The sequence below is a fragment of the Triticum urartu genome, chromosome 2A, assembly GCF_056163025.1.
Source record: "Triticum urartu cultivar PI428250 chromosome 2A, HENAU_Tu73, whole genome shotgun sequence".
NCBI lineage: Eukaryota > Viridiplantae > Streptophyta > Magnoliopsida > Poales > Poaceae > Triticum > Triticum urartu.
Window position 1 is genome coordinate 70,934,430 of NC_141874.1, and position 60,948 is coordinate 70,995,377.

A 60,948-nucleotide genomic window follows, 5' to 3' on the forward strand; every position below is an offset into this window, starting at 1 on the left:
AGCGACCGCTCGCGTGAGAGCCGGTTTGTTGGGCCTGCTAACTAATCCTCTCGCGTGAGATCGATGCTGACACAAGTTCAATGTTTTTGAATTCAGATATATTGGGACAGGTTGAATCTGCACGATTTTGTGTCGTGCAGATTTTTTTCAACATATGCATGATTTTTTTTCGCAAATACTACATGATTTTTTTCATGCATGATTTTTTCCACCTTTTTCAAACTTAGAGATACCTATTCTCACTGAGCTACTATGTTTCCCATTCGAAAATGTGAGGCATGCACATAACCCAGTTTTTGTGTTTAGTTTAACCATTTAAATGTGAGCTATGGGGCACAAAAACGATTTAATGTGGCCACTCTTGTGTCTTGTAAACATTTTGTGAATCTAAACAATAGGTAAACTTAAATCTTGGGATGTGTGTATGGCTTACATTTTTGGTCCGAGGTAGCATATTACAGTATCTTAATCCAATATAGGCCGCTCATTTTGTTCGGTCCAATGGAAATTAATTTATACTAATAACTTTTAACATGAATACTCCCTCCATTCCGAAATAATTGAAGTTTTATGTTTGTTCTAAGTTAAATTTGTTAAATTTGACCAAGTTTAATGGAAAATATGGTAAGATCTACAAAAGTAATTATACGTAGTATGAAAGTATATCTTCTGAAGATTCCAATGTATTTAATTTTGTGTTTTGTATATTGATACTTTTTTACAAACACGTTCAAACCGGAAGAAGTTTGATTTAGAAAAACCTAAAACTTCAATTATTTTGAAACCGAGGGAGTAGTATGATGTACGCAATCCAAACTTGATGAATAGTATAAAGTAGTAGCATGAGCGTCTAGGGTTTAAAATCAAAATGAATAATAGCACACAAATCGCGCAGATTCAACCTGGCCCAATATATTTGAATTCAAAGACATTAAACTTGTGTCAGTGTCGATCCCACCAAGGCTCGTTAGAGCAACTCTAGCAGACCCCGCATCCCGCCCCGGTCCGTAAAATAACCGCCAAAGCGCGGGTCGGGGCGAAAAAACCAGCCCGATCAGACCCTGCATCCCGCCTCGGCCCGCAAAATAACCGTCAAACTGCGGGACGGGGCGGAAAAACCTGCCCGATCAGACCCCGCATCCCGCCCGGCCCGCAAATATTTTTACGGGGCGCGGCAAAACTTCTCCCCCAACCTCTAGTTTCACGGGCTGGGAGGCTGACCCGAGCTCAGCCCCTATCCGCAGCGAGATTTGGCGGGAGGGACATTTCCGCGCGCCCTTTCCCGCTCCCCCACCCTCCGTCACCATTGCCCCGCCTCCGCACGCTCCGGTGCTCCCTCCCCGACCGTCCCTCGACGCCATGGATGACTCCTTGCCGTCCCCCGTCACCGTCGAGGTCGCGCACGCTCCTTCCCCTCGGACGGATCTTGTCGCCGGCCATGTTGGCCCCGCCGCCGCCGCCCAAGCTAACGCCGCGCCTGCCCGCAAGCGGCAGGGCAATGTGGTCGTGCAGGGCGGGAATCTGACTGCCCCTGCCGCGAAGGCCCGCGCTCCGGGCGCCAACGCTGCAGCACGATCCCGGCCGGCGGCGGAGAAGGCCGGCAAGGTCGCCGGCGTAAAGCGGACGAAGATTCCGGCTACAAAGAAGCCGCCTTCTTCATCCCTCACTCCATCCCGGAAAGAGGTGCCCCGGCGATGCCGTTCAACGGTGCTGCTCCCCCCGCAAGCGAGGTGCTCGATGAAATGACCGGAAGGTATGCGTCTTCGGTCATGGCGATTTCCTTTCATTTTTCGCCATTTTTGTGATAGCTCGTGACTTGTTATCGTTCACTATAGCGATGGTTCGAACAATGCAACTGCCGAGTTTGTGAATTTGTTGGACACCAACGCCGTTGACATCGATGAAGCCCCGTTCGCCGTATTCGACTACAATGAAACAGGCGCAATCTTTTGCAAGGCCCTCTTTTGTGTTTGTCGTACTGAACTGGCTTTTATTTGTGCGTAAAACTGTGTTATATCGTTTGAATTTGAACTTATTTGTGGAAACCTATGTCAAACACGAGAATTGTCGTTTTCTTTTTGCGGGTCGTCGCCGCTGTGTCCGAGCAGAACCCGCAGAAGTCGACCCGTAAAAAAGTATATTCCGCGAATATACTTTTTTACGGGTCCGTTTGGGGGTCTGCATCTGTGGCAGCCCAAACCAGCCCGCAAATGCGGTTTTGCATGAACTGCAAACGCGTTTTGCGGGCCGGCTGGATGCGGGGTCTGCTAGAGTTGCTCTTAGAGATGGAAGAACCGCCCAAAGCCAATCCCAGGGAACAGTAAAGCTTCATAGGGTCTTTCTGTCCAGGTGCAGGTAGTCCGCATCTTCACAGACATGTCTATTTCACCGAGCCTCTCTCCGAGACAGTGCCCAGATCGTTACGCCTTTCATGCGGGTCGGAACTTACCCGACAAGGAATTTCGCTACCTTAGGACCGTTATAGTTACGGCCGCCGTTCATCGGGGCTTCGGTCGCCGGCTTCCCTGTCATCAGTTCACCAACTTCCTTGACCTTCCGGCACTGGGCAGGCGTCAGCCCCCATACATGATCTTACGACTTTGCGGAGACATGTACCCCGCCATTGTCACCATCGATCTAGTCATGGCGGCGATGGATCAGAGGTCCTTCTCGTGCATATGTGGTCATCAACACGTAGGACGACGACCATGGTTTCCATTCTGTCTCCCATGACAGTTCAAATATGTCAAAAACTATCCGTTTTTATGTAAAATTATTCAAGTATGAATGGATATCGCTTGGGTTGTTTAAATATGCATCAAATTTGTTCAATTTCATTAAATTTTGATCGAAATACAACCGGGCATATGAGGCCAGCTTTAGGGTCCGCGGACCGGTGGGGTGTGTAACAGTAAAAATAGCACGAGTATGTGATCACAGCAAAATAAGGAAAAAAAACTAGTAACCTGAACTGAATTGTCGTCGGCGGGAACCTGCCCGCGGCAGATCGCCGAAACTAGAGCGAGCGTGCGACGGCGTCGTCGGGTACCGTCTCGACCCTGCGCCTCCTTTCGCCCCCGACATGATGGCGGCGGCAGCGCATCCCGGGCAGCCGGACCTGGGCGGACTGGTGGACGCGCTCTGCGCGTCCGGCCGCTCCGCCGAGGCGCACCACCGCGTCGCGCTCCTCCTCTCCTCCGCGTCCGCGTCGCGCCGCCTCGACGCGCCCACCGCCAACGGCCTCCTCGCCCGCCTCCTCCGCGCGCGCACGCCCCTCCTCACGCTCCGCCTCGTCCAGGCCGCCCCGTTCGTGCCCTCCCTCCCCAACTACAACCGCCTCCTCGCCCTGCTCTCCTCCGCCGCCGCGCCCTGGCTCCTCCTCCTCGCCCACCGCCTCCTCCTCCGCATGCGCGTGCCTCCGAGCGCCGTCTCCTACGCCGCGCTGCTGGACGGCTACGCGTGCGCCGCGGACCCTCGCGCCGCCCAGAAGCTGCTCGACGAAATGCCCCGGTGGGGGCTCGTTCCCAGCTCCCTCGCGCGCACCTTCCTCGTCAAGGCCTTCCTCCGCAGCCGCGACGTCGGCGCGGCCATGGACCTCGTCGACAACCAGCTCTGGCCCAGCATGGAGCGCTGCCGCGACGAGGACCAGGGGCTCAAGAACGCGGCCTTTGCCAACCTTGTGCAGTGCCTGTGTGTCGAGGGGTTCTTCCACATTGTCTTCCGCGTGGCCGAGGAGATGCCGCAGCGGCACTGCCTCGTCCCAGATGAGTTTGTCTATGCCCAGATGATTGACTCTCTCTGCCGGGCTGGACAGCACCATGGCGCGTCCAGAATAGTGTACATCATGGGGAAGAGGGGCCTGTGCCCAAGCACCCTGTCCTACAACTGCATTGTTCACGGGCTATGCACCAGCCAGAAGCCTGGGGGACGCCTGAGGGCGTACCAGCTGGTGATGGAAGGTGTGCGTTCCGGGTACCGACCGAGAGAGGTAACATACAAGGTACTCGTCGAAGAGCTCTGCCGGGAGAAAGAGCTTGCCAAGGCCAAGAATGTCCTGGAGCTGATGCTGCAGCCTCAATGTGGGCATGACAAGCCTGATGAGGAGACCAGGACTAGGCTATACAATATGTTCCTTGGGGCACTGCGTGCTGTGGACAACCCAAGTGAACAGCTCAGTGTGCTCGTGTCCATGCTGCAGGGGGACTGCAAACCGGATGTGATCACTATGAACACTGTCGTTCATGGCTTCTGCAAAGTTGGGCGTACCCAGGAGGCTAGAAAGATTTTGGACGACATGATTAATGGGCAATTCTGTGCTCCTGATGTTGTCACCTTCACCACACTCATTTCGGGATACCTGAATGTAGGTGAGCATGCAGAAGCCCTCCATGTGCTGCACACTTTGATGCCCAGGCGCCGGTGCGCCCCTAATGTTGTCACTTACAATTCTGTCCTCAAGGGATTGTTCTGCCTTGGGCTAGTTGACAGAGCAATGCAGGTCATCGATGAAATGAAATCAAATAGCATCACTGCCGACTCTGTGACTCACACTGTGGTGATCAAAGGGTTGTGCAACGCGGGGCAGCTTGAGAAAGCAAAGGCATTCTGGGACAATGTAGTCTGGCCATCAGGGATACATGATGGTTATGTGTACAGTGCAATCTTGAGAGGCCTCTGCAAACTGGGGAAACTGGAGCAGGCATGTGATTTCCTATATGAGTTGGCAGACTGTGGGGTTTGTCCCAGTGTTGTCTGCTACAACATAGTCATTGACACTGCCTGCAAGCGGGGATTGAAGAAGTTGGCCTATCAATTGGTGAAGGAGATGAGAAGGAATGGCCTTTCACCGGACGCTGTGACTTGGAGGATTCTTGAGAAATTGCACCTTTATGGCAATGAAGAGCAAGAGGAGCACCAGGTCCCCACTTATCATATCGATCAAAGTTCTGCAGATGACAGAGTAGAGCCTCTCGTCTCAACAAAAAATGAGATACCTTCGTTGTCATCGTCATCATCGTCAGAACCTTTGGATGAAGTATACAAGAATAACAACGAAGCTAAGGTTGAAGAAGCTGGAAGGTCACCAGAAAGGACTGAGAACCCATCAGATCTTACTGAGCCAGCAAAGGAGCAGAACTATCTGATAGACAGTTCAGTGGTTGGACCAACAATGGACAAGGATCATACAATCAGTGATGATGGCTTCAACAAGCAGGATGAGCAACCTCTAAGAGAACCACTTTCTGGAGTAGCCAGAAGGGTTTTTGGCTTGCTCTAGAACAAGAACAAAGTGTTGCTGGTTAGAAGGGGCACATACTTTTCAAAAAAAAAGGGGCACATATTAGAATATTGTGCAATGAAGGCTAAATTTTTATTGTTATTTTGGACCTGTCAATGAAGGCCGAGTTAGTGACAGCAGCAAAGCTGGTTACCTGTCCACCTATTGGAGAATAAGGCTTGAGCTTGACTGACATGACTGATTTTTAGCTGCACTTGACATAAGCTTGTCGATAATAAATCTGACATGTTTTATAAGTGCATCTCTACTCAGTACTCACCCAACAACTGAAATCCATAATTTTGCAGAAACCGATGGAGAGTAAAGAACACTGCATGTAGTGTCTTCAGATTGCTCCAGTTTTGCAATTGCTCGCCACTGTCAGGTCTTGTTGTATTTGTGATGCATATGAAGATACTTGGGAGCATGCTCTACTTTATTCTACAATGTCTAAGTGCACCTGGGCTCTTTTGGATGAAGACCTCATGGAGATGCTTGCAAGCCTGTGAATTACTGATCCAAGACATTGGGGTTTCGATATATGTAAGAGCATGTCACAAGGTGAGACGGACAAGGTACTTATCACTTCATGGGCGGTATTGTTGGCGCGTCGCAAGGTATGAGAGCGTTTTGACAAGGACTGATGCTACTGTCGGGCTTGTTAACTGTGTGCTGCTAGCCTGGAGTTCATCTATTGAGAGCGGTTTGCTTCTGGTGATGGCGGAGCTCTCAAACACGGGATTAGGGGGTGGATCTTGGGTCCAGGGGAGGTGATACTGAACGCTGACACTGCTCTTCTCTGAGGCGATTCCATGGCAGCGGACACAGCTGTCTGCCGCAACCAAAAGAGCCTGATATAATGGAAACTATGGTGAGCTCCGATGTTTTGATTGTATTAGGGTGGCTTCAGATTGCTAATTCCATCAACAACTTTGTAGGAGACGAACAGGTGCTCTTACATGATGTTGATCCAAGACATGAAGAACCGTGCACAGGTCAGACACGGTAGGTAGGGATACAGAGGTAGCAGCTCACAGCTTAGCATTGCTCGCTTGTACTCTGGGTGTTGATCGCCATATATGGAAGGTAATAAGCTGCGCTTTAATGCTGGATAATGTAACTTTTTAGTAAGTATTAGAGATGGAAAATATATATAGGCACCAAATTGCTCCATGCCGAATTGCCGATGGAGGGTTTAGCCGCCGCCACGCATCATCCAGCATCAGTCGGAAATGAGTTCACAGATCTGGGGGGCAGGTCGCATGAGCAAGAGAAACCATCGTAACCTTGCTGGTTCCTTGCGATATTGTGGCGGAGATCATCCTTTACGTAAACATGGCCACGACAAGGAATGGTCAGTTCAAAATTCCCCGTCCTCTATCCTAGTTTCTCCTGTTTTTCTATTTCTGATGATTATCCTTGTGCCGGCAGGCGAGATTGGCTGAACCTGCCGACGGTGCTCCTTGACGATATCGCCGGTCGGCTTCTCCTCTACGACGTGGCCGAGTACATCCGCCTCCGTGCTGCGTGCAAGGAGTGGAAGAACTGCACCGATGATCCACACATGGGAGGTGGCCTGGACTGCCGCTTCCGTCCCCGCCGCTGGATCATGCTGTCCAACCGCACCGAGGGCGACAGATGTCGCTTTCTCAACCTCTCCACCGGTGCCAGCGCATGTGTCGATCTCCCGGAGCTCTCCCGCCACCACCTTGAGACCAGCACCGAGGGCCTCCTGCTCCTGTGCGGCAAGGCGAGCCACGCCGTGCGCCTCTTCAGCCCGCTCACCAGGGCCTTCACCAACTTCCCGCCCATCACCCCGGACCTCGGCAGAGCGTACATTGTCTGGACGGGGCTGTTGGAGTCCTCAGAGCGCCTCATCTACGCCGGCATCTCTGAAGAGACCTCCCCTGCGCCGGTCGTGCTCCTGATGATTGACCGTGGGCGTGCCATAATCTACGCCAAGCCTGGCGACCAGCGGTGGGCTGTGATTGAGCATGACGAGATCGGGAGACCCAATCGCTACGCATCATATCGGCTATCGTCGGCGTCAACCCTAAAGGGGCGCTTCTACTTTGCGACTCTTGAGGGGAATATAATGCATGTGAGGCTCTGCCCTGAGCCTCGGTTGGTGCCTGTAGTCGTGAACCAGCCCAAAACCAGGGGAGAAGTGTCCTCCTACCTTGTCCCTCCGGACGACCACCGCTGCGGCGGCATGCTCATGGTGCGCTACTACCTCGACCTTGATCACCTCAGCGCTGACGAGCGGAGAATCATGACGCGCAGGAGGAAGCGCATGGATGTGATCAGGGTGGAGAACAGGTTGAAGGAGTGCCGGTGGAACTTGATCCAGGTGTTCGAGGTGAATGTGGCCGGAAAGAGGCTCATCCCGGTGGAGGACATTGGCTGCCACCGCGCGGTGTTTGTCGGGGAGGCGGCATGCTTCTCCCTCTCTGCCAGGACGTTTCCGTGCGTGGCTGCGAACGCGGTGCACCTGGGGGCGACCGGTGCCTGCTACCCTCCCGTCGGCGTGCGGTATTTGGCGGATAAGAGTGCAGATCCACCGTTTGAGTTCACCACTGACGGGCCAGCTTCTCCAGATGAACAACTGAAATGGTACCACCGACATAACAGACCAGAGCTGAATCTTTTTCTTGACACTGGACCAGAGCTGAATCTAGTGCCTCTTGCTCGCCCCTGTACCCTGCAAGAGTACCTCGTCTGTTGCGCAGGCCTCCCTGGCGGCCTCAAGGACTACTCAAATCCTGAGCGAGTTAGGTATGTCGTCTGTCTGTTCTTGGATTGTGTGTTCTTGAGAAGTTTAAACATCAATGCTATAGCTCCTCGGTTCATTTCTCCCTTGTGTTGCCCCAAAACATTATGAAAGATGGGCAATGAAGTCTAGAATTATGCAATAGCAGTTGTTACCTCTAAAGTTCAAGCTGATGTATTCTTCAAATACTTGCCTCGGTTAATTTCTCACTTGTGTTTCTCCATAAAATTGAAAGATGAGAATACAATCCAGTGTAGGATTATTTATGCAAGACCGCTTGGTTTTTTTCCTCCAAATCTTAAATGATGTGTTGTTGAAATACTACATGGTTCTGAGGATATATGTAGATTGCATAAGAACCTGTGGTGCTAATCCATACAGCAGGAACCAAAACTTACATCAGGATATAACTTTTAGCTTTTGTATGAACTCCATGCCCGTCTTTGTCTGTAAGCACCAATTGTGAATGGCTAAAGAGCGATCTGCATGCAATCTTTTTAGCTCCTTGGGGGCAACTGTTGAGTGAGGCATGAACATGTAGGAACATACAAAACTTAAGAAACCTAAAACCGATACACAGAGGAACAAAGATGGACAAAAATCAAGCAGGAATTTGACAACCACAAAACCATGCAGAGCTTCCAACCATCAGTCTAAGGAGAAGTCTGATACGGTCACTAATAGATGGAAAGATACATCACCCCACAAATAAGAAACAGCCCAGGAGAAAATGAGTATAATCCACAAACCTAAGATAGCATGTAAAAGCACATATTAAATCACATATATCTGATGGAAGTGCAAAGGATCTGATGGAAGTGATAGTGATAATGTAGATTCTGGTGAAGATTTCTATGACAGTCAGGGACAATGAAATACACAGAAGGTGATGATGATATGCATGCTACCAATGCAGATGAGGATGTTGAAGATGGTCTACTTCTTAGCAAGGGCAAGAAAGTGGAAGAAGAGGATGCAAAGAACCCTATAGAAGATCAACTTGATCTACCATCTTCAGATGAAGAGAAAGAGAAAGAGAAAGAAATGAAGTTCAGATTCAAATCTTTCCCAGAGGCTGACATGGCTGCACCTCATTTCAAATCGGACATGATATTCTCCACGTTTAAGCAGCTGGGAGGTGGCATTGATGAATATAGTACTCCCTCTGATCCATATTACTTGTCGCGGCTTTAGTACAACTTTGTACTAAAGCTGCAACAAGTAATATGGGTCGGACTGAGTATTAGAAATAGGGTAGTCATGAGCAGGACCTCGAGGTCAAGGGTGGAGGTGCACAGTGCTCACGGACGCCTTTGATGTTTTTATGCACTTTAAGTAGTTCAAGAAGCTTACTTGTGGAGAGATATGTTTCTAAATATACTTATGCTAAACAATGACATATCAAGGCTACGAGAGCTCCTTATCTTGCTAAGAACTGCGTTGAGTCATTTAGAGATGATGAGAAAGATAGCCATAAGCTCATTTCAAAGACAACAAAAGAGCACACCCCTTGCGGCTCCATCGTTTTCTTGTTTCTTACTTTGGCCTCTTGTGGCCTTTTTTCTCTCTTTCGGCTAACACAGACACTCTGGTAAGCTGTTAATGTAACTTTTCTCCCTCTGAAATGCATCGACAGCACCATTGTCTTTTGCCTCAAAAAGGAAGAAAGAGTACAATGCGAAGCCTAGTAGAATCAAGCTAATGAAGGCTGAGAGGGAGCTCTGAAGGTTGTCTATGGAGATGAGCTGAAGCGATATCGTGTGCTTTTGGACTATGGTAGGGAGCGAAGACACACCAATCATGCAATAGCTTGTATATAAACCTAAACAATGGTGCCTTGAGTACATTGTACTTCTTTCTAGAGGTTGGAAGGGTGTAAACCTATCATTTACTTTCATAGATGTCACAGTGAAAATAACAAGGGACAGGTCTTAACTGCATCCAAATGATTGTATGTTTCCAATTTGCTATGGTAGTGATTGAAGTGCGGCGCAAGTGTAGCCGGAAATGGTTCTTCAACACCTTAAAGCAAGACCGTCGGATATGCATGTCCATCTTTGTCTAGAAAAATGTGAGCACCAATTGTGCAATGACCAAAGAGCAATATGCATGTACTCCCTCTGTAACTGATCTAAACGCTCTTATATTTCTTTACGAAGGGAGTAATGACTAAAGGGCAACTGTTGAGTGAGGAAGGAACATGTAGGAACATTCAAAACTTAAGAAACTAACACCAATGCACAATGGAACAGAAATGGATAAAAATCAAGCAGAATTTGGCAACCACCAAACCATGCAGACCTTCCAGCCATCGGCCTAAAGAGAAGTCTGATACGCCCACTAATAAATAGATGGAAAGAAACATCACCCCACAAAGAAGAAACATCCCAGGAGAAAATGAGTACAATCCACAATCTGACAAACCTAAGATAAGGAACTCATTGCCATATTCTCTTGGGTCCTCCCCACCCACTCATGGCCTTCGGCCCCACCACCACGTGTGTGTGCAACATCAATAAACCCCGCCCTGAATTCAATTGGTGGGGTCAGGCGTCTCCTTTCATATTTGATCTTCCTACCTTGAATTCAGCTAGTGGGGTTCGAGTGTCTCCTCTTTTTTTCTCTCACCCTGACCACCACTTCCTCTGTTGTGGCTCAACCACTTTTTCTGTCGTGTCGTCGGTCTACTTCATCCGCTCAACCTCTATTGTGGCAATGCGTGCAATTATCTTGTAATGAATGCATAACCAACTCGTTACGGGCCAGACGTGTCCTTCCATATTTGATCTCCCCACCTTGAATTCAGCTGGTGAGGTTCAGGTGTCTTCTCTTTTTTTCTCACACCCTGGCCGCCACTTCCTCTGTTGTGGCTCAACCCTTTTTTCTGTCGTGTCGTCGGTTTCCTTCATCCGCTCAACCCCTGTTGTGGCAAGGCGTGTAATTATCTTGTGATGAATGCATAACCAACTCGTCACGTACATGGACATGAGAAATGGATGCAACAGCGAAAGGCAAGGTCACAATTTCGACGAATAAATTCCCACCGAACATGTGATGTGACATATACACATCTAGACGAGGATTAGACACACCCTCAAAAACATGCCCACCGTGATGCCGTACAGTACAAAGACTCGCAATTTTAAGTTCCCACGCAAGTCTATTTTCCTTTGGACAATATTTTACTTTTGGGCAAAAATGTCCATCATAGCTTAGTGCCAAAACAGCTATCGCAGCCACAAACCCAGGTTCTATGATTCATGCAGGGTTGAAAAGTTAAAAAATCCGGCCAGATTCAAGGAAGGCCGTGTTTTTCCGAATCTGGTCACTAGGTATACTTACGACTCTGGTCCAACGCCTCCACTTGTGTTGACTGACTGTGAGTCAACGCGTCCGCTTCAGCTCTCGTTCCCTCCATGCCTCCCTGCCTGCACGTCCAGCGTCGACGACCTCGACCTGATCCCTCAACGACGGCGGCGGCGGCGGCAGCTGACGGGCAGACCTTTATCCCCTTCTTCTTGGCCGGCTGATCCTCAGCTTCTCGATGGTTTGAGGCTTGGAGCAGACCGCTTTGCAGCCCTGCACACGGCACTGCACCACGCCAAAATCGGCCGTCCGGCATGCGCTCTACGCCAGACGCCATCGCCGTGGACACGGACGTGTTTTCTTGTAAGATATATATCCATTAGCTCTCAATGCTCTAGCACTGCTGCCATATATGAATGAATGATTATCAGCTGAGCGTGCATTCCCAAACTGAGTGTGCTTTCTTGAGCTTGAAGATTATCAAGTCAAGGCTGCGAATAAAAGATGATTTTCTTGCATGCAGTTTGCTTCTACAAAAATAATGAGAAATTGCATCAAAAATTGGTTGTGAAGATATAATTGTTGATCCCAAAAGTAGGAAGAGTAGAAAGAGCATATCTATAGCTATTAGTTTTGTTTAGTTGTCGTTTGATCATTACGCGTGATCTATTTTTTGGAGCACCAAAATTTACTTATCCACAATGCGCAGGTATGTGTGAACCAGTTATATCTGTTGTGTTTGTGTGAATTTTTATTATTATGACATGGTCTTCTAATTACCCTTACATATGTTCCACGGCTTGTTTTTAGGGGATATGTAGTGTGGGTTTTCATGCATATTGTGTGTGTTTTATATGAAGTTGGCCCCCTCTTATATTTTGGTCACGCTTCGTCACTGGGGCTGGGGATATCGTTGTCCACTTAACCATCCAACCACAACCACAGGTTGGTTCGCATCTTCTTCTTTCTGAGTTTAGATATTGTAGTTCAGGTAGATGTCTAGGTGCACTGGCCAACCACTTTGGATGGAGCCAAGAACCAAAAAAGTGGATGGGGGTTAAATTAAATTTTAACCATTTTTATAAGAAAATTTCAAGGGTATGTATAGATTTTTTTTCTCGATCTTGGAGGTGGGAGTGGGGCATTAGTCCCCCTAGCTCCATCATTGTGTGTATGTTCTACGTTACATCGTACAAATTCTCATGTACATTACAACCCCTAGCTAAGAATTCTATGTTGTCTGTATGTTCGCGTCAAAGGTCTGTTCAAAACACGGTTCAACAATCTGGCTAAGTGCATCACATGCCTGGTATTCAAATGGTTTCCTTGAATGGGGACGGAGGCAGTAGCTTAGGCTATATTTACACTACTAATTCACATGCTCCGCGCAATAGCACTAGCAAGATTCAACGTCCACCGCCACATATTGCAACGATCGTGATACGAGATCATGATATGATTCTCAACAATTTCTTTCTTCGTTTAGTTTTATGCCACATCGTCAAAATTGCCTAGTTTACATGCATGATACTTGCTATGATACTCTCACAACATGTGGTAGGGGCAGAGCTGGAGAAAAATAACCCTGGTGCACAACTTTGTCATCAACACCCTGGGCCACCTTTGTTGGGAGGTTCACGTATGATGAAAACTACATACGCGGTTTCAAAGCTTGACACACCTCCCTCACATGCACGGTTGGTGGCCTTTCATTACTAAGTGACACGTCCATGTGACTAAACCAAAAATCTCCCAATCAGTTTTCTGTTTACGTCTCGTCGAAAGAGTTGTTCCGATCTCGCTGAAAATGGGTGTGTCCAACGAGGAAATATAACAAGCTTCCCAGTGACGGAGCTAGGGGGTTCCCATCCCCACCACCAGGTTTGAGAAAATTCTATGCATACCCATGAAATTTCCATATAAAATGGTTAAAAAATATATTTAACTCCATCCACTTTATTGATTCTTTGGCTCCATCCATGGAGGTTGCCAAGTGCAATCAGATATTTACCTGAACTACAATATTCTTGGCTCACAAGAGGGTTGTTCTAAAGAATTGTTTGCTGGCTTATGCAAGGACCGGTTACCTACCACAATTTCGACGAGACATGGATAGGCTAAACATTACGATTAAGAGGGCGATCCGAAACTAGGTCTTGGAATTTGGGGGAGAAGAACGGGGTGGTGGATGCTGCTGAGTCAGTAGCCTTTCGTCCGCAACTCCTGCCATGATGCCAGCAAAGGAAATTGCTTCTGCTTCTCTCAGAGAGAAAATTAGGACCAATTCGCGGCTTTCATGTTGTTTGTACAGGATATTAATCTCCTGTTAATGTTGTCGCGCATGATGAACAATGAGATGTTGGAAATTGGGACCAATGCACATATATTCATGCTGTTTGGATAAAAGCATAGCCTAATGATATCTTCCGTAGTTCCGTATCAATACTGTGAATTTGGTGTGAATTTGGTACGTCAATTTGACAGCAGCAGACATCATACTCAAATTCCTGGAGGGTAAGCGTTATCGAAACATGCTATCAGGATCTTGAGAATGGGAGAGAATTCAGAGGCCAGCACTGGCAACCGCAGACCATCACGGAAAGGTCTCAAAATCAGACAGGAGAAAACTAGTGAAAAGCAGCATCATTTCACACAGCAGTTCAGTACTTGCCTTTGGATCCATAGTTGAGGCTGCAAAATATAAGGATTCTTCAAATTGAACCATCAATACTCAATCAAGCCCAACATAAGATAGGTGATAACTGGAGGTACTCAGATCGAGTATCAAAATTCAACAAGCTCATGTTCCACATAGCAAAGGAGCAAAGCCATCGCTGGACGGCGGCTCAAACAGTGGGAGAAGGGTCGCAGGGGCAGGGTTTTTGGGTGTGGTCGGCCGAGCCAGGGCAGGCGGAGTCAAGGGCAGCCAGCCGGTCATGCCTGCTCTGAGTCGAGGTGTTTGGAGTCCAACATTACTGGCATCCAGATTGTAGGATTTCAGAAGGCCGGACCAGTGACAGAGAAATTAGAGGTATAGCAAAAATAAGCAAGTGGCAACTGTACACATAAATCCTTACTAGTGGAGTAGGTTCGAAATCAGATTGAAGAAAACTTTAGGAGTGAAAAGCACCACTGCTTCGCACCGCAGTTCGGTGGAAACAGGAACAAATCTCCATAAAAATCGTCTATAGGTTCAGACATATGGATACACAGCAGACAAAATATAAGGATTCTTCGAATTAAACCATCCATGTTCAACAGGGCACAACATAAGATAGGTGGATAACTAGGAGGTACTCAGATCAAGTATCAAAAACTCAACAAGCACTACAATATAACAATGCACTCTAATCCTCCTCCTCGCCCTCGTTCTCAGCGATGTTGAAGTACCGGAGCTCGTACACGTTGCGCTCCTTGTTGGCTGCGATCACACGGAGCCAGTCCCGCACATTGTGCTTCTTCAAGTACTTCTTGGTCAAGTACTTGAGGTACCTGAGAAGACCGAAGAATGATGCAATTAGGCTAAATGGGAACAACCGATGCTAATAGCATGTAAATTGTTGTACAGCCAGAACAAAATAGCCGATCATCTATCTTTCTTGCAAATGTTGGATAATGAATAGTATAACTGGCCTGAATGTTCAGTGTTTAGGCAAGGTAAAAATAAGTTCCAACGCCAAGGCAATGATAAGTTACAACATTCAGACAAATCAAGTTATCACGTTTAAGGTTCCAATGGTGTTATCCACAAATACCCAAGCTGCACAAACAAAATAAAGTGCAAACAATACACTTACAAGGGTCACGATATATACTGTTGCATTCAAGTTTTGTATACTATCGACAATCAAAATATTCAGCTAATTGAGCTAAGAGACATTTGCTTTTAGGAAAAGCAAGAACGCTCTGTACAAAGGTGAAAGCCAGAACGCTCTGTCATGATACAGATAGTTCTTCCTGCAGCTACAGACAACTCGGCCATGTATCTCATAGGGTGCAGAACAATATACAGCAACAATCGAAACAATAGACACAAAGGCCAATCGCAACTACGTCACCGCAAAATGAACCAATCCAAGCTCATGCTTAGTTCTCAGATCTACCACGCACAGGCAAAGGGACGATGGGGCGTGGAAGGGCGCGCAGGGTATACCTCTTGGAGAAGGCGCCGTCGGAGGTGACGGTGACCTTGCTCTTGTCGCGGGTGACGGTGACGGAGTCGCCGAGGTTGCCGGCCTTGCCGCCGGCGACCTTGATGCGCTCCTGGAGGAACTTCTCCAGCGACGCGATCTCCATGATCTTGTCCTCCACGGGCTTGGTGCAGTCGATCACGAAGGAGACGGACCCCTTCTTCTTTCCCTTGGCGGCCGCCGCCGCCGCCGCCGCGCCGCGAGCCATCTCACCTTCTCTTCCTCCTCGGCCGGTGCTCGCTCGGGTTGGGTGGGGGGTTCGTGTGGCGGCGCGCAGGCGGCTAGGGTTAGAAGAAGGGCAAGCGAGAGAGGGGTCGCGCGCTATATATAGGCCTTGTGGGCTGCCATTCTCATGGGGCAAGTGACTGGGCTGGCTCGTTGGGTCTCCGCGAGATTGGAATTACGGGGATAGAGAGGTTGGGCTTAGGTTGGATCTTTGAAGGTACCTAAGGCCCATATAGCAATTGAGCATTCAATGTGAGGAGGTGCTTTGGGGAGCAACTAATTAAGGGGTGCCTTTTACAAAATAATAATAATAAGGGGTGCCTTTTGAATGACTCCGTGGAGGTCACTTTTTTTTTGGATAAAAGCCAACATGGCAGTTTATATTTCATGTGTAAACATGATACATCGTTTGTCAAAACATCAACCAGAAACCCCGGAGGCTCCGATTTCCAAACAATAGTTCGAGAGACCTCTGAGTTCCTAGCTAACAAATCTGCCACCATATTGGCCTCTCTAGGACAATGAGAAAAAACTATAGATATAAAATTACGAGCTAGAAAAGAGCATTCTTCGTAGATTGCCGCTGCCGGGCCAAGAGAATTCCCGCAGTTTTGCATGATGTCGATAACTTCCATGCAGTCCCCTTCCCCGTGGAGGACACCCTTGGGATTTTAGTTCTTTTACTTTCCTGCACGCTTTTTTTGGCTTTTCGATTTTTACTTGATTTTTTCTAAGTTTTGGCAGGTTCTTTTTATTTTTCAAAAAACATTGCTTATTTGCGAGAAGAGCACAGGCTATGCTTTCGCGGGAAACTCAAATGTGCTTCCTAAAAAGGGAAAAGCAGAGTTGTGCTTCTAAAAAATAGAAAAGTATAGTTGTGCTTTCAGGTTCTTGGTTTTTGATTATTTTCTGTTTTTGTCTTTTTACCTTTTTGGAATTTTTTGCCTTTTCTAGGTTATTCTATTCCCAAATTTTGCGAAAAAAAGTTCGTTCGAACCTATTAATATGATATCTAGTTTCAAATATCTCAATACAAAAATCCAACGGTCAAAATGGTTTGTGATTTAAATGCATGGTTTTAGCGATAAAATGTTTCGGTAAACAAAATATATGAAAAAAGGGAAAACTCTAAGATTGCAACAAGTGGCGTACAAGAAGTGCACTATTGTCAGCAACAGCGAAGGTGGGAATGACCTTTGCAAGGGGTAACACGTAATTAGTTATTTTGACAAATACACCACGACCAATCCTACCATTCCCCGCATAGTAACGCCGGAATACCACACAAACACACACCCTCCAAGGGTACTGCTGCTACATGAACTGACCCATTTGACATTTCTCTTGTGTGTTTTCCATCGGAACAGGTTTCCTTCGTTGTTTCTTTCTATGATTTTCTTCGGATTCCTTTTGGTCTATTATGTTATTAATTTTTATGTATTCATTTTAAAATTTTATGAATATTTGAACATTTTGAAAATACACGAGCATTTTTTAAATTGAGTATATATTGAAAATTCAGAAAAAAATTGAATTCACAAGCATTTCTTAAGATTCATAGAAAATGAAAAATTCATAAATTATTTTTATTCATGGAATTTTCCAATTCACGATTTAAAAAAATCATGAATATGTTTGTAATTGGGAAAATTTCTAAAATTCATGTATATGTTTTGAATTCACATATATTTTTAAAATTTGAAAAGATTTTTCTTGATGCACGAACAATTTTTAAATTTTGTCAAGTTTTTTTGAGTTTGCAAACTTTTTTCAATTCATGAATTGTTTTTTAATTTGTGAACACTATTTCAATCAGCAAATATTGTTGAAATTAGGGACACTGTTGGAACTCATTTGTAAACATTTTCTCAATTTATTATTTTCCTAATTTGTGAACCTTTTAAAATTCGGTAATATTTCTAAATTTTGTGAACATTATTGATTTCATTAATAATTTTTTAGTTTGCGGACTCGCTAGAATTTTTCAATTCATGAACATTTTTTTTCAATTTTGCAACAATTTAAGTTTCATAGAGTATTTTTAGAATTAGAAATCATAATAGAAAACTGGCCGGAAATAATACCAGATAAAATGTTTAAAATAAATGATCTGAAAAACAAACAAAAACTAATTAGCTTACTTATATATGGGTCGGTCCCGGGGTGGGCACTTTTGCGCCGAAAACAGAATACCGAACTGAACCAAACTAAATTAACCGGGATTAAGAGTTTATTCTGTTTTTATTATTTATTAGTTGAAAACCAAATTAACCATATACACGGAACCCTCTCGGACCTACTTGTTACGAGCTAGCCCAAGGAGACTAAAATATAAGGGCATGTACAATGGTGCTATTTTAGGAGTGCTATGTAGGATAAATGGTGAGGTGGAGGAGAGAGAACTCATAAGAAAAGGCTTGTCTTTTCTTATTTAAGATAAGACAAGAGATGATCTCTTAGCACAATTTGTCTCACCATATTTTAAGGAATAACTAGTTATTGAAGATAAGGCTAAGATATAACCCATTGTAAATATATTTTTTTGTCATCTCTAAATTACATGCAAGATTTAAAATAAGACTGTCCTATCAACCATTGTACATGCCCTAAGTTAGCCGAAAGGCTGAAGCCCAGCCAATCATGCTCCTGATTATTCGCACTTGAAAGTGTCAAGGCGTACACACCCTAGCCGAAAGCCCAACCTAGTGCTGTTTTCTTTTCTGTTTCAGAATGACTAATTCACATCTAGATGATATTTAAGGATGTCACATCTAAGTGTTTGTACCGTCCGATCTGTCTCTGCTTTATTATTCGTGCACGAGGAGATTTGGGCCGGCCTTTGATTTTTGTTTGTTTATTGGGCTTGCTTTAGAATCTGAACAGTCTAACCTGATCTGGAGTCCCGTCCTCACTCTCCTCACCTCTTTTCCCCTCCTCATCCCTTGTTCTGCCACCACTGTATTCCTTCTGACTCGAATCCAAGGGAGAGACGACCTGATCTGGTGGGCTTGTGGCGACAGAGATGGCAGGGGAATCCAGCGGAGTGAGTGTTCATCCCCTCTTTCTTTTCCTCGCCTTTTTTTCCTGTTTTCCCATGCCATCTAGGGGTGTTTGTTTGTTTTGAGGGATGAACATCAAGAACCTGGGGGGGGAGTGTTTATATGAGTGGCATACATGAGGTGCTTGCTGTTTTTTCGTGATATATTAGATTCGTTTGCATCACACATTTTTTAGAGAGAAAATGAAATGATTTTAAGTGTGGAATGTCTGAATACATGTCTATATATGCAGCTGATGAATAGTAACTAGCAATCCAACCCGGTTATGTTCATGCCCATGGCTGTAGATTTGTTTTTCTGTGTGAATCTGATTGTAGCAGCGAGCACCCCAAGTTTTGTAACTTGAGTCTGTACATCTAGGGACTTCCAGTTTATGTGTGTGTGTGTGAATCTGAATGTAGCAGCGAGCACCCCAGTTTTGTAATCTGAATGTAGCAGCTAGCACCCCATTTTGTAATCTTGAGTTTGTAGCACATACTACATATAGACAACAGACAGAGTTGCCTGCCATTTTTGTCTGAAATTTAAGAGGCATAATGCGAGTGGATAAACATTTTCAGTGGCATACATTGCAATCCTTCTTTTTTCAGACGGGAATGTCTGAATTTTTGTGTGTGTCTGTTTGTAGGGAGCATGTGTAGTCTTCTTCTGAATACTTCAAACTTCTCAGACTAAGCGAGGTCTTTTTGATTTCTTAAAAGTTGTGGCATATGGCACAACTCCAGAAATTGAAAGTATAGTAGTAGTAGGCCCGAATGTATAGCTTTTGTTTTTCATATTTTTTCATATTTTCTCTTAAAATCTTTTCTTGTTTGAAGATATGTGATTTCAAAATCTAACAAGAGTATTTTCTGATCTATGAGCACTAGAGAAAATTTATGTGATAAGGTAAGTGAAACAAATGGTAACTAGGTGGATAAACTCATCTGGTGCTGAACCTTTTTTGAAATGAACTCTATTTCAGTTATATCATAGCAACCTGAACTTTCAGTATAGTCTACTCCAGATTCAACTTATTTTATAAGTTTTTTTAGTCTATAAGAGTTTTAGATGTCCACTCCTTCCGAGCAGGATGAGAAGTGTACAATGGAGGTGGTCTTAAGTACCTCTGAACACACCTCCTAGTTTGTTTTTGTACGCCCCCTAGTTCGTTTGTGTGTGTTTGTCGGGGTCCCCAGTCCAAACCGACCATCGACTCGCAAATAGGGGGGTGTGTTTTCTCAGGGCCCCCAGTTGCAAGCTGACCATCGACTCACAACTAGGAGGTGAGTGTGTTTGTCGGTGCCCCTAGTTGCATGTTGACCATCGACTCGCAACTAGTGTCGGTGCCCTCAATTGCATGTCAACCAACGACTCGCAACTAAGGTTTGCGCGTGTTTTGTCGAGGGTCCGATCCCCAGTTGCATGCCGACCATCGACTCGCAACTAGGGGTGTGTGTGTTTGTCGGGGCACCCAGTTGCAAGCCGACCATCAAGTCACAACTAGGGGTGTGTGTTTGTCAAGGGTTCCCAGTTGCAAGCCGACCATCGACTCGCCACTAGGAGTGTGTGTGTTTGTCGAGAGTCCCCAGTTGCATGTCGATCATTGACTCACAACTAAGGTGCGTGTGCGTGTGCGTGTGTGTGTGTGTGTCGAGAGTCCCCAGTTGCAAGCCGAGCATCGACTCGTGACTAGGGGGAGTGTGTTTTTATTTGTTGAGGCTCCCCGGTTGTAAGACGACCAGCAACTCGCAACTAGGGGCATGTGTGTTTTTCCAGGGGCCCGGTTGCAAGCCGATCATCGACTCGCAACTAAGGGTGTGTCTGTGTTTGTCGAGAGTCCCTAGTTGCATGTCGATCATCGACTCACAACTAGGAGTGTGTGTGTTTGTCGAGGGTCCCCAGTTACATCTAGACAATCAACTCGCAACTAGGGGTGTGTGTGTGTATGTGTGTTTATCGTGATCCCCAGTTGCATACCGACCATCGACTCGCAACTAGGGGTGTGTATGTTTTCTTGGGGCCCCACTTGCAAGCCGACCATCGACTCGCAACTAACGGTGTGAGTTTGTGTGTTGATGGTCCCCAGTTGCATGTCAACCATCAACTCACAATTAGGAGTGTGTGTTTTGTTGAGGGTCCCCAGTTGCATGTCGACCAGTGACTCGCAACTAGGGGTGTGTGTGTTTTTCCGGGGGCCCCGATTGCAAGCCGACCATCGACTCACAACTAGGGTGTGTTTGTTTTTGTTTGTCGAGGGTCCCCAATTGCAAGCCGACCATCGACACGCAAGTAGGGGGGTGTGTGTTTTGTCGAGGGCCCCACTTGTAGACCACCGACTTGCAACTAAGGGTGTGTGTGTGTTTGTCGAGAGTGTTGGAAATATGCCCTAGAGGCAATAATAAAAGGATTATTATTATATTTCCTTGTTCATGATAATTGTCTTTTATTCATGCTATAATTGTGTTATCCAGAAATCGTAATACATGTGTGAATACTTAGACACCAACATGTCCCTAGTAAGCCTCTAGTTGACTAGCTCGTTGATCAATAGATAGTCATGGTTTCCTGACTATGGACATTGGATGTCATTGATAACGAGATCACATCATTAGGAGAATGATGTGATGGACAAGACCCAATCCTAAACATAGCACAAGATCGTATAGTTCGTTTGCTAGAGTTTTCCAATGTCAAGTATCTTTTCCTTAGACCATGAGATCGTGTAACTCCCGGATACCGTAGGAGTGCTTTGGGTGTGCCAAACGTTACAACGTAACTGGGTGACTATAAAGGTATACTACGGGTATCTTCGAAAGTGTCTGTTGGGTTGACACGGATCAAGACTGGGATTTGTCACTCCGTGTGACGGAGAGGTATCACTGGGCCCACTCGGTAATGCATCATCATAATGAGCTCAAAGTGACCAAGTGTCTGGTCACGGGATCATGCATTACGGTACGAGTAAAGTGACTTGCCGGTAACGAGATTGAACGAGGTATTGGGATACCGAGGATCGAATCTCGGGCAAGTAACATACCGATTGACGAAGGGAATTGTATACGGGGTTGCTTGAATCCTCGACATCGTGGTTCATCCGATGAGATCATCCAGGAGCATGTGGGAGCCAACATGGGTATCCAGATCCTGCTGTTGGTTATTGGCCGGAGAGTCGTCTCGGTCATGTCTACGTGTCTCCCGAACCCGTAGGGTCTACACACTTAAGGTTCGGTGACGCTAGGGTTGTAGGGATATGTATATGCAGTAACCCGTATGTTGTTCGGAGTCCCGGATGAGATCCTGGACGTCACGAGGAGTTCCGAAATGGTCTGGAGGTAAAGAATTATATATAGGAAGTGCTATTTCGGCCGTCGGGACAAGTTTCGGGGTCACCGGTATTGTACCGGGACCACCGGAAGGGTCCCGGGGGTCCACCGGGTGGGGCCACCTGCCCCGGGGGGCCACATGGGCTGTAGGGGGTGCGCCTTGGCCTATATGGGCCAAGGGCACCAGCCCCAAGAGGCCCATGCGCCTAGGGTTCAAGGAAGGGAAGAGTCCCAAAGGGGGAAGGCACCTCCTAGGTGCCTTGGGGAGGAGGGATTCCTCCCTTGGCCGCACCCCCCTAGGAGATTGGATCTCCTAGGGCCGGCGCCCCCCCCTTGGACTCCCTATATATAGTGGGGAAAGGAGGGCCTCTACACCACGCCTTTGGTGCCTTCCTCTCCCTCTCCAACACCTCCTCCTCCTCCATAGAGCTTGGCGAAGCCCTGCCGGAGTACTGCAGCTCCATCACCACCACGCCGTCGTGCTGCTGCTGGAGCCATCTTCCTCAACCTCTCCTTCCCCCTTGCTGGATCAAGAAGAAGGAAACGTTACGCTGACCGTACGTGTGTTGAACGCGGAGGTGCCGTCCGTTCGGCGCTAGGATTTTCGGTGATTTGGATCACGTCGAGTATGCCTTCCTCATCCCCGTTTTTTTGAACGCTTCCGCGCGTGATCTACAAAGGTATGTAGATGCAATCCGATCACTCGTTGCTAGATGAACTCCTAGATGGATCTTGGTGAAACCGTAGGAAATTTTTTGTTTTCTGCAACGTTCCCCAACAGTGGCATCATGAGCTAGGTCCATGCGTAGTTCTTTATGCACGAGTAGAACACAATTTGTTGTGGGCGTTGATGTTATCAACTTTCTTACCGCTACTAGTCTTATCTTGCTTCAACGGTATTGTGGGATGAAGCAGCCCGGACCAACCTTACACGTACGCTTACGTGAGACCGGTTCCACCAACTAACATGCACTAGTTGCATAAGGTGGCTGGCGGGTGTCTGTCTCTCCCACTTTAGTTGGAGCGGATTCGATGAAAAGGGTCCTTATGAAGGGTAAATAGAAGTTGACAAATCACGTTGTGGCTTTCACGTAGGTAAGAAAACGTTCTTGCTAGAACCCTATTTCAGCCATGTAAAACTTGCAACAACAATTAGAGGACGTCTAACTTGTTTTTGCAGCAAGTGCTTTGTGATATGATATGGCCAAAGTTGTGATGAATGATGAATGATCTATATGCGATGTATGAGATGTTCATGCTATTGTAATAGGAATCACGACTTGCATGTCGATGAGTATGACAACCGGCAGGAGCCATAGGAGTTATCTTTATTTTTTGTATGACATGCGTGTCATTGAGAAACGCCATGTAAATTACTTTACTTTATTGCTAAACGCGTTAGCCATAGTAGTAGAAGTAATAGTTGACGAGCAACTTCATGGAGACACAATGATGGAGATCATGATGATGGAGATCATGGTGTCATGTCGGTGACAAGATGATCATGGAGCCCCAAGATGGAGATCAAAGGAGCTATGTGATATTGGCCATATCATGTCACTATTATTATTTGATTGCATGTGATGTTTATCATGTTTTTGCATCTTGTTTGCTTAGAACGACGGTAGTAAATAAGATGATCCCTCATAATAATTTCAAGAAAGTGTTCCCCCTAACTATGCACCGTTGCGACAGTTCGTTGTTTCGAAGCACCACGTGATGATCGGGTGTGATAGATTCCAACGTTCACATACAACGGGTGTAAGACAGATTTACACATGCAAACACTTAGGTTGACTTGACGAGCCTAGCATGTACAGACATGGCCTCGGAACACAGAACACCGAAAGGTCGAGCATGAGTCGTATAGAAGATACGATCAACATGAAGATGTTCACCGACGTTGGCTAGTCCGTCTCACGTGATGATCGGACACGACCTAGTTAACTCGGATCATGTTATACTTAGATTACAGGAGAGATGTTTATCTAAGTGGGAGTTCATTGAATAATTTGATTAGATGAACTTAATTATCATGAACTTAGTCTAAAATTTTACAATATGTCTTGTAGATCAAATGGCCAACGTAGTCCTCAACTTCAACGCGTTCCTAAAGAAAACCAAGCTGAAAGACGATGGCAGCAACTACACGGACTGGGTCCGGAACCTGAGGATCATCCTCATAGCTACCAAGAAAGATTATGTCCTACAAGCACCGCTAGGTGACGCACCTGTTCTCCCTGCAGAACAAGACGTTATAAACGCTTGGCAGGCACGTACCGATGACTACTCCCTCATTCAGTGCGGCATGCTTTACAGCTTAGAGCCGGGGCTCCAAAAACATTTTGAGAGACACGGAGCATATGAGATGTTCGAAGAGCTGAAAATGGTTTTCCAAGCTCATGCCCGGGTCGAGAGATATCAAGTCTCCGACAAGTTCTTCAGCTGTAAGATGGAGGAAAACAGTTCTGTCAGTGAGCACATACTCACTATGTCTGGGTTGCATAACCGCTTGACTCAGCTGGGAGTTAATCTCCCGGATGACGCGGTCATTGACAAAATCCTTCAGTCGCTTCCACCGAGCTACAAGAGCTTTGTGATGAACTTCAATATGCAGGGGATGGAAAAGACCATTCCTGAAGTATTTGCAATGCTGAAATCAGCAGAGGTAGAAGTCAAAAAGGAACATCAAGTGTTGATGGTGAATAAAACCACTAAGTTCAAGAAAGGCAAGGGTAAGAAAACCTTCAAGAAAGACGGCAAGGGAGTTGCCGCGCCCGGCAAGCAAGCTGCCGGGAAGAAGCCAAAGAATGGACCCAAGCCCGAGACTGAGTGCTTTTATTGCAAGGAAAGTGGTCACTGGAAGCGGAACTGCCCCAAATACTTAGCGGACAAGAAGGCCGGCAAAACAAAAGGTATATGTGATATACATGTAATTGATGTGTACCTTACCAGTACTCATAGTAGCTCCTGGGTATTTGATACCAGTACAGTTGCTCACATTTGTAACTCAAAGCAGGAGCTGCGGAATAAGCGGAGACTGGCGAAGGACGAGGTGACGATGCGCGTCGGGAATGGTTCCAAGGTCGATGTGATCGCCGTCGGCACGCTACCTCTACATTTACCTACGGGATTAGTTTTGAACCTCAATAATTGTTATTTAGTGCCAAGTTTGAGCATGAACATTGTATCAGGATCTCGTTTAATTGGAGATGGCTACTCATTTAAATCCGAGAATAATGGTTGTTCTATTTATATGAGAGATATGTTTTATGGTCATGCTCCGATGGTGAATGGTTTATTCTTAATGAATCTCGAGCGTAACGTTACACATATTCATAGTGCGAATACCAAAAGATGTAAGATTGATAATGATAGTCCCACATACTTGTGGCACTGCCGCCTTGGTCACATAGGTGTCAAACGCATGAAGAAGCTCCATACTGATGGACTTTTAGAGTCTCTTGATTACGAATCATTTGACACGTGCGAACCATGCTTCATGGGTAAAATGAACAAGACTCCGTTCTCAGGAACAATGGAGCGAGCAACCAACTTATTGGAAATCATACATACTGATGTGTGCGGTCCAATGAGTGTTGAGGCTCGCGGTGGCTATCGTTATGTTCTCACCCTCACTGATGACTTGAGTAGATATGGGTATGTCTACTTAATGAAACACAAGTCTGAGACCTTTGAAAAGTTCAAGGAATTTCAGAGTGAGGTTGAGAATCAACGTGACAGGAAAATCAAGTTCCTGCGATCAGATCGTGGAGGAGAATACTTGAGTCACGAGTTTGGCACACACTTAAGAAAATGTGGAATAGTTTCACAGCTCACGCCGCCTGGAACACCTCAGCGTAATGGTGTGTCCGAACGTCGTAATCGCACTCTATTAGATATGATGCGATCTATGATGTCTCTTACCGATTTACCGCTATCTTTTTGGGGGTATGCTTTAGAGACTGCCGCATTCACTTTAAATAGGGCTCCGTCGAAATCCGTTGAGACGACACCCTATGAATTATGGTTTGGGAAGAAACCTAAGCTGTCGTTTCTAAAAGTTTGTGGATGCGATGCTTATGTTAAGAAACTTCAACCTGAAAAGCTCGAACCCAAATCGGAAAAATGCGTCTTCATAGGATACCCTAAAGAAACTATTGGGTATACCTTCTACCTCAGATCCGAAGGCAAGATCTTTGTTGCCAAGAATGAGTCCTTTCTAGAGAAAGAGTTTCTCTCGAAAGAAGTAAGTGGGAGGAAAGTAGAACTTGATGAAGTATTACCTCTTGAACCGGAAAATGGCGCAACTCAAGAAAATGTTCCTGAGGTGCCTGCACCGACTAGAGAGGAAGTTAATGATGATGATCAAGATACTTCTGATCAAGCTCCTACTGAAATTCGAAGGTCCACAAGGACACGTTCCGCACCAGAGTGGTACGGCAACCCTGTCTTGGAAATCATGTTGTTAGACAACGGTGAACCTTCCGCACCAGAGTGGTACGGCAACCCTGTCTTGGAAATCATGTTGTTAGACAACGGTGAACCTTCAAACTATAAAGAAGCAATGGCGGGCCCGGATTCCGACAAATGGCAAGAAGCCATGAAATCCGAGATAGGATCCATGTATGTAAACGAAGTATGGACTTTGACTGACTTGCCCGTTGAGCGGCGAGCCATAGAAAATAAATGGATCTTTAAGAAGAAGACAGACGTGGATGGTAATGTGACCATCTATAAAGCTCGGCTTGTCGCTAAGGGTTATCGACAAGTTCAAGGGGTTGACTACGATGAGACTTTCTCACCGGTAGCGAAGCTGAAGTCCGTCCGAATCATGTTAGCGATTGCCGCATTCTATGATTATGAAATATGGCAAATGGACGTCAAAACGGCATTCCTTAATGGTTTCCTTAAGGAAGAATTGTATATGATGCAGCCGGAAGGTTTTGTCGATCCTAAGAATGCTGACAAGGTGTGCAAGCTCCAACGCTCGATTTATGGGCTGGTGCAAGCATCTCGGAGTTGGAACATTCACTTTGATGAGATGATCAAAGCGTTTGGGTTTACGCAGACTTATGGAGAAGTCTGTGTTTACAAGAAAGTGAGTGGGAGCTCTGTAGCATTTCTCATATTATATGTAGATGACATACTTTTGATGGGAAATGATATAGAACTCAGCATAAAGGCCTACTTGAATAAGAGTTTTTCAATGAAGGACCTTGGAGAAGCTGCTTATATATTAGGCATCAAGATCTACAGAGATAGATCAAGATGCCTCATAGGTCTTTCACAAAGCACATACCTTGATAAGATATTGAAGAAGTTCAATATGGATCGGTCTCAGAAGGGGTTCTTGCCTGTGTTGCAAGGTGTGAAATTGAGCTCAGCTCAATGTCCGACCACGACAGAAGATATAAAAGAGATGAGTGTCATCCCCTATGCCTCAGCCATAGGTTCTATTATGTATGCCATGCTGTGTACCAGACCTGATGTAAACCTTGCCGTGAGTTTGGTAGGAAGGTACCAAAGTAATCCCGGCAAGGAACACTGGACAGCGGTCAAGAATATCCTGAAGTACCTGAAAAGGACTAAGGAAATATTTGTCGTTTATGAAGGTGACGAAGAGCTCGTCGTAAAGGGTTACGTCGACGCTAGCTTCGACACAGATCTGGATGACTCTAAGTCACAAACCGGATACGTGTATATTTTGAATGGTGGGGCAGTAAGCTGGTGCAGTTGCAAGCAGAGCGTCGTGGCGGGATCTACATGTGAAGCGGAGTACATGGCAGCCTCGGAGGCGGCACATGAATCAATTTGGGTGAAGGAGTTCATCACCGACCTAGGAGTCATACCCAATGCGTCGAGGCCAATCAAGCTCTTCTGTGACAACACTGGAGCTATTGCTCTTGCCAAGGAGCCCAGATTTCACAAGAAGACAAGGCACATCAAGCGTCGCTTCAACTCCATTCGTGAAAATGTTCAAGATGGAGACATAGATATTTGTAAAGTACACACGAACCTGAATGTAGCAGATCCGTTGACTAAACCTCTCCCTAGAGCAAAACATGATCAACACCAGAATTCCATGGGTGTTCGATTCATCACAATGTAACTAGATTATTGACTCTAGTGCAAGTGGGAGACTGTTGGAAATATGCCCTAGAGGCAATAATAAAAGGATTATTATTATATTTCCTTGTTCATGATAATTGTCTTTTATTCATGCTATAATTGTGTTATCCGGAAATCGTAATACATGTGTGAATACTTAGACACCAACATGTCCCTAGTAAGCCTCTAGTTGACTAGCTCGTTGATCAACAGATAGTCATGGTTTCCTGACTATGGACATTGGATGTCATTGATAACGAGATCACATCATTAGGAGAATGATGTGATGGACAAGACCCAATCCTAAACATAGCACAAGATCGTATAGTTCGTTTGCTAGAGTTTTCCAATGTCAAGTATCTTTTCCTTAGACCATGAGATCGTGTAACTCCCGGATACCGTAGGAGTGCTTTGGGTGTGCCAAACGTCACAACGTAACTGGGTGGCTATAAAGGTATACTACGGGTATCTCCGAAAGTGTCTGTTGGGTTGACACGGATCAAGACTGGGATTTGTCACTCCGTGTGACGAAGAGGTATCACTGGGCCCACTCGGTAATGCATCATCATAATGAGCTCAAAGTGACCAAGTGTCTGGTCACGGGATCATGCATTACGGTACGAGTAAAGTGACTTGCCGGTAACGAGATTGAACGAGGTATTGGGATACCGACGATCGAATCTCGGGCAAGTAACGTACCGATTGACGAAGGGAATTGTATACGGGGTTGCTTGAATCCTCGACATCGTGGTTCATCCGATGAGATCATCCAGGAGCATGTGGGAGCCAACATGGGTATCCAGATCCTGCTGTTGGTTATTGGCCGGAGAGTCGTCTCGGTCATGTCTACGTGTCTCCCGAACCCGTAGGGTCTACACACTTAAGGTTCGGTGACGCTAGGGTTGTAGGGATATGTATATGCAGTAACCCGTATGTTGTTCGGAGTCCCGGATGAGATCCCGGACGTCACGAGGAGTTCCGAAATGGTCTGGAGGTAAAGAATTATATATAGGAAGTGCTATTTCGGCCGTCGGGACAAGTTTCGGGGTCACCGGTATTGTACCGGGACCACCGGAAGGGTCCCGGGGGTCCACCGGGTGGGGCCACCTGCCCCGGGGGGCCACATGGGCTGTAGGGGGTGCGCCTTGGCCTATATGGGCCAAGGGCACCAGCCCCAAGAGGCCCATGCGCCTAGGGTTCAAGGAAGGGAAGAGTCCCAAAGGGGGAAGGCACCTCCTAGGTGCCTTGGGGAGGAGGGATTCCTCCCTTGGCCGCACCCCCCTAGGAGATTGGATCTCCTAGGGCCGGCGCCCCCCCCCTTGGACTCCCTATATATAGTGGGGAAAGGAGGGCCTCTACACCACGCCTTTGGTGCCTTCCTCTCCCTCTCCAACACCTCCTCCTCCTCCATAGAGCTTGGCGAAGCCCTGCCGGAGTACTGCAGCTCCATCACCACCACGCCGTCGTGCTGCTGCTGGAGCCATCTTCCTCAACCTCTCCTTCCCCCTTGATGGATCAAGAAGAAGGAAACGTTACGCTGACCGTACGTGTGTTGAACGCGGAGGTGCCGTCCGTTCGGCGCTAGGATTTTCGGTGATTTGGATCACGTCGAGTATGCCTTCCTCATCCCCGTTTTTTTGAACGCTTCCGCGCGTGATCTACAAAGGTATGTAGATGCAATCCGATCACTCGTTGCTAGATGAACTCCTAGATGGATCTTGGTGAAACCGTAGGAAATTTTTTGTTTTCTGCAACGTTCCCCAACAGAGAGTCCCCAGTTGCATGTCAACCATCGACTCGCAACTGGGTGTGTGTGTGTTTTTGTTTGTCGAGTTTCCCCAATTGCAAGCCGACCATCGACACGCAACTAGGGTGTGTGTGTGTTTTGTCAGGGACCCCACTTGTAAGCCGGCCACCGACTCGCAACTAAGGGTGTGTGTATGTGTTTGTCGAGAGTCCCTGGTTGCATGTCAACCATCGACTCACAACTAGGGGTGTGTGTTTTGTTGAGGGTCCCCAGTTGCACGTCGACCAGTAACTCGCAACTAGGGGCGAGTGTTTTTTCGGGGCCTTTGGTTGCAAGCCAACCATCGATTCACAACTAAGTGTGTGTGTGTGTGTGTGTTTGTCGAGAGTCCCCAGTTGCAAGTCGAGCATCGAATCACGACTAGGGGGTGTTTGTTTTTGTTTGTCAAGGGTCCCCAATTGCATGTCAACCATCGACTCGCAACTAGGGGTGTGTGTTTTTTCATGGCCCCAGTTGCAAGCCCACCATCGACTCACAACTAAGGGTGTATGTGTGTGTGTTTGTCGAGAGTCCCCAGTTGCAAGCCGAGCATCGACTCACAACTATGGGTGTGTGTGTTTGTCGAGACTCCCTAGTTGCAAGCCGAGCATCGACTCGCAACTAGGTGTGTGTGTGTGTGTTGTGGGTTCCCAATTGCATGCCGAACTTCGACTCGCAACTAGGGGTGTGTGTTTTGTCATGTCCCCAAGTTGCAAGCCGATCATCGACTCGCAACTAAGGGTGTGTGTGTGTGTTTGTCGAGAGTCCCAAGTTGTAAGCCGACCATCGACTCGCAACTAGGGGTGTGTGTGTGTGTGTTTGTTGAGAGTCCCAAGTTGCAAGCCGCCCATCGACTCATGACTAGGGGTGTGTGTTTTGTTGAGGGTCCCTAGTTGCATGTCGACCAGTGACTCGCAACTCGGGGGGTGTTTTTTTTGGGATCCCCTGATTGCAAGCCGACCATCGACTCGCAACTAGGGTGTGTGTGTTTTGTCATGGCCCCCGGTTGCAAGCCCACCATCGACTCGCAACTAAGCGTGTGTGTGTTTCTCGAGAGTCCCCAGTTGCAAGCCGACCATCGACTTGCAACTAAGGGTGTGTGCGTGTTTGTCGAGACTCCCATCGACTTGCAACTAGGGTGTGTGTGTTTTGACGTGGCCCCAGTTGCAAGTTAACCACCGACTCGCAACTAAGGGTGTGTGTGTTTATCGAGGGTCCCTAGTTGCAAGCTGACCACCAGCTCGCAACTAGGGGTGTGTGTTTTGTCAAGGGTCCCCAGTTGCATATCAACCATCGACTCGTAACTAGGCGGGGTGTGTGTTTGTTTAGGGCCCCCAGTTGCAAGCTGACGGTCGACTCGCAACTAGGGGGTGTGTGTTTTGTCGTCGCCCCCAGTTTCAAGCTGACCATCGACTCGCAACTAAGGGTGTGTGTGTTTTTCGAGGGTCCCCAGTTGCATGTCCACCATTGACTCGCAAGTACGAGTGTGTGTGTGTGTTTGTTGAGGGTCCCCACTTGCATGTCGACCATCGACTCGCAACTAGGGTGTGTGTGTGTTTTGTCATGGCCCCCAGTTGCAAGTCCACCATCGACTCGCAACTAAGGGTGTGTGTGTGTGTGTGTGTGTTTGTGTTTCTCGAGACTCCCCAGTTGTAAGCCGAGTATCGACTCGCAACTAGGTGTGTGTGTGTGTGTGTTTTGTCGTGGCCCCAATTGCAAGGCAATCATTGACTCACAAAGGGTGTGTGTGTGTTTGTTGAGGGCCCCCATTTACAATTATTCCATTTTTTGATAGTTTTTTTTTCCTTTTTTGATGTAATAAAGATTTACAAGGTACTTCTTCATGAAACCCCTAAAGAAAAAAGGATTTCTAGTTTGTTTTAATATAACTGCAATTTTGATAGAGACCGAATCTGTTACATACTCAGAATTTGTTCAGTAAGACTGAATTTGTTAGATTCAGAGTATCATAGAATTTCTGAAAATTTAAGAGCGTGGTTATGTGGCAGGGGGTGATTTAGATGTAATTAGTAACATCGTTCTAGGCTTATGTGAAACCTTTGAGCACGGGAGACCTGGACTTCATGCAGACTGAAATTAATAGTGTGTTGGTTATACAGACTGATATTTTGTTCATTCATACTGAATTTGTGTTCATCTAAGGCTGATTTTTTTGCTTGATTGAGGTTGTAATTCTCCCCCTAGTCAGTTTGAAATTCTCAGTGGTCAGTCACATACTTTTGTTTTTCCAGAAATGAATTTTGTTGTGATTCAGACATGGAACCCTAGCAGTCATACAACTCTGATTCTAGGGGATTCTATATACTTTTTCCTCTTGTTTTCATTTCTGATTCTAGAAATTCAATTTTTTCCCATTGGCTGGTTCCTCCTAATATGTCTAATTATGTACGTGCTTGTCACAATACGATTACAAAAAAATTTCCGTGCTCAGTTCATACTTGACTATTCTTCAAAATTCTTTGTTTATCTATTCTTGTTTCTTTTTACAGGGGGATGTAAGCAGAGATACCAACCATCAAAATTCAGAGGGCAATATCATCATTGAAGACCTGGACCAAACTTTTCATGGCAATGTCTGAAGTTGAGGCCTCTAATATTGATTTAACAGAAACGGATGCATCAGATGGCATGTTGCTTGATGGTATCAGAAAATGGTAAATCATTTTTCACCGCACCAAACTTTTTTGTGTTTTCGTGCTTCTTTTTTGCCTTCATAAGTTCAGTCTTGTTTGAATATAATCTGTTCTATAAGAGCCTAATTTTCTTTTTTGTTATTTTGGTTTTTTTGTATGCAGCTGCAAAAGAGTGATGAGAGTAAACATGGGAGGAATGTTTTTAAGGAGCAAAGCAGGAAGGTAAATTGTTTTTTTTATTTCAATTAACATCTTTTACCTACCACGCCATCGGTTTTTTATTATAAGTAGTGTGTTATCATGCCAAGTACTTTTTTGTTTGATAGAGCTGAGTTACTAATTTTAATTTGTCTTTTTTGCTTGATTATCAGATGGGAGCAACCCAAGAATGTTTGAATAAAGGAAGAGCAAGTGCGTATATCAGATTTAGCATAGGGTGTTCTTCCAAGATAGTCGACAGTGTTTGCAAAAGCAATTACAGAATGGAGCTTGTGAAGAACTCTGGATTCGGATACATGCTTGTGAAGAACTCTGGATTCAAGCAATTTTGCCAAGGCCTACATCTGGTCCCAAGCTTTTTTTTACAACAAACAAACAAATTAAGCCCACAAACACAAGGCCTAGGCCCAGGAAACTTGCCGAGAGTGTGGGGGTGGTGGAGGGGGAGAGGGACGGCCCAGCCCTGGAAGCGTCCAACAAAAAAGGACGAGCAACGACAATCAATCGAACGACTGGGTGACAAACAATCGAACGACAGAACAAGAACAGGGGCGATCGGGAGGCTACAAACAGGATGATGTCATGTTAGATGTGACATAATTATGTCACATCTAGATGTGTTCTAAACAGACCCTTTCTGTTTCTATGGTGACTGGTGCGTAGTGTTGTTTGTTTTGTGTGGAGTCTTATTCCATGTTTTCCTTTATATTTTCTTGTACGTGTAGATATTATTCCATAGTTCCGTTCACCTACCAAAACCGAAATATATTAGTCTATCAGGTTTGGTTTCTTCGATTTAGCTGATTTTTCGGTTGTTTTTGAGAAACCCAAATCACAATTAACCGAATGCCCACTAATAGTCGGTCCATAGGCGATGTTGTGCTGGTTGCAGGGTGCACGTCTGTGTGTTACCCAGCGGCCTACGCTCGTGCATCAGTGCATGCATGGGATGGCGTAGTAGTGGTGCTCGTTCGCCAACTAGCCCACACTCTAGTGTTCTTTTTTTCTTTCTCGCCATTTTGTTGTTGTTTTGCTCTCTAAAAACCTGTCTACCTTTTCAAATTTTGAAAATGGTGGAATAAAATTTGGTCATGGGATTATAAAATAGTTCATGAATTTGAAAAAAGATTTGTGGATTCTCAAAATTCAGAAGTAGTTCATAAATTTGAAAATTGTTTGTGAATTAGGAAAATGTTCAAGAAATTGAAAAAATGTTCATGTATTTGAAAAGTTCATGGATTTAAAAATATTCATCGACTTGGAAAATGTTCATAAATCTAAAAAACATTTGTGAATTTGAAAGAAAATGTTCACAGATTAAAAGGTTAATGAGTTTGAAAATATGACTCAAATTTGGAAAGCTTGTATGAATTAAAAAAAGGAATATGGAAAAAATTCACAAATATTCATGACTATTTCTTTTTATGAAACATTAGATTAAAAAGTAGATAAAAAACACAAAAGGGAAGAAAAACAAAGCTTCCCAGAAACATGAACATTTCAAAGAGTTATGGGCCGGTGAAAGGATCAAAATGGACCTAGAGAGGGGGTGATTAGGTACAAATGCAGATTTTAATTCCTCTATTACTTTGCAATTTTAGGCAATTATACGGAATGTGAAAGTGAGCATAACAATTGTAAAGTATAAGATCTTTATGATGTGAGAGTATAAGAACAAAGCTATTTATCATGTGTATGAGTGGTATATTTGCATTGGATATGAATGGATAAGCACATGATGTGAGAGTGGAATATGTTCAAAACTATGAGCATGTGCTTATCTTTTTGTGATCCCCATTGATCCTCTCTTAATAGTGCAGAGTCCCTATGCCCAAGAACAAAACCGAAGAAGGCTACACCTATATGTTTATCTTCGTCTCTCCATTCTTGAGCCATATTCATTTAAATGGGTTCATTATCCACACACAATTATTTCACATGGTGATATTGACCGAACCTCGATGGCGAGATCCGATCCGTTGTTGCGGCCCGATCTTTCACGACACTCCACCTCCAATAGCAGCAACCTCTCGCCCGCGCACGCGATGTACACGAAATAGAGGGTTTGAACCTTGCGGCTCTGCACGAGAAAACCAATCTCGACGGCGGTACTCACGCGCAAAACAATTTCCTAGCAGAAATCGCAACACAGAGGTTTTCTAAAGCTTCCTCCAAAACTTAGGGATTTTTAGACAGCTTCCCCCAAAACTCGATACAGGTATTTACCCTAAAACCACATCATGTTTATTCATAAAATATAACCTGATTTTTACAGCAACACACTATGGCTTTATATAGCAGCCAGAACATCTATCCTGACTTGGAAAGCAAGCTCCCGGACTAAAACTCACGGAAAACAAAGAAAGGAAACCTGGATCGGACGCCATATTTAAATAATACTAAAAGATTATATGCTTTATATTCTAGCAATATAATCCTTACAAAAGATTGACCTGGACTCTTTTGAACTTGTGCGTAGACATCTAACTGCTCTGTTGGTGGACCCCATCCAATATCACATAAGTTTAAACAGTCACGTATCTTCATGATTGGTTTGTTAAAGGGTAGACCACCCTTCTTCTTGCGTGGACGAAATAAGAAAATAATTCGAACCCTTGTTCTGGAGAATCGTGCAAAGAAATCAACAAATATATTTGTTGTTTTATCTCTGACCAACGTACGTAACCTGCATGCATATCTATCAATCCTTGGCTGGTCTCTTTCCTCCAAAAGATAAAAACAAACTCCCTTTGTACTATACGTGCAAGTACTAGTCTGTTTTAGCATGAAGACAATGATGCATCTGGTCAGCTCCAGGCTTGCTCGTGTGTACTTTCCTGATTGACCAATGTAATCGTTGTTTGTCTCAACTTGTTCTGATCATTGCACGATGTTGCATGCCTGGACGTAACGACGACTAGCTCATCGACGTCTTTGTATTTCTGCCGTAGACAGGTTGAAACATGTACATCGCCCACTGTGATTTCTAATGGTGCAGCAACAACTTGATCCCGACCATTAGCTTGTGCGTCGTTATTGTAATCGGTACACTTACAACCGGTTGTATCACATGGACTAAAACATGGGATACACTTAGCAAATGTGATTAGTCCCAACATCGAAACATACTTAAAAGGCAAGATTGCACTTTCAGGCGTCCCAATTAGTAAGAGGCCTAAGAAACTCTCAGTGTACCATCTCTCAAATGAGACTAGTGACGGTGCTAGCCACCTCCAATACAAACACTTTCGACTCCGCGATGACCGATAACGCTGGAGGAACCACCGACCTGATGTGGACAGAGAGGAAGAAACAAGACCCTCGACAAGACTTTCACAGTCATCAAGGTTTTGCTTGGACACAAACGATGGCTCCTTGAAGACATTGTAGGAACACATTGAGGCGGTGACCTGAAACTTTTATTCGTGATGACTACATCGGCACCAGCCGAGCAACGTCACCTAACAAACTAATTCTGTACGTAGAGTCCATTATTAGACCATTTATATACCAGTTGAACAACAACTACTCTCTAGATCAACAACAATTAATATGGATCTGAGGGTGTAACCGTTTTTAACTGAAAACAACAACTCCCTCTATATCGAAATATGAGACTTTTTTTGTGTAGTTGACTATAAAATCATCCTATATTACTGTTGATAATTAGGCCTTATTAAAAATAACACGACACTAAGAAATAATGAGGTAGGATCCATTATGAGACCATCTATATACCAATCAAGTCTTGGCACGCAACAACCCTGACATCAGCGAATCGGCATGTGGTTGGATGGTTAGTAGGACGGTGGTATCCCAGCCCATCAGAGTTCAAGTTCTAAACTTGACATTGGTGCTCGCATTATTTCTGAATTTATTTTAGACTTTCGACGATGTTCGTTCAGTGCGAGTAGACGTTCCATTGACTGCGAGGCGCCTGACTTCATAAAATCTCAAATCTCAAGATGCTATGCCGGCTCAGTCTTTCAGAAGTGCTCGTAGGGTAAGGCGTGCATGTGCACGTTTATAGAGATGAGTGTATGCTCGTGTATTATACAGTGTTAAAAAAAGAAAAGCAATCCTGATCTCAAATCTTCAGAATCCAAGCCTAGGCAGCCTTTTCCGGAAGCCAACCAAACAGCCCCAACTTTCCCCAGTCCGACCGAGCCAACAACGCGGCCCGCCGGCCCCCTCCTCTCCGTCTCGGCCTCCGCCCCGCCGCCTCTACGTCATCTCCTCCCTCGTCTCCTCGCCTATGACACAGATCCCCTACTCGATTGCCGCCGCCTGAGCAGCCGTGCCCGAGAGCCCGCCCACCCACCGCCCCACGCCCTGACGCCGCTCCGGTTCGCCGCCGACCGCAGCAGCGGAGAAAGCGAGAGGGAAGATGCCTAAGCGGACGACCCACACGTACTCGAGCGAGGACGCGCTGCCGGAGGGCCCCGAGTCCGACCTCTTCGTCTACTACTGCAAGCACTGCGCCTCCCACGTCCTCATCACTGGTCAGTCGGCTCCTTCTCCCTCACGCCCCCCTTTCTTGGTTCCTCTTCGTTGCAGCGTGGGCTTGTATCTGGAGGCTTTCGGTTAGTTTTAACAGATCTGAGAAGTCCCTCCGGATGTTCTAGGCTAATGTTGTTCTTTTTAGCTGAAGCACCGAGTGGGGATTCTTGTCAACGAAGTGGTAGTCTTTTTTTCTTTCTTATTAGATAACCCTGCAGGAGCCCTGCCTGTGTGTTAAGAAGAGTATACTCGAGGTTAATTAGGGCCTCTTTGATTCGCAGGATCTTCAAAACACAGGAATAGGAAAACAATATAGGATTTGAGTGGCATGCTCTCTTCAATCCTACATGATTTGGAAACTATACGAATTTGGATAAAATAGTGTTTGATGCCACATCAAGAACAAAGGAATTGTAAAAGGAGGTTTCAGTGGATGGAAATTTTCCTCCAAAACAGAGGGCAAAGCAATCCTTTGGAAGTTTTCATAAGGATTCCAATCTCACGAACCAAACCTATGTAGGAAAAATTCCTAAGGATCTAAATCCTGCAAAATTTCCTATGAAATTCCTCTGGATGAAAGAAGCCCTTAGGTAAACTGCACGAAAACTAGATGCAAAGGGTACTAACCCCCAGCAACGAATGCCAACGAAAAAATGTCCCCGCCGCGTGCCCTCCCCGCAAAAACACCGAGTGAGACAGATCCAGTGTGACCTGCTCTGGGGGATTGGGGAAGACCACAGCAGACTTCAAATCAAAGAAGCATGAAAGATGCAATGTCAAGCACCGCACAACCACCCCACTATCACCACTGCCGCCAAAACCGCTGTGGGAGGAGCGGGATCAGGTCTCCCCGACTTTACCGGTGGTGAAATTGCATCTCAAGGATCCGCATCGTTCATAATCAAGAACATGAGTAGCTAAAGGGATTCAGCTTGCTAGGAGGTTTTCTTCGTTTGTGTGTCAGCATTGTGAACTTTGAATTTCACCCTTGTTCTTCTGAGCTTAATTAATACTAGTAATATGAGTTTTCTCTTAGCTGAGCTTGCCATAGATGGTTCCTTGGAATAGTAGAAAGCTGTACTGACCTATGTTTGTAATTTGTCACAGATCAAACCACAATAACTTGTTTGCATTGTCCAAAAAATCCGCCTATTAACTGGCCAATTAATCCCTCCTCGGAGGGTCACCGAGTAGCTGATTAACTGATTAATCGGACTTTTCGCCTTTTTGTCCTCACTTTGAATCTTGTCATTTTTTCTTGTTTATAATTGTGTTGTTTCATATGATTAGCAGTTAAATCTAGCTAGTGATAGCAATTTTAAATTGCTAAGTTGAAATTCCTTTCTGACATTGACTACTTTCAAGATTGTTGTATTTGATGTGCCCTGTTAATACTTAAGTATCTGCTATAAAATCAGTTCTGATGTGTTTGTTATAAAGATACCCTATTGCAGAAAATGCCAAAGAGGAAGACCGACCGAGCACATGTTCTAGATAAGGCAAAGCATCTTGCGAGGTTAAATGTGAAAGATGCAGGAAAAATCTTGTTGAAACGGTATACTAATCATACCTTGTAACTTTGTTATTGTTAGGTACTTGAGTCGAATCCCATGTTTTCTAATATCATTGCACAATTGATAGACAATATTACACCTTGGTAACGCGATGTTATGTATGCTCACTACCCTGGTGAAATTTGCCACTTTATCTATTATCACGTCGTATGTACCCATGATATGAGTGCTGCGATCTTAAGTGTGCACAATTGTTTTTGAGAAGAAAATCCAGTGGTAGCTGCATCAACTCAGGGTAAACTTACACAACTTTTTATTGCATAACAGTAGCCAACTTGCAAATGAATAATTTTAATGAGGACACATTTAAAGATTGAATCTTCTATAAAAAAAATTGCCCAGAGAAAAAAGATAAGAGGAGACATGAACACAACAGATCATAGTATTTTATCTCTCAAACACCAATTAACAACACCTGCAGTCGGACCATAGGATGTACTCCCTCTGTAAACTAATATACAACTTTTTAGATCACTACTCTAGTGGTCTAAAAAGTCTTATATTAGTTTACGAGGGAGTACTACCTTTTTGCTAATTAACTAACTCATCTCTTTTAATGGCACGCCCCGCAACACAGCACATGCATGTACATATCAACTCTTGCGGGTCAGTAACTATGACCTGCAATCAGTATAGAGCTAGTGCTACTGTTAGAATCAATTTTCCCTGTATCAGATTTATAGATATATTCTGTACTTTGAAATATGTGAATCCTTCTACACCATCCACAGTTTTCATGTGAATACTCATTTGTAGTAACCACCGAAGGGTCATTTGTCTTAAGTGATTCCATTGTTGCAGTGGACTACATTTTTGCTGATTATATAATGTAAGTATCTCTGACGCAGTGGAGAAGGAAAGCTCGAAAAGCAGTTTCGCATGACCTGTGTGGGATGCGACCTTTTTGTTTGCTACCGATCAGAGGAAGATTTGGAGCTTGCTCCTTATATATATGTTGTTGATGGAGCACTGAGTTCGGTGGCGGCTGAGACAAATCCACATGTAAGCGTGATGGAACTTCCTTTGATCTTTCCAATCTGTTTTATTATTTTGTAAGCTAACAGACCATGGAAACTGTAGGATGCGCCTGTACCCCCTTGCATAACACAGTTGCAAGGTGGACTTGTCCAAGTTGCCATTGAAGTAGAAGACCGAGCACAACGTTCAGCAATAACAAGTACGTTATGTTAATCTTGTAGTAAATTTGTTGTTTAAACGAATGCAACTAAGCACCGCTGCTCTCCTCTATAACATAATAAACCGGACAGTACTAAGAGGAATCAGTATCATTTCAGTTACCAAGAGAAAAGAAGACGTGACAATTGTATTTATTCTTATCAGGAGTGAACGCTGACGATGTTCGAGTAGCAGTAGCTGCCCCTGCTGCTCGGGGGGAGGCCAACAACGAGTTGCTAGAATTTATGGGAAAGGTCACTTTCTTCAATCTTAATTCTTGGCAGTATTTGAGACATTTCAATGTTGTAGTGTTTGTTTACCTTGGTACCTGTATGGGTATAGATTTTATAAGGTGATCAAACTTCTCACCTGAACATATTTGGTCTGACAATTTATGTAATCAGGTGCTTGGCTTAAGATTGAGTCAGATGACCCTTCAAAGGGGATGGAATAATAAATCAAAGCTTCTGATTGTAAGTTCCCATTTCTCATGTCTCATTTTAGGAACATATTAATGTGCCAACTTTCTGTTAGCAGTCAGTTGACTCAACATTTCACATATTAATAAGGAGTAGTTCATTATATATTTTCCAGCAATCTTCTGGTTCCATCTATTGATTGTTCTCTTGTACAAAAACACCTTGCCTTTATTTAGGTTGAGGATTTGTCTGCGCGGCAAGTTTATGAGAAGCTCCTAGAAGCTGTCCAGCCGTAGAATACCGACTTCAATTGCAGCAGCCTGTACTCTTATCCGGAAGGAAAATGACCCAAGGCCACCTGTATTAGATCTGCTGAAGAGAAGGCTCGGGCCATAGAACCAGGTGTCAGAAGATCAGAAGGTGCTAAGAAAGTCGAAAGGCTGCTCAATAGAACTATAGCTCTGACCTCAGAGTAAGCAGCCAATGTGTGCTGAATTTGCTCATTGTTTCTGTTGTGATCTTGTAACCATTACTGAGATGGAGATATACATTGAAGCAAAAGCAAAATTGTGTGAGTTGTGATGCATGTTGTTACCCATGTTTCGCATGAAACATCCAACATACACATTTGATTTTACTTTTGATTTCTCAGGTTTAATGTTTGACATGAACGATTTCGTATTTTGTGTTGTGCGTTTATTGTTCAAGATTTCACAGGAATATCACCTGTTAAGTACTACATTGGGACCTACAATAATAGTACATATAATGCCTGGAATGTTGAGATTAATCGTGATTTGGTTTGACAGAGTTCTGTGACCTGAGCACACATTTGGAAAAGGAAAGGGAAGAACGAAAAACAACTTTTTTTTTGATTCGTTCAACAATAATATTATTTTCACACCAAAGACGACATTTTTTTAAGAAAGACAGGGCGACGTGCAGCGGCCCGGGCCCAGGCCCTAGCCCACGAACGGCCCGTCCATGGCAGAAACCCTACCCACCAGTCTCGCTCCACTACACCCCAAAGGCCGAAGCTCTGCCCAAACCCTCTGTTTTTCCTCTCCTGCCACTCCCCACATCGCCTCCGCTCCCCGCAGCGCAACCCAGGCGATCCGCGCCGGCTCCTCCCCGGCGCTTCAGGTCGACCCCCCCCCCCCCCCCCCCTCCCTCTCTCCCTCCTTCTACCGGCCCGGCTCGCCTGGCCTCGCCTCTCCTCGCCGCCGTCGGGCCCGACCGATCCGTGGGCGGGCGTGGGTGCTTATTCTCGGCTTCTTGGGGGGCTAGGCTGCGCCGCTTCTTGATTTAGGATTCGGGGGCCGCTTTTTCTTTGTCTGTTTGGAGAGCGCGGGTTAGGATTCACTTGTGTGGATTATCTGAGAACCACAATCGGCAGGATGCTAGGGTTGCTGTGCTCTCTCTTAGTCTTATCAAGTTTATTATTGCATAACTGAAGTTCGTGCTCTCCTTGGGCAGGAAAAATGGCCGAGCATCTCTTCGAGGACATCTTCCACGTGACCAGGATCGACCCCGATGGCAAGAAGTTCGACAGAGGTAATTCGCCCTGGCTGTTATGCATGGTGAATTTACAGTTACTGTTCTACTGCGCGGTGCTTTGCTCCGCCGAATCATGCTGCTCATTATGCCTGTCCGTCTCTTGGAGTTGCTGCTAGCAGTTACTACCTAGCAACATAATTTATCATGGTTCAAAAAAAGCGCTTGGCGTTAATTGTGCGCTTCGCCACCGCCTTGCGCTTTTCTGACCAAAAGCACATGCTTGTGCGCAATTATGTGCAGATTAAGTGCAAGTAAGCGCTAGGCCTTTTGAGATTTAAACCTTGGAATTTATTTATGCCTACCCAGTTCGCAGTGCTCTACAATGTTTGGAATCCTGGACTGTTAACACTTCACATCATAGCGACACTTTGTGCAACCTCGTAGCTGCAGATGATTACTGAACCGAAACATTTACCTTTCCACATCGGTGTGCAGTTAATCGCATCGAGGCTAGAAGTGAGCAGTTGGAGATGTACATGCAATTAGATATCGCAACCGATGTCTACCCAATGCATATGGGTGACAAGTTCACCATGGTTTTAGCTCCTACACTGAATCTGGACGGGACCCCAGACACTGGCTACTATACACAGGTAACATGACCTGGTTCTTAGAAGTTTGATCATGAAATAATTTGGCAGCTGAATGATGTGATAGTTGCCTAAAATGTTGTTATTGTCTTACATGGACTTGTCTTCGTGGAGGACGCATGTTTAGGGGCTGATACCCAGGAAGCTCATGTTATTTCTTTCCTTCTTTCAGGCTGGTAGGAAAACACTTGCTGACAAGTATGACTATGTCATGCATGGAAAGCTTTACAAGATTTCAGAGGACAATTCCAGCAAGGATAAAGGACCTACTAAAGTGTATGACTTCTCTGAACTCTAGATTAGTGATTTTGTGTGGGTTTTTAATCTTGCAGGATTTGATTTATGCGATATGTTTGAGTAATATATGATTTAATGTGGGATTGATTTCTTACCTTCATATAGCTGATGAAGAATTTGCCCTATAACCATGTTGCTGAAGCTCATGAGTTTGAGAGTGCATAATGATTCTCTTATTTGCCCTTCAGCTCCTTAATCCTAGCTTCTTAATATGTTCAAAAAAAATCCTAGGTTCTTAATGCATGTCCATACAATCCTGTGTGGGTGGGGGAGGGGTGTTGAGATTGCTTGATGCGCGTATTACTGAGTAACCTGGTGAATATACTCCAATATAAGGGGTGGTGTTTGAGATTGCTTCCTTTGAGTGTTAGTGAGTAACCTGATGTATACATGGTCAAAGATAATGGGTGGGTGGGGTGCGGCAGTTCAAATTGCTTGATGTAATTGTAACCTAGTGTATATACATGGTCCAAGATAAGGGGTTGGTTTTGGGATTGCTTAATTTGATTGTTACTGAGTAGCCTGATGCTATATACACGGTCCAAGATGAAGCTCGGCTGCTTTCCCTTGAAATGTTAGTACAAATGAAATAATGCCATGGGCATTGGGCTGTTCTCATGTGGAAATCTTTGGTGCAACTCATAGTCTCATACAAAGAGCAAAGTTCCATCTGTTGAAGGGCTGATTGAAGGATTTGGTTTTACATATTTGATATTCCTCGCTTATAGTTTGTACTTACTAGAAATATTGTTAAATATCTGCAAAAGGAGCTCATTTTTCTTATGAAATGGATATAGGTGTGTTGACGGTCTTTTCTCGTTTTTGAGCCATATATAAGCATGCTTGGCTAGTTGTATTATGTGAATCACACATTCACACCATGCAGTAGAAGTGCAACTCAGAATGCCTATTTTTATATCTCAAACCGAACCTACACCTTTTACACCTGTATATCTCAAACTCAACCAAGTGATTTGACCAATTCACTCGTGCAACTATTCTAATGATTTTACCCACCTTTTCCTCTCTCCAGGGAGATCTATGCATCTTTTGGCGGCCTCCTGATGTTGCTCAAAGGCGATCCTTCAAGTGCTGCTAACCTCGAGCTGGATCAAAGGCTGTTCCTCCTCATCCGAAAGGTGTAAGCGTGTAATCTACCGGATAACCAGTGCTTGTAGTTCACTCAGGGCTATACCAAGCCTGTGATTGTTTGGATGCTAATCGTCCTGCACCCTTATGTACTCTTTTGGCGGTAATATGACTCTAGATTGGTACCATTCTCTGTAGCACCAGTCGCTTATTCCTGTTCCCCTGGAGCGCATTATGCGTGTTACTAACTTATGTTGTCGATGTTCCGGGTAAATTACGATGCTGCGTGAATGTTATCTTTGGTAATAATTATTATCACTGTGTGAATGTGATGCTGGTGGTCCGGTTCTACTGCATCTTTGTTTGTCTGAACTTCGCGCACCCATATCTTGAACCAAACCTCCAGCAGGTGAACACGCATGGTGGATAGCTGCTGCACATGTTTGGATTGGTTTCAAAATTCACGTGCCATTTCCTTCCTGGCCTTCACGTACACGAGCAGAAGCATTTACTGGCAAATGCTATTATCTTTGCTCGTCTGAACTTTGCACAACCAAATCTTAAACAGGGTGGTGATGCAATTAACCATGAACCAGTAAGTAGTATAGAGATCAACTTGGAAAATTCCCAACATGATGTAAAATTAGAAGAATGCGAGCAAACGAATTTCGGGCACGGCTTGCTCTTGGCGGAACCAGCTAACTACTTCACCCATGATACATGACGCTAAGAAACTACACAGTGGATATGATGGTGTATATTCCCCGGTTTCATTCATTCATTTCCGGTATCCCTGCTGTTACTTTCACATGTTTCTTCCTGCCCCCTCAACAAATCCATCCTACATAACAAGATGATGAAATGGCACCGCCCCGCGGCGCGGCGGTGCGTCGACGGGCGATCACTACTCGGCGCCGTCGGGTTGCTGCTGCTTCTGGTCGCCGAAGATGCGGGCGCGGAAGTCCTGGACCATGAGCGGGAGGCCGTTCCGGAGCGCCACCTTGGGCTCCCAGCCGAGCAGCTCCTTGGCCTTGGTGATGTCGGGCTTGCGCTTGTGCGGGTCGTCGGCGGTGTTTGCCCGGAACTCGATGCGCGCGTTGGGGTCGATGGTGTCCTGCACCACCTTGGCCAGCTCCAGCATGGTGAACTCCCCCGGGTTCCCCAGGTTGAAGGGCCCCACGTGGTCCCCCTCCATCAGCTTCATCAGACCCTCCACCTGCACCATCACACATGCATTTTAGACACTACAACAAAACACTTCCTTGGTAAAACCACGAGATTCACCCATGGATGCCATGACACCGAGCTCTGAGGTACCAATCTGGCAAGGACGACGGCATGGACGTGACATGACACGGCACTCTTGGTCGATGGAACAGTGGGGACTCGTCGTGGTTCAACGACAAAGGGGCTCGATCATGCTGTTCCCGGGAGCCAAAAAGGGTGATGGAGATGTTGCCGTGTCCATGGGCAGCAACAGTGCACCAACCAGTTTGGAAACACCTGCACCTGCGTGCGTGCGTGGTCCAGATCGATGCGTACGGTGCGCCATCTGCCTCGGCCGTCCGTTAACGACCCTTCGTTCGTGCAGTTTCATCTAAATTACACATTGCTTCCCGTCGAAGTCGAAGCAGCAACGTACGGTACGGGAGAGAGAGACCACACTAGCGGTAGCACAGGGCACAGCGATGCAAGAGGTCCACGGCCTCGGCCGGGACAATTACCGGCGAGGCCCAGCTGATGATCGATCGAGCCAACTCGGTCCGTGTCAGTAGGGTACATGGTCCAAGGCCAAAACAAAAAAGTGCTAGCAACTCGGCGACTCTGTACTTGAGTAGGCAAGGCAGGCACCAGCGCCAAATGGAAAATGGTTGGGACTTGGACCACCCCGACCTAACCGACGTAGCAGCGCCACAGCCGCGTGCCGTTGGGAGCACGGACGGACGACTGTAACAGCACCCACGTACGCATTCGCGTCTCTGGACCGGAGACGCCAACACGTGTAGCTAGGTGTAGCATTGGCATGGCGGCATCAAAGCATCTACACCGTCCGCTCCAAACCGGACTCAAACGCCTGCCTGGGAACGAAAATCTGATCCAGATGGACGCCTCAAACGGGACTCAAACGCCTAGTAAAATGAAGATGAAAAATGTTGCATTGCAAAGCAAACTGTGCTACCATGACCGAGCACATGCGAATCAACTGCAACTGAATTAGCTTAGCCTCAGCTGCACGGTCGATGAACCAACCGATCGATTAATGAAAACCGTGCTGCTGTTGAGGCTTGTAATGGAAGGGAAAAGCATGCGGCGGAGCCACCAGCAAGGGAACGTGCGTGCGTGTGCACATGTGAATCTTGACTTGTGGCCGGCGGTGTGTGTTGGTGAGAGGGAGAGCTTACCAGATCGGAGACGTACTGGAAGCTCCTCGTCTGCTTGCCGTCGCCGTACACCGTCAGGGGCTCCTTCCTCAGCGCCTGCACCAATCAATCATAAATCAACCCAGTGTCACCATATATTAGCAGTTGTTTACATCACACACGTACACCCCGTGCATATACATACAGTACACCGATGCTACCTACATCAATCAAAAATCAATCGACACAATGTCACCATTAGCAGTTGTTAACATCAAGGACAAAATCGTGCCATGCCTATGCGCTTTCACTGGCTAAGCATCGCTGGTTTCTTCATCTAGCCGTGTGGGTGTGGGTGCGCGACTGATCTTCGTGCTAATGTTATCATCTCTTCCACCACACACACACACATGTAACTTTGGCGTGTAAAGAATCGTGTCAAGTTCATAATAAAGCAGGTTTTAACTAGGGGGGTGGTTCGTGTCAGCTGCTTGGGATTAAGAAAATGAGAGTTGGAATTAAGAAAATGAGAGTTGGAACGTGGCGTCCACTTGTCAAAGTTTCTCCATCTAGCTTAGTTTAATTCTGCGCTGCTTTTGCCACGCACGATAGCACGTGGTTTGGACCCTGGGACGAATCAACAAACCAAACACTTGGTCCGCTCATTGCGTGTGTGTCCCCCCATCAGCAAAGCCTAGCTAGCCAGAGGATAAACGAAACAAGAAATGATGAATCATGTAGGTAGAAATTTCCTAAACAAAAATCTACGAGTCTAGGCAAAGGGGGAGGGTTTATGTCTTCCCCGATAACCGGCACTCCTGACCAAAAGTTTGTATGCGCTACATTATGAAACAGAGGAGTATCACTGAAGACTACTTTTTGGAGTATGCGTGGTGGTGTGTTGCTCGGTACAGTGCCATCCCGCGTGTCCATCTGGCCTCGCGTGCCCGTAGTGACTTATTATTTCCATAGGCTCCATAAGCGGATGGAAATAAGCTCTTAACATGCTACACCCGCAAACCCCTGACACATGGAACACGACCTCACAAAGATACCACCAAGGCCCCAACGGAAAGCGGGAGGCTTTTATGCCTTCGACGATAAACGTTATCATCGATGGCGACTATTTTTGGAGCATCCGTGGTGGTGTGTTGCTAGGTGCAATGCCGCCTCGATCGCGTGACGCAACTGGCCTCGCGCGACTGCAATGACTCTATTATTTCTTAACTAATAATGCACTGCCTTTTGAAAAAAGAGTATTTTTGAGGTAGTATGTCACAAATGAACAACTAGAATAAACTAAAGCTATATGATGAACAACTAGAAAACACAAGTAGAGTAATATAGAATGGTACTACTGACTCGGTAGACTTGCATGCATGTGGGGCTGCGGGTTCACCGGCGCGCTAGATGGGAATGGAAGTTTACAAATTACAAGATCGAGGTAGCATACCACTAATCAATTCCTATCGTAGATCTAGATCGAAAAAAATGATAGTATTAGACTAGTGCTAGTGGGAGAAGCCTAGCTACGACTAAGCCAAGTAAAGCGGGAAAAAAGGGAAGTTACGTGGAAGCGTGCATGCTTGTGCATGGGTAATTAGGTTACTCTTTCTCACCTGAGCGACGAAGTTGCTGACGACCCGGCCATCGTCGATGCACATGCGCGGCCCGTAGGTGTTGAAGATCCGAGCGATCCTCACCTGCCAGCACACACACAGATTAGTTGTAAATCAGTTAACCACGCGAAATTACCCTAATTATCTTCGTTTAATATCTACATTTGCATGATGATCCGATGCTAGTAATAGCTGCCATGATTATCATTTTTTGCCTACTAATAAAGGAAAGAAAAGGTGCAGAGGATGCTTTCGTTTCCAGCAAAGTCGAGGTTGCTGAGTGAGTGGTGAATGATTAAAGCAGGGCCGGGCACGAACCTCGAGGTTGGCGCCGCGGTGGTAGTCCATGGTCAGCGTCTCCGCCGTCCTCTTGCCCTCGTCGTAGCAACTCCGCACGCCTGCACAAATACTTCTGTTCAGAAAGAGGAGAGGACGACGGCAGCATTTCTGTCTTTTCCCCATGCATCCCGTGTGCTCCCACAGATAGACGAGGACGGCGGCGATGGCGGCGGCGGCTCTAGATAGGATAGGATAGGAGAGAAGATAGATGTGGTGACGTACCGATGGGGTTGACGTTGCCCCAGTAGGTCTCGACCTGGGGGTGCTGGAGGGGGTCGCCGTAGACCTCGCTGGTGCTGGTGAGGAGGAAGCGCGCGCCGACGCGCTTGGCGAGGCCGAGCATGTTGAGCGTGCCCACCACGTTGGTTTTGATGGTCTTGACGGGGTTGAACTTGTAGTGCACGGGGGAGGCCGGGCAGGCGAGGTGGTAGATCTGGTCCACCTCCAGCAGGATCGGCTCGACGACGTCGTGCCGGATCATCTCGAAGTTGGGGTTCCCGGCGTGGTGCGCCACGTTCTCCTTGCGCCCCGTGAAGAAGTTGTCGACCACGATCACGCTGTCCCCGCGCGCCAGCAGCCGGTCCACCAGGTGGCTGCCCACGAACCCGGCCCCGCCGGTCACCACCACCCGCAGGCCCTTGCGCTTCAGCCCCAGCGGCACGCGGCCGTGGCGTCCGCCGGTGCCGGACTCCTCGAACGCCATCCGTCCCCCGCCGCCCGACTGGTACTGCCGCGACGCCAGCCCCACCGCCGCCAGGTGCGCCACGCTGGTGGACGGGGTGGTGGTGGTGGTGGAGGGGGAGAGGAGGAGGAAGAGGAGGGTGGCGAGGGCCATGCCGACCAGGGAGAAGACGAGACGCTGCTCGCCCAGCACGTACCGGAGCGGCTGCGGCAGCTGCTGCCTGGTCCGCGGCTTGCTCTCGGCCGCGCCGTGCGCGCCGTCGGCAGCCGCCGCCGCCTGCTGGCCGCGGTAGGTGAGCTCGGAGGACGCCATTGGCCTCGGCCGATGGGATCGCGTGATCTCTCGGCTCCTGAGCTGTGTGCGCGCGGGGAGGGGGGGTGTGCGGGAGAAGAGGGCGAGGAGTGGCGCGTATTTGAGGAGGAGGTTGAGGTTAGGTGGGCTGGCCGCGGGCGGCGCGTGGGCCGTGCGATCGGATCGCGGGCTCGGCCGGAGCCGCCCACGTGGCCCCGCGATCGGCGCCGTCTCGCGGGAGTCAGGCGAGTGTACAGACCACCCCTCGATGTGGCCGGATTTACCCGGCCCTGCCACCGTCCCCGTTCGTGTTTGACTGAGAGCATGTGTGCATTCACCGACCGAGTCCTGCTAATTTTCTTTATCTCACGATGAAAGGATCGGCAGCAAGTGTGCACATTCTCAACGGCTTAGTCACGTGCTGGCTGCAGGCTTCGAGGCAATGAGACTCGAGTGGTGAGAAAACGAAGGAGAAAGTGCTGGTTGCCGGGTAAACGCACACACGGAAAGGACCATTTCGTTCGAAAACCGGCTGAGTACGACTGAACCTGGGTATATATGCTTGATAACGCGTCAATATACGCTACGGTGCACGTGTCATGGTCCGTTGCAGGGCATAGCGTCGTGTGCGCTGCGTGGGAACGTGCTCTCTCGTACTACGTGTGGGCCTTTGTCGGCTGGCTATGGCTAGTAGGCAGTCTCGTTTGGATCGGCATGGCACCAAAAGTCTGAGCTTCCACCGGCTAGGCCAGGCTAACGAACTCGTGCTGCGCTCGCGCGGGATGCACATTTGACCGGCCGTCCGTCGGTGCGTGCGCGGCCAGCGCGGCTGACGGGCGACGAAGTTGGTCCGTCGGATCCATCCGCACCGCACCGCACGCGCACGTCCCGACGTGGCCTTCCGGTGGGCCGATCGTGGATCCATCCTGGCGTTGGTGCGCGTTCGGCCTGGCCTGGCCTCTTCACCGCCCAAAATTGTACGTAGTTTTCTTTTTCTCTTCTCTGATGTTGTCTCTGCTTCACGCTACACTTCGTAAAGTCTCGATTTTTTTTTACGTTATGACAAATGAAGCGCAGCTGGATCTTGTTTCAGCGGGTGGCCGGAGTTTTGTGTCTGAAGATGCACGCAGCCGCAAGTAAAGTCACGATGAGTCTGGTGAACAGTTGGGGCGGCGAGAGTGACGCCCCAACAGGCCAACAGTTTTTTTTCTGTTCTCAAAAAGGCCCCAACAGCAACAGAGTCGGTCGGTCAGCTGGTGATCTCGCTGGCTGGCTGGCTGGCTGAAAGTTCCATGCACGCGTGACAAGAAACGGCAGCCACCTTTTTCCTCCACCTCTAGCGCCCTTGCCGTAATCGTGCCATCTTGTTTGACAAAGGCTGTCGTTCCCAGCTGCAAGGAGCGTACGAAGCTGCCTTCCCAAGCCGGAAATCAGGCCGGCCACCCACGAGTCCTAGCCAGCACGACGCTGCCGGGAAGGGGTGAGCAGGCGGCAAGATGGAATGGAAATATCGAAGGCGCAGCGACGTGAAAACGGGCGCTGATTACTCTGGACAGAAGTACAACAGTGTTTTTCTCTCTTAATCAGAGGTCGGTCTCTTCTTCGCTCCTGTCAAGGAAAATTCGGCACCCGAAATTAGGTCGACGCGACGGCGACTCCATCGTCTGTCGACGAGTGCTGCGTGCGCCCGACTTGCAGGGGGAGGCGAAGACAAAATAGGCCCTGTGGCCAGAAAATTGTTTCGGTGAACGGAACAGAGAGCGGCTCGTCACCTCGAAACGGGCGTCATTACTGAAAAACAGAGCTGGTTAGGGATGATTAGGCGGCTGGTTTATGAAGTAAGGGCCTGTTTGGTTCTAAATAAGTTATCAATTTATAAGTCGAAAAGTGAAAAAAATGACTTATTTTGCTAAACAGACCTAACTTATAAGTCATCCCAACTTATAAGTCATAAGTTGTTTCACCCCAACTTAAAACTTATAAGTCACTCCCTTTTGCGTAGGTCCCACCATCTTTACATAAAAAACAAGGTGGAAAGATGTGCTCAGATGACTTATAAGTCAGGTGACAACCAAACAGACGTGACTTATAAATCAGTGGTTTTAAGTCACCTGACTTCAGTCAGGTGACTTATTGAAACCAAATAGGCCCTAAGTGTACCTGATAGCGACTGAACTCAAGCCGCACCGTAGAGTATCAGAGCTCTTTTTACTAATCAAAGTACTCTTGAGTCTTTGACTCTTTCTACCAACCTTGAAAACAGAGCCCAGCACACATGATTGTCAGAGTATTTTTTTTTCACATCATGATAGATGTTATATGTTCATGATAGATGGGAATATGTATATTTTCAAAAAAAAAATTGCCGTCTACTAATTTACTATTCATCTCCGCCCTTTTCCCGTGCCTCTTTGATTCCAAAGATTTAAAAAACAAAGGATTGCAATGTCATGGCTATATGAATGCTACAAGTGGTTAATTTTTTTAGCCAAGGTGTTGATTTGTTTTATTGTTTCTCAAGGAAAACAAAGGATGCGAATATGCTGGGAACGTTCCGTCCCAATGGACCTGGGAGCGAATGAACGTCCGCGTATAGATGATTAAACACGCAGACATGAACGTTCGTCCAAGACCCCCGCTCCACGCGCTGAGTGAGAACCCCTACCCCCGAACCCACCTCCCTCTCCCTTCCCCCACCTTCTGGAGCAAAGGAACCCCTCATCTCTCCTCGCGATAACCACCTGATTTTATCCTTTCCTCTTCCTCTGCATCAGTGAGATGGCAAAAATCAGCCGCCCGAAGCTTGATCTCTCGGGAATCTTCGACTGGCCCATGAGAATTGATGTAAGCACATACAACAGAAGAACAACCCTCCTCGATTCCCCTCTGAATCGCAAGAGAGAGAAAACTGCGTGCAATTTAGATGCAATTTCAGGGATTTGTCATGGCAAAGATCTGTATGGTATTGAGAATATTATGTAGGTAGCGACGATTTGCCATGCGAAATTTCGCAATTTTGCCATGATTTTGAGGAAGAATATGGACTTTGCGTGGGGTGATGTGAAGGGAAGCAGAGCAATGGTATGTGGAAAATTTCCATGGGGAATATCACAGAAAAAGATGAACTTTACAGGGGGAGAAGATAAAACTAGTGATTTTAAATCCCTCCCACAGATCCCCACAACCACACCATGTGAATGTCAAGCATTGAGTACTAGGAACCACACAAAAAATGAAAGAAAAGAAAAGGCATAACTTGATATGATACGATTATGTTAAGCAATGCATTCATATAAAGTTGGCATGCATATATGTATGTATTTACCATGTAGAGGAATGCATGGCATGATGTGCTACTGAAAATGATTTTGAAAATCTGATTGTTTGTGTTTGGGATAATATTTGCCATGGCAACAACTTGTGATTTGCCATGTAGTGGAATGTGAATATGCCATGTAGATTAATGTGTGAGTATTTGCCATGTTTGTGTTTGGACTGACATTTGCCATGGCATCAACATGCGAGTTTCCAAAAAGTAGTGCAGTGTGAATATGATACGTAATTACATCTGAGAATTTCCTTGTGCATATGTATGTAGGTGCCATGCAGAAGAATGTGTGGCATGATGTGCTGTTGAAAATGATTTTGAAAATCAGATTGTCTTGGGTTTTTTGAAACTCACATTTGCCATCTAGGAAATAGTCATTTTTCTATACTAGCATATGGTAAATTATGGCAAACATATCTATCAGTTGATATAGAAAATTCCATGACAAAATATTAAAGAATTGCTAACTTGGAAAGATATAGTTAAGCCTAATTTGCCATTTAGCTCTTGTTTATAGCTGCCCACCATTGGTTCATTACACAAAACTAATGCCATGAATTTGAAGAATTACCATGAACAAATGGACATAAACTCATGGATATAAACTCATGGACAAGATATAGTTAAGCCTAATTTGCCATTTAGCTCTTGTTTATAGCTGCCCACCATTGGTTCATTACACAAAACTAATAAAAATGCCATGAATTTGAAGAATTACCATGAACAAATGGATATAAACTCATGAAAGTTTGCCATTTAGCTCTTGTTTATAGCTGACTTGGCACTGCCAGGAAAGGGTGAACAAGCGGAAAGATGAAAAATCGAAGGCCTAGCGACGAGGTCTAAGGGAATCTTCAACGCGGACCCTCAAACTGCCCGCATACATCCGGACCGCGTGGTTCGGACGTGTTGTGCTATCCAGTGCGTGCCTGTATCGGTCCGCTTAGCGGTCCACATGCACTTTTTCCCCGCAAACCGAAGACAAACTAGGGAGGCTTTGCGGGCGTTCGGACTGCAGGCACGATCACATTTGACTGCCCTGGCCCACCAAAAAACCTACTTCCTCGGCTGCGTGTGTTCTCGCCCGACGCTAGCTGCCCGCATTCATGCCACTATAGAGCGGCCGCTCCGCATTGACGCTGGCCCAGAGCAGACGCGATCTCTTACTAGCGCCGGCATTGAAGCCGCTTGCCGACCGAGAGAGCGCCGCATGCCTAGATGAACATGCCTCTTCGCCTCATTCAACCAGATTCAGACTGCCCCGCCTATCTTCATTGAATTCATGCGTGTGCTGAGAAACCTACTCTGGCCACATGTTCATCCGCGAGCCTTCCGGCATTAAACACAATGCTGGTTGGCTCCTTGTGTCTGCCCGCTATTTAAACGAGGCCAGACACCGGACAAGAACTGCATCACGCCTTCACTCCACATCTCCTCCTTGCATCATATTCTACACACTCTCCATGGCATCCGGCGAGCAGGAAGAAGGGTTCTCCGGCATAAAAGCCGGCTGGGTGGCTCGCTGAGTCTACCTGATATGAGCTAGGCAAGCGGAGGAGCAAGCCGCCGCTTCAAGCTGGCCCCTGTTGCAGCAACTCACTGCTCCAACCCAGCTCATATAGGAGTGGCTAGTTGCTCCACACCGGCACGCGGGGGAGCACGGTGGCACGGGCACAGTGGCTACCATGGACGCCGCCGTGTCGTCACACTCCTCCCTTGCCTATGGCCGCTCCTTCTGCCACAAACATTGACATAAACGTGCCCTGCCGGTGGAGGCAGCCAACACGTCCGCGTCACCACCGACACCGAGGAAAAGCAGACCATGGGAGGCCATCGCTGCTTGGGTCCCATGGTGGCCTCCGCCACCGCGTCGTCGGTATACACAACTGATGTCTTGCCTGGTTCAGCGCAGTCCATCGTCGACCCTGCCTCAGCTTCACGGAAGCGGAGGAGCCACTCGTCCCCTCCGGCTGAAGCATGGCCACTCCGATGAGCGGCGCAACCGGACATAGGGAAGGTATGGCGGAGGCCACAAAGTCGAAATTATACCTCCAGAGTCGGACGAGCTCCACTTTTTTCGACAATGAGAATATATTAATATCACGAAAATACCAATTACACCCAGTCTCTGCAACAACGCAACATCATAAAGACATTATGGATGCATAGAGCCAAAAGACAAAAATACGAAAAAGAACAAAGAAAGATCCCGCTATAGTGATCAATTCCTTGTACCTATAGCACGAACCACCACCTAGACAACACCCGAAGTCCAAATTCTTCAAAAGCGACGCCTCCAAGAAGAAAACAATGCACAAGCAGCCCGATCATAGACCATAGGTTTTCACCCTGTAGAAGATCTGTGCTCTCAAAACAATGCCTTCAACGACGTCACTGCCAGGCACAACCAATTAAGGCCATGCCTTGGATTTTAACCCTGAAAGCTAAGACTCTGTACTTCGTTTGTGCTGCCGCTCTCACTGCCGATGCCATTGCTACGAGTCACGAATCACTGTAACGCCCCAAGACCGTTGCGCCAGGTGTCTTCCAGTTATTCGTTATTATTGCCTTGTCATGGGTTTGCGTGTCATGCATTTCATCTCATGTCATCATGTGCATCGCATTTGCATACGTGTTTGTCTCATGCATCCGAGCATTTTCCCCGTTGTCCATTTTGCAATCCGGCGCTCCTATGTCCTCCGGCACCCCCTTTTGTCTCTTTTCATGTGCGAGTGTTAAACGTCCTCGGATTGGACTGAGATTTGCCAAGCGGCCTTGGTTTACCACCGTTAGACCGCCTGTCAAGTTTCGTGTCATTTGGAGTCCGTTTGATACTCTAACGGTTAACCGAGGAACCGTAAAGGCCTCGTGTGTGTTGCAGCCCAACACCCCTCCAAAGTGGCCCAAAACCCATCCATCCTCTCGGTCGTTCGATCACGATCGCGTGGCCGAAAACCGCACTCCATTTGGACTCTCCTAACTCCCTCTACCTATATAAACACCTTCCCCTCCAAATTTTCGCGGATGAACCCTACTCCCTCCGTTCCTAAATACTTGTCTTTCTAGGCATTTCAACAAGTGACTACATACGGAGCAAAATGAGTGAATCTACACTCTAAAATATGTCTACATACATCTGTATGTAGTAGTCATTTGAAATGTCTAGAAAGACAAATATTTAGGAACGGAGGGAGTAGATCCCACCTTCCCCGCGCCACCGGACGCGTCCGCGCCACGCCGGACGTGTCCACCGCAGTCTCCACCTCACCCCGGCCAATCGCAGGCCGCCACCTCAGTGTCGCCACCGCCTGGACCTATCCCCCGCCACCATGTGTCGCCGCCTCCCTCTCCTCCACCGCACGACCCGTGAAGCCCGGGCGCGGCCTGCCCGAGCCCATCCGACCGCGCCGCCGGCCCGCGGCTGCCCGCGCCCTCGCCGCCACGTCTCCTCGCCGCCGGCTCCCCCGCCGCCGCGCGCCCTGCTCCCCGGCGTGCCGCCCCGCCGCCTCGGTCGCCGGACCACCGCGCGCCGCCACCCGGCTGCCCGCACCGCCGCCCATCGCCACCTCGCCTCCCGCCGCCCGCGCCGCACTGCGCTGCTGCTAGTCGCCATGGCCGCCGCCCACCTTGCTTCGCCCCGCGCCACCACCCTGCTGCTTCGCCGCCGGCCGCCGCCTCCTTCGCCGCCCCTCAACGCCAACCGCTGCCCGCGTCCTCTCCTTGCCGGATCCGCCCGGACCCGCGTCGCCGAGGTCAGATCCGGCGAGATCCGGTGGAGAAAGCCCCGGATCCGGCTTCCCCGACCTCCTTCGACCATCTCTGGCGAGATTCCAGCGAGATCCGCCGCCGTTTGACTTTTCCCCCGCGAGGTCGTTTTTCTCTCTAAATCCCGGATCTGTGATATTTTCAGGCCATGTTCATCGCATCATAACTTCATTATCGTAGCTCAGTTTCGCGCGCATGATATATCAAATTGTTCGTCTGGATGCCCTCTTCATTTCATTCCATTGCACTATGCTTGTTTGAGTCCATCTTGATGCCCTAATTGCTGTTGCAAGAGTGCTATAGAATGTTAGGTGCTGATTCTTATCAGTTTATGAGCATTTGTTATTTTTGCCATGATTATTGTGTGCTGCATATGAACTTGAGCCCTACATGTGTTTTGGGCTATGCCATGCCATCTTTACAGGGGTGTATGCCATGTATTTTTGTGATCAGTGTGGTGACTATCACAAGCATGCAAAGTAGCTCTCGTAATATTGTTGATTTCAGAGACTTTGAATTTCACCAAGTCATTTCCCTGCTGTTATTTCTATGCCATGTATTCTTGTTGCCACAGAGTGATCTATGCTTCTTTTGAGTATGTTTAGTAAAGATGATTTTGAGATATTGTTATGCTCTATCCATCGATGTCCTTGTTTGCATTTATGGAGTGCCCTAGCATGACTCAATATTGCTCTACTTTTGCTATAAAATGTTTCTGGCAGATTGTTTACGTGTTAATCAATTTTGTCAAGGTTGTTGTAGTTGATCCGTGCATGCTATGAACTTGTTCTTGCTTTTCTTGGCTTCATGATCATGTCTTATTGTTGGGTGTATGCTTAGTTTGTCATGCAATGTCTTGAGTTGAGTGCATCGATCTCGCAAACATGCCTTCATAATTCTGTTTATGCCATGTCCAGTTTTTTGCTAAGTCTGAATCTGTTAACGAAACTTGCTATGTTTACATGGGTGCCATCATATCTTCTGATCCTTTTTGGATTATAGTCATTAAGGGACTTTTGTTATATGCTTTTAGTAGATTCATGCAATGCCTTGCTTTGCTATGATCTGATCCTGTAGCATGTTTTTATCTTGCTCTAAACATTGCTTCCTGATGTTAATTCCTGGCATGTTATTATTTCACTAAGTCTGAGATGCTGTTATGTTTTGCCCTTTTGCCATGCTTGTTTGAACCTGCTCTTGTGTGATTTAGCCGTAGCTCAGTGTTCATCTTTTGTCAAGCATCTTGAGTAGATCACTGCCATGTGATTTGTTGTTATGTTGGACTGCAGTAGCTTAGTTTCTTGTTGCATTCTAGATGGCATCGTGCTATTAATCAAAAAATCGTGCCATTATTGTTTTGCTTGCCATTTGCAAACCGTGCATCCGATTCCGGTGATCTTTATATCGATTTCGACCGAAATCAACTCATCTTTCCAGAGGCACACTTGGTTTGCCAAGTTGAGGCCTGGTTCAATCTTTTCCTTCCGGAGCTTGCATATGCATTGCATATTACTGTTGGAAATATGCCCTAGAGGCAATAATAAATTGGTTATTATTATATTTCCTTGTTCATGATAATCGTTTATTATCCATGCTGGAATTGTATTGATAGGAAACTCAGATACATGTGTGGATACATAGACAACAACATGTCCCTAGTAAGCCTCTAGTTGACTAGCTCGTTGATCAATAGATGGTTACGGTTTCCTAACCATGGACATTGGATGTGTTGATAATGGGATCACATCATTAGGAGAATGATGTGATGGACAAGACCCAATCCTAAGCCTAGCGCAAGATCGTGTAGTTCGTATGCTAAAGCTTTTCTAATGTCAAGTATCATTTCCTTAGACCATGAGATTGTGCAACTCTCGGATACCGTAGGAGTGCTTTGGGTGTGCCAAACGTCACAACGTAACTGGGTGGCTATAAAGGTACACTAAAGGTATCTCCGAAAGTGTCTGTTGGGTTGGCACGAACCGAGACTGGGATTTGTCACTCCGTGTAACGGAGAGGTATCTCTGGGCCCACTCAGTAGGACATCATCATAATGTGAACAATGTGACCAAGGAGTTGATCACGGGATGATGTGTTACGGAACGAGTAAAGAGACTTGCCAGTAACGAGATTGAACAAGGTATCGGGATACCGACGATCGAATCTCGGGCAAGTATCATACCGCTAAGACAAAGGGAATTGTATACGGGATTGATTGAATCCTTGACATCGTGGTTCATCCGATGAGATCATCGTGGAACATGTGGGAGCCAACATGGGTATCCAGATCCCGCTGTTGGTTATTGACCGGAGAGTTGTCTCGGTCATGTCTGCATGGTTCCCGAACCCGTAGGGTCTACACACTTAAGGTTCGATGACGCTAGGATTATAGGGAATAGATATACGTGGTTGCCGAATGTTGTTCGGAGTCCCGGATGAGATCCCGGACGTCACGAGGAGTTCCGGAATGGTCCGGAGGTAAAGATTTATATATGGGAAGTCCTGTTTTGGTCTTCGGAAAAGTTTCGGGTTTTATCGGTAATGTACCAAGACCACCGGGAGGGTCCCGGTGGTCCACCAAGTGGGGCCACCAGCCCCGAAGGGCTGCATGGGCCAAGTGTGGGAGGGGACCAGCCCCAGGTGGGCTGGTGCGCCCCCCCACCAGGGCCCAAGGCGAAGAGAGAAGGAAAAAGGGGGAAACCCTAGGCTCAGATGGGCCTAAGGCCCACCTAGTGGTGCGCCCCCCTCTCCCCCCCTTGGCCGCCCCCCCTAGATGGGATCTAGGGCTGGCCGCCACCCCTAGGGGTGGAAACCTAGGTGGGGGCGCAGCCCCTCCCCTCCCCTATATATACTTGAGGTTTTGGGCTGCCATACACACGAGATCCTCTCCCTCTTGGCGCAGTCCTACCTCTCTTCCTCCTCGTCTCTCGTAGTGCTTGGCGAAGCCCTGCTGGAGTCCCGCGCTCCTCCACCACCACCACGCTGTCGTGCTGCTGCTGGATGGAGTCTTCCCCAACCTCTCCTTCTCCCCTTGCTGGATCAAGGCGTAGGAGACGTCACCGGGCTGTACGTGTGTTGAACACGGAGGTGCCGTCCGTTCGGCACTAGGATCATCGGTGATTTGGATCACGACGAGTACGACTCCATCAACCCCGTTCACTTGAACGCTTCCGCTTAGCGATCTACAAGGGTATGTAGATGCACTCTCCTTCCCCTCGTTGCTAGATTACTCCATAGATTGATCTTGGTGATGCGTAGAAAATTTTGAATTTCTGCTACGTTCCCCAACAGTGGCATCATGAGCTAGGTCTATGCGTAGTTTCTATGCACGAGTAGAACACAAAGCAGTTGTGGGTGTTGATTTTGTCAATTTACTTGCCATTACTAGTCTTATCTTGATTCGGCGGCATCGTGGGATGAAGCGGCCCGGATCGACCTTACACGTACTCTTACGCGAGACTGGTTCCACCGACTGACATGCACTAGTTGCATAAGGTGGCTAGCGGGTGTCCGTCTCTCCCACTTTAGTCGGATCGGATTCGATGAAAAGGGTCCTTATGAAGGGTAAATAGAAATTGGTATATCACGTTGTGGTTTTCGCGTAGGTAAGAAACGTTCTTGCTAGAAACCTATAGCAGCCACATAAAAACTTGCAATAACAATTAGAGGACGTCTAACTTGTTTTTGCAGCATATGCCTTGTGATGTGATATGGCCAAAAGGATGTGATGAATGATATATGTGATGTATGAGATTGATCATGTTCTTGTAATAGGAATCACGACTTGCATGTCGATGAGTATGACAACCGGCAGGAGCCATAGGAGTTGTCTTAATTTATTTATGACCTGTGTGTCAACATAAACGTCATGTAATTACTTTACTTTATTGCTAAAGCGTTAGCCATAGTAGTAGAAGTAATAGATGATGAGACAACTTCAAGAAGACACGATGATGGAGATCATGATGATGGAGATTATGGTGTCATGCCGGTGACAACGATGATCATGGAGCCCCGAAGATGGAGATCAAAAGGAGCAAAATGATATTGGCCATATCGTGTCACTATTTGATGGCATGTGATGTTTATCATGTTTTACATCTTATTTGCTTAGAACGACGGTAGCTTAAATAAGATGATCCCTCACTAAAATTTCAAGAAAGGTGTTCCCCCTAACTGTGCACCGTTGCGAAGGTTCATTGTTTCGAAGCACCACGTGATGATCGGGTGTGATAGATTTTAACGTTCGAATACAACGGGTGTTGACGAGCCTAGCATGTACAGACATGGCCTCGGGACACATGCGAAACACTTAGGTTGACTTGACGAGCCTAGCATGTATAGACATGGCCTCGGAACACGGAAGACCGAAAGGTCGAGCATGAGTCGTATAGAAGATACGATCAACATGAAGATGTTCACCGATGTTGACTAGTCCGTCTCACGTGATGATCGGACACGG

At 46.7% G+C, this 60,948-nt stretch overlaps 5 protein-coding genes across 6 annotated transcripts; 3 read left to right on the forward strand and 2 right to left on the reverse strand.

Moving 5' to 3' along the window:
• Positions 1-2,958: 2,958 nt before the first annotated feature.
• LOC125535685 (Pentatricopeptide repeat (PPR) superfamily protein) lies at positions 2,959-6,504 on the forward strand. Its single transcript, XM_048698749.2, has 2 exons — positions 2,959-6,149; positions 6,217-6,504. The coding sequence occupies exon 1, from the start codon at positions 3,083-3,085 to the stop codon at positions 5,276-5,278; it is 2,196 nt and encodes a 731-aa protein (XP_048554706.1). The 5' UTR covers positions 2,959-3,082; the 3' UTR covers positions 5,279-6,149; positions 6,217-6,504.
• An 8,069-nt stretch (positions 6,505-14,573) lies between these two features.
• On the reverse strand, positions 14,574-15,844 carry LOC125535686 (large ribosomal subunit protein eL22z). The gene is made up of 2 exons (XM_048698751.2): positions 15,508-15,844; positions 14,574-14,846 (listed from the first exon to the last, which is right to left on the reverse strand). The coding sequence occupies exons 1-2, from the start codon at positions 15,750-15,752 to the stop codon at positions 14,702-14,704; spliced, it is 390 nt and encodes a 129-aa protein (XP_048554708.1). The 5' UTR covers positions 15,753-15,844; the 3' UTR covers positions 14,574-14,701.
• Positions 15,845-37,031: 21,187 nt separating this feature from the next.
• Positions 37,032-41,716, forward strand: LOC125535687 (UPF0235 protein At5g63440). 2 transcript variants are annotated; one of them, XM_048698752.2, is made up of 7 exons: positions 37,032-37,405; positions 38,844-38,958; positions 39,826-39,979; positions 40,058-40,154; positions 40,319-40,407; positions 40,558-40,626; positions 40,809-41,716. In XM_048698752.2, exons 1-7 carry the CDS (start codon positions 37,291-37,293, stop codon positions 40,866-40,868), a joined length of 699 nt encoding a protein of 232 aa, XP_048554709.1. In that variant the 5' UTR covers positions 37,032-37,290; the 3' UTR covers positions 40,869-41,716. The 2 variants fall into 2 exon arrangements, with proteins under 2 accessions (XP_048554709.1, XP_048554710.1); XM_048698753.2 differs by having other exon boundaries at positions 38,858-38,958.
• Positions 41,589-44,432, forward strand: LOC125535690 (DNA-directed RNA polymerases II, IV and V subunit 8B). Its single transcript, XM_048698755.2, has 5 exons — positions 41,589-41,715; positions 42,049-42,126; positions 42,565-42,722; positions 42,892-42,995; positions 44,050-44,432. The coding sequence occupies exons 2-5, from the start codon at positions 42,054-42,056 to the stop codon at positions 44,159-44,161; spliced, it is 447 nt and encodes a 148-aa protein (XP_048554712.1). The 5' UTR covers positions 41,589-41,715; positions 42,049-42,053; the 3' UTR covers positions 44,162-44,432.
• Positions 44,433-44,686: 254 nt separating this feature from the next.
• LOC125535688 (UDP-glucuronic acid decarboxylase 4) lies at positions 44,687-49,500 on the reverse strand. The gene is made up of 5 exons (XM_048698754.2): positions 48,646-49,500; positions 48,403-48,482; positions 48,085-48,168; positions 46,508-46,582; positions 44,687-45,321 (listed from the first exon to the last, which is right to left on the reverse strand). Exons 1-5 carry the CDS (start codon positions 49,415-49,417, stop codon positions 45,010-45,012), a joined length of 1,323 nt encoding a protein of 440 aa, XP_048554711.1. The 5' UTR covers positions 49,418-49,500; the 3' UTR covers positions 44,687-45,009.
• Between the last annotated feature and the right edge of the window lie 11,448 nt (positions 49,501-60,948).

What these genes read in the sequence shown, in the direction of transcription:
- LOC125535685 (XM_048698749.2), top strand. Translation starts at nt 3,083, where the DNA reads ATGATGGCGGCGGCAGCGCATCCCGGGCAGCCGGACCTGGGCGGACTG.
- LOC125535686 (XM_048698751.2), bottom strand. Translation starts at nt 15,752, where the DNA reads ATGGCTCGCGGCGCGGCGGCGGCGGCGGCGGCCGCCAAGGGAAAGAAG. An exon ending in GACGGCGCCTTCTCCAAGAG is followed by an intron (nt 14,847 to 15,507) that starts GTATACCCTGCG and finishes CGGTCTTCTCAG; the next exon opens with GTACCTCAAGTACTTGACCA.
- LOC125535687 (XM_048698752.2), top strand. Translation starts at nt 37,291, where the DNA reads ATGCCTAAGCGGACGACCCACACGTACTCGAGCGAGGACGCGCTGCCG. An exon ending in CGGCTGAGACAAATCCACAT is followed by an intron (nt 39,980 to 40,057) that starts GTAAGCGTGATG and finishes TGGAAACTGTAG; the next exon opens with GATGCGCCTGTACCCCCTTG. An exon ending in TGCTAGAATTTATGGGAAAG is followed by an intron (nt 40,408 to 40,557) that starts GTCACTTTCTTC and finishes TTATGTAATCAG; the next exon opens with GTGCTTGGCTTAAGATTGAG.
- LOC125535690 (XM_048698755.2), top strand. Translation starts at nt 42,054, where the DNA reads ATGGCCGAGCATCTCTTCGAGGACATCTTCCACGTGACCAGGATCGAC. An exon ending in ACACTGGCTACTATACACAG is followed by an intron (nt 42,723 to 42,891) that starts GTAACATGACCT and finishes TCCTTCTTTCAG; the next exon opens with GCTGGTAGGAAAACACTTGC. An exon ending in GATAAAGGACCTACTAAAGT is followed by an intron (nt 42,996 to 44,049) that starts GTATGACTTCTC and finishes TCCTCTCTCCAG; the next exon opens with GGAGATCTATGCATCTTTTG.
- LOC125535688 (XM_048698754.2), bottom strand. Translation starts at nt 49,417, where the DNA reads ATGGCGTCCTCCGAGCTCACCTACCGCGGCCAGCAGGCGGCGGCGGCT. An exon ending in GGGCAACGTCAACCCCATCG is followed by an intron (nt 48,483 to 48,645) that starts GTACGTCACCAC and finishes GTATTTGTGCAG; the next exon opens with GCGTGCGGAGTTGCTACGAC. An exon ending in TCCAGTACGTCTCCGATCTG is followed by an intron (nt 45,322 to 46,507) that starts GTAAGCTCTCCC and finishes GTGATGGTGCAG; the next exon opens with GTGGAGGGTCTGATGAAGCT.